The sequence below is a fragment of the Heptranchias perlo genome, chromosome 16, assembly GCF_035084215.1.
Source record: "Heptranchias perlo isolate sHepPer1 chromosome 16, sHepPer1.hap1, whole genome shotgun sequence".
In the NCBI taxonomy this organism is placed as follows: domain Eukaryota; kingdom Metazoa; phylum Chordata; class Chondrichthyes; order Hexanchiformes; family Hexanchidae; genus Heptranchias; species Heptranchias perlo.
In genome coordinates this window covers 60,318,531-60,390,619 of record NC_090340.1, presented here as the reverse complement: position 1 = coordinate 60,390,619, position 72,089 = coordinate 60,318,531, and positions in this window count along the sequence as shown.

Genomic DNA, 72,089 nt, shown 5'->3' with positions numbered 1-72,089 from the left:
CCCCCCCCCGACTCCAGCCGGGTGTGAAATAGCCCAGGATACGTGGCGGTGCGTCTTACATAGAAACATAGAAAATAGGAGCAAGAGTAGGCCATTCGGCCCTTCGGGCCTGCTCCGCCATTCAAAATGATCATGGCTGATCGTCTAACTGACAACCCTGTTCCTGCTTTTTCCCCATATCCCTTGATGTCTTTAGCATTAAGAAATATATCTATCTCCTTCTTGAATATATTTAATGACTTGGCTTCCACTGCCTTGTGTGTTAGAGAATTCTACAGGTTCACCACCCTCTGAGTGAAGAAATTTTTCCTCATCTCGTTTCCAAATGGCATACCCCGTATCCTGAGACTGTGACCCCGGTTCTGGACTCCCCATCCATCGGGAACATCCTCCCTGCATCTTGGTGTTTCCAAGATTTTTGGTCTCTCATGAAAGCTCTTCAAATGTCCCACTGTTTAACCAACAGGCAGTCCTCTCTTAAATGTGTTTAAGAAAGGACTTGCATTTATATAGCACCTTTCACGACCTCAGGACATCCCAAAGTGTTTGACAGCCAATTAAGTACTTTTGAAGTGTCATCACTGTTGTAATGTAGGGAAACATAGCAGCTAATTTGCGCACAGCAAGCTCCCAAAAACAGCAATAAGATAATCGTTTAGTGATATCGGTTGAGTGATAAATATTGGCCAGGACACCCCTTGCTCTTCTTCGAAATAGTGCCACAGAATCTTTTACATCCACCTGAGAGGGCAGATAGGGCCTCAGTTTAATGTCTCCTCTGAAAGATGGCACCTGGTAATACTGGACTGGGAGGGTCAACATAGATTTAGTGCTTCTCTGGAGTGGGACTTAAACCCATAACTTGCTGACTCAGAGGTGGAGAGAGCTAACCACTAAGACTGACGCCTTATCTGCCGTCAGATAAATTTAGCGAGACTCCAAAGGGTTATTGCAACATTTGGACCTCATAAAATGAACGCCGGCAGAATGACCAGGACGTTAAATTTGCCGAGGGCAACACATGTTATTTACCTTGTCCCACGGATGCTTTGGTGAGTTGTGATTTTCGTTCCCTCGGTTCAATTTTCTCCCCTCCTCTCCTGAAGGTGCCGGCTCTCTTGAAGCAGTTCCACAGGTGCTGGCACCACTTTGGCACGTCACCCAAGTTAGCCGTCCTCCGTGCGTGAATCAAGGCAGTGAGCATCACGGGGCTCATCGACCATGGGGAGCATCACAACCGAACCAGAACCAGATCACAAACCTCTCCGGTGGGGAGGGGGCGGTAACCACACAGCGATCAGAAGTTGCGGATCTTTCTCTTGTGCTGGCCATGAGACATTGGAGCCAGTAGCAGCTCCGTTGCAGCAGCCACCCCGCTCGGGATGGCCACAGGCCAGGGAATTGCCGGTCTGTATGGCATAGTCTCATCATGTTTCTTAAAGAGACACAGGACGTCTTTCCTGCAGTTGCCTTTACAATGAGACACTAAAGTCCTGGCTGGGTGATAACAACACTCCAGCTATTAACTGGACCATTTAAAGAGCAAAATATAAAAACAATGAATAGAGCAGCTTCTCGTTGCCGTTATCAACATTCCTTTCTTCCGGTCGGAAAATCATGGAATGACTGCCTTCACCCTACCCATGACTATTCCAATGCTCTCCTGGCCGGCCTCCCACCTCCCACCTTCCATTTACTTGAGCTCATCCAGAAATCTGCTGCCCGTATCATAACTCGCACCATGTCCCGTTCACCCATCACTCCCTGTGCTCGCTGATCTACATTGGCTCCCGGTCCGGCAACGCCTCGATTTTAAAATTGGCATCCTTGTGCTCAAATCCCTCCATGGTCTTGCCCCCCTCCCTAGCTCTGTAACCTCCTCCAGCCCCTACAACCCTCCGAGACCTCAGCGTTCCTCCAATTCTGGCCTCTTGCGCAGCCCCGATTATTATCACTCCACCACTGGCGGCCGTGCCTTCAGCTGCCTAGGCCCTAAGCTTTAAAATTCCCTTTCTGAACCTCTTTGCCTCTCTACCTCTCTCTCCTCCTTTAAGACGCTCCTTAAAACCTGCTTCTTTGACCAACCTGTCCTAAAATCTCCTTTTGTGGCTCGGTTTCAAATTTTTGTTTGATAATCACTCCTGTGAAGCGCCTTGGGACATTTTACCACATTAATGGCGCTATATAAATGCAAGATTTTGTTGTTGTTGATTGCCATTAGCGGCCCCGGTCTGGTGGGCAGGGTACATCGGAAAGTAATGTACAGAAAGAGCGTAAAGCCAGGACTGTGATCAAAACATGAGGCTGCAGTTAAATTGCTCAAAATAAATTGCCTCGCAAATATAGTTATTCTAGTGCTGGTGAAGAGCACTTTAATCGTATCTCTCCGGCACTCAGCGGGAGTTAACAGTGGGGGATTGTGCGGCAGTGAAAGGTTTAATCAAAAAACAAATCCTCACTCTTTCATTTTTTACATTCTGAGTCTCGTCAATATCAGTGACATTACTTCCAAACATGAAAGATCATTTGCACTCTGACAAGACCCCCAGAGACTGCCTTATCAATTCTCAGATCCCTCTAGGGTACCAATGCAAAATGATCAAACAATGATGCATAGGCAATATTAGAATTCAGCAATTTTTTTTTTGGTTTACAAATATTTTGCAAACAGCATTCCCCACAGACTGCGATCTTATTAACTCTGCAACTGCCCACTCAGTTGGTAGCACACTCACCTCACAGTGCCGCTCCTGAGACTTCAGCACAAAATTCCAGCTGAGGCTCCCAGTGGACTACTGTTAAACTGAAGCCCCATCTGCCCTGTCAAGTGGACATATAAGATTCCATGTCACAATTTCGAAGAAGAGCATGGGAGTTCTCCCCAGTATCCTGGCCAATATTTATCCCTTAACCAACACAACTAAAACAGATTATCTGGTCATTATCTCATTGCGGTGTGTTGGATCTTGCTGTGCACAAATTGGCTGCTGTGTTTCTTACATTACAACAGTGACTGCAAAAGCACTTAATTGGCTGTAACGTGCTTTCGGATGTCCTAAGGTTGTGAAAGGTACGACATAAACGCAAGTTCTCTCTTTAAATGCTTCTCGCCGGACATACCTGAACTTCAGTTATAGTCAGCCGCAGAGCTTGGCTCCCTCAACTGGCTGACCATTTGACTCTTGTCTTCAGCTCCTCCTGCGTGCAATCCCACTGTTTTAGCTTCATCCTTCCAACTGGACCCATTCCATTACAGTGTGAAGTTTCTAATCTTGAACTACACAGCGCACGTGACCCAACCATCACAATCTACCTACTGTAACATACTGTAAAAGAAAGAAAGAACTTGCATTTATATAGCACCTTTCATGACCTCAGGGCTTCCCAAAGCTCTTTACAGCCAATTAAGTACTTTTGGAAGTGTAGTTACTGTTGTAATGTAGGGAAACATGGCAGCCAATTTTCGCATTTAGGTCCCACAAACAGCAATGCGATAAATGAGCAGATAATGTTTCTCAGTGTTGGTTGAGGGATAAATATTGGCCAGGACACCCGAGGGATCTCCCCTGCTCTTCTTCAAAATAGTGTCATGGGATCTTTTGGGTCCATCTGAGAGGGCAGACGGGGCCGTGGTTTAACGCCTCATCTGTAAGACAGTGTAGCACTCCCTCAGTACTGCGTTGGGAGTGTCAGCCTAGATTATGTGCTCAAGTCTCTGGAGTGGGACTTGAACCCACAACCTTCTGACTCAGATAATCTGTGTTTTAGTGCTGCTGGTTGAGGGATAAATATTGTCCGGTCCACCGGGGCGAACTCTCCTGATGTATCTGTGCAGTATAAGCGTTTATGAATATTCCTTTATTTCAGCAAATATCAGTATTTCATATAGGTTTAAATCTGGGTATTTAGAGACATTCCCTTAACAACATTTCAACTGGGCAAGTGACTAAATCAGACTGAACAAGTGAGAACAAGCTGAATGCTTTTCTATCTGGGGTTGGAGGGGTATCGATTGAATCGGTTGTGATTCATGTCTCCTTCAAACCTGGAATATAATGAATCCTGGAACAGGTTCAACGTGAGAACAATACACAGGCGATTTCCTTGTCATCAGTTCCGTGTTCATCGTTCTGTTCTGCCAGCTCGTACCCAACACTCCTTCTTGTGCAAACCCTCACAAAAACCTTCCAGCCTCTCTCCCGGGTCTTCATGGGCTCAATATAAGGTGCTGTCTGGGCATTTAGCCTCATACCCTCTTCTTTACACAGCCCGTGATTCGTCTCTTGAGCAACACATCTCCTTTATTACAGCAGAGGAGTTCAACTCAAGGTAAGATGAGGCTTGACAAGTACAATGATTATAGTTGGCCCTTGTGAGTTTGCAATAATAAGCTTTTGATGTTGTATGATCCAACACACTTTTCTTATGTAGGCTGCATGTTGTAACATGTTGTTAACATTTATTTTAAAAAGGCATACATAGGACCACTGCTCTTTTTGACATACATTAATAACCTGGACTTGGGTATAGAGGGTATAATTTCAAAGTTTGCAGATCACACGAAACTTGGAAATGTAGTAAACAATGTGGACGATAGGAGGACATAGGCACTGGTGAAATGGGCAGACACATGGCAGATGAAATTTAATGCAGAGACAGGAGACCCTTATCTGACAGGCCCTTGCAGTCCCTGAGTAAACTGAGTTGCTTGTTGTGGGTTAGTGTTCAGAAGGCACCATGGGATCTTCTTGGAGAGAAAGATATATTTTTATGTGGATTTTATTGGAGCACAAGCATTCGAGCTTCCGCCTCTCCCCCATGGCTTGGTGCGTTCACTTCTGAACGATGTGATGTGGTACAGACCATGAAGGCCTCAATAGAAGTGCAAGAGTTGTCCTCAGTGCCCCTAGGCTAAGGAAGGAGAAAAACAAATTAGCCAAGGTTCCCACTCCTGATTATTATCCAGTGACCCCTGCAGTTTATAAATCACTGGTTAGGCCCCAGCTGGAGTATTGTGTCCAATTCTGGGCACCACACTTTAGGAAGGATGTCAAGGCCTTTGGAGATTTACTAAATGGTACTAGAAAATACCCAATGCATTTGCTTTTACTGAGAGACATTGCTGTAGTTTCAGTCATGAGTTCTGTTTGATGTAGTTCGTCGGGATTCTTTTTAAATAGACTCTGTGGACTGTTTGCTGCAGTGCGCTGTTTAAACAGAATTGTTTGCTGAGTGAATAGACATTGTTTGCTGTAAAATAGGGTTGTTGTGAGTCCTGCCATAAGTCCCGCCCCTGCCTTCAACTCATTGGCTGAAACGCAGTGGTGTCAATAGACACACTGTAAAGATGATTGGCAAAAGAACCAAAGACGACGTGGGGAAAAACTTTCTTACGCAGCGAGTGGTTAGGATCTGGAATGCGCTCCCCGAGAGGGTGGTGGAGGCAGATTCAATCATGGCCTTCAAAAGGGAACTGGATAAGTACTTGAAGGGAAAAAGTTTGCAGGGCTGCGGGGGCGGGCGGGGGAGTGAGACTAGCTGGATTGCTCTTGCAGAGAGCCGGCACGGACTCGATGGGCCGAATGGCCTCCTTCCGTGCTGTAACCTTTCTAAATGGGTTAAGACCTCCATTAAAATAAAGGAGATAGGGCAATGGTACAAGCAGGTTAAATCTCAGTGCATTGACTTCAGGCTGTGCTCTCTGTGGAAGGAAGAGAGAAGGATTTTTACGTCAATCCAGTGGGTGATCATTAATCATGGACCAGCCAGATGAGGAGGAGAAAAAAACATCAACTGCAACAGGATCTTAAATAATTAATAAACGAAAGCTTTAGCATGTGTTTTTTGACCAAAGACTCCCAGAGGGCTTAACATGACAGTCATCCATTTTACCACATCTGACAGAAGATCTTGCTTTAAATATTTATAACCCTGTGCTGGCTTAACATGTTTTTAGTACACACAGGGATCAATACACATGAGTTTAATTTTCTAAATATCCTTTGTGTGTATTTGTGCTCATTAAGGTGACAGATGACAAACAACTGCTTGAGAATGGAATGTAACCCCAATGACAGCATCGCGCATCAAACCCTTTCAGATCAAGCATTGCACAGACTAAATCGAACGTACGCATTTTATTTAAATTTTTTTGTGTAAGTGCTCATTGAAGTGAAAAAACAAAAAAAAAGGAAAGAATTTGCATTTATATAGCGCCTTTCACGACACCCCAAAGCACTTTACAGCCAATGAAGTACATTTTGAAGTGTAGTCACTGTTTCAATGTAGGAAACGCAGCAGCCAATTTGCGCACAGCAAGATCCCACAAACAGCAATGTGATAATGAGCAGATAATCTATTTTTTAATGCTTGGTTGTGGGATAAAGAGCAGCAGGACACCAGGGAGAACTCTTCTGCTCTTCTTTGAAATAGTGTCAAGGGATCTTTTACGTCCACCTGAGAGGACAGATGGGGCCACAGTTTAAAGTCTTATCTGAAGGACGGCACCTCCGACAGCGCAGCACTCCCTCAGTACTGTACAGGGAGTGTCAGCCTGGATTATATGCTCGAGTCTCTGGAATGGGGCTAGAACCCAAGACCTTCTGACTCAGAGGCCAGAGTTCCACTCACAGTGTAGCCTGGTTAGATGGTGAAGTGAAGCTCACTGCCCAGTAACCCCAACCTTTGAAGGGAACCCCCAATTCAGGAAGTGTGCAATCTGTGGACTACAGGCAGCCTACGAGCTCTGCCAATACAGCCCTCGAAGCCTGGAAAACCTCATCCTTATTTGCCTTTATATTTTTTTAATGGCTGGTTTGTTTGAGATGTGTTTGGGGCTTGGAGGATTTGGAAAGGGCTTTGCTTAGTGCTGTTGCCTCGTTGGCGGATAAACTCTAACTCACAACATCGGGATCTTTCAGTATCAGCAATCTCAGATCATATGCAAATTGTTGGAAACGTGAATTGTTTTACATAGAATTACATCAAAACCACAGCACAGAAACAGGCTATTCGGCCCGACTGGTCTATGCTGGTGTTTATGCTCCACACGAGCCTCCTCCCTCCCTACTTCATCTAAGCCTATCAGCATATCCTTCCATTCCTTTTTTCCTGGTGCTTATCTTGTTTCCCCTTAAATGCATCAATGCTATTTGCCCCAACTAATGCGTTCAACTTTTATACGTGGCCCCTGAAACTCCATGATACACAACTTGTGCAGCCAAATAAGGGAAGTCCTCTCCCTGGACGACGTCTGCCCGCCCCGACCCTGACCTATTTTCTCGGGTCGGGGTTCATTCTGTAAGCACGGCGCGTTCCCGGTGCGATTCCTGCCCTTCAAGGTGGAACCTGGCAGTACAAGAGCGGAGATTCCTGGAGGTACAGTAGAGGGAGTGAGTTGACCTTAAAGGGGCAAGAAGTGGCCCAGAAATGGGACTCAAGGCGCCCGCTGTAGGTCTTAGCCAGTACCGAGGCCTTCATCAGGTTGAGTGCTGGCCCTGACTTGGAGGGAGAAGAGCTCACTGCGGGGCTTTCTCCCTCCACTGGGGGAAACCCTGACAAACAACAACAACAACAACAACAACAACAACAACAACAACACCTTGCATTTATATAGCGCCTTTAATGTAGTAAGACGTCCCAAGGTGCTTCACAGGAGCAATTGTCAAACAAAATTTGACACTGAGCCACGTAAGTAGATATTAGGACAAGTGACAAAAAGCTTGATCAAAGAGGTAGGTTTTAAGGAGTGTCTTAAAGGAGGAGAGAGAGGCGGAGAGGTTTAGGGAGGGAATTCCAGAACTTAGGGCCTAGGCAGCTGAAGTCACGGCCGCCAATGGTGGAGCGGTGAAAATCGGGGCTATGCAAGAGGCCTGAATTGGAGGAGAGCAGAGATCTCAAAGGGCTGTAGGGCTGGAGGAGGTGACAGAGATAGGGAGGGGGCGAGGCCATGGAGGGATTTTAAAACAAGGGTGGTGAGAATTTTTAAATCGAGGCATTGCCTGACCGGGAGCCAACGTAGGTCAGCGAGCACGGGAGGTGATGAGTGAACAGGACTTGGTGCGATTTAGGTAACACTCCGTTCAATATCATGAGCTGAATATGTGGGAATTCCCCTCCCATCCTGCAAAAGGGCACAAAAAGCAGAAACATTCTCCACACTATCACAGGATTCGATGACCAAAGGATTGATTGCTACCTGGATCCAAGGGATTAATTGGAATGCAGACATGCTGATCACCCAAATGCTACACTGTCAAAAACTGACGGATGATACCTTCTGAGTGATACCTAGGCTAGGTCTCCTTCATATAAGAACGCTCGCTTCCCCAACATTCGCCACAGACTGCATAAACAGAGACACGCAGATAGCCTTGCCTGCACTTACAGGAGACAAAACTGATGGAAGGAATCAGGGCAGAATACAAGAATAACCTTGTCAGAATCAGGAACCACTGGGTAGCGGTAATGGCCTCCTACCTGTAGTGTCGCTGGGAAACTGAGATAATATTCTGATCTTGTCCTTCAATCTGTTTTGCCTACCTTCAGTTTCTTGGTACCAGTACGAGAGCCCGCACACTTGCCCCCCCCCCCGACTCTGGCATGCTGGGTACCTTGAGAGCATTGCAAATCATGGCTATTATTAGCTGCTCAGCCTAAGGTACCACAGGTGGGAAAGTCCATATTTAGTCGTAAGATGCAACTCACAGCGTAACAGCCTATTTACATTTGATTATCTCGAATACAACATTAATCCGTGTTCTGCTTTTCTTTTAACATGCAACCAAAAATAATCCAAAATGATTACTTTTCTTATTCAAGTGAAACCTCCATCAAAATTCAGAAGTAGCATCTTTTTTCCAAAGAAATAAAACTGAATCAAATCAGTTCCTGACGAAAGGTCATCGAATTGAAACGTTAACTCTGTTTCTCTCTCTCCACAGATGCTGCCTGACCTGCTGAGTATTTTCCAGCATTTTCTGTTCTTATTTCAGATTTCCAGCATCCGCAGTATTTTTGCTTTTTTGCATATCCTCCTCTCAGTAACATCGCTGTAATTTTATTCCTGATGGGTCATAAGGGCAGGTCACCCTTTTGCGCTCAGCGTTCCTTGCAGGATGACCGCTCTACATTTAACGGCCTCTGAGATTTATTTTCTGGGATCTCTGGTTGTCCACAGACCAACGTTTCCGGCCAGCAGGAGCATTCCCGCCGGGAAAACCTAGAAATCAGACGCAAAACCCGCAAATGCAGCAAAATCTGATGTAAAAACAGAACATGTCGGAAATTTACAGCTGGTCGGTCAGAGCCTGTAGAAAGAAACCTCATTTTTCTCTTCACAAATGGTTATTGCCCCATTGCCACCAACAGAGAAACAATTCGGCAAGTGCCCTCTAGTGAGAAGGCACAACCTATAAAATCATTTCCATATAAAGGTCCCGATATTTACGGGGAGGGAGCGGGTGAGGCTGAAATTGGCAGAAGAACCCTGCAAGGCATGGGCTGTGGAGGCCCGGCCGATCTTAACGGCAGGGCCCTCGATTGGGCAGTGGTGGGAGGGGGGGTGGTGGTGGGGATGGGAAGGAGGCTGGAGATCGGGGCTGGTGAAGGCCAAAAGCTTCCTTGAGGGGCCTGGCGGGGGGGTGGGGGTGGGTGAGGCGAGCACTCCTGCTCCTCCTGGCCTGAAAGAGGCACTTACCTTATGGAGTCGGCAACCTCCGCCTCCCTTTCACTGCTGGGTTTCCCGATCCCTGAGAAACCTGTGCAGCAACATTCAATTTCGAATCAGGCTCCCAATTGCGCTGTAGGAGCCCGATTTAAATATGTTAATTAGCCCGACGTGGGGGGATTAATAGCGAGGCCAAAGTCTAATTTGAACGAAACAAAAAGGAAACTTCTAGTCTATATCATAATACTATTACGTGTGTTGACCAGACACTCTATTCCCTGCGGTGCCCACCAGTTAAGGAAAGCCTCAAACGAATCAATGGACACTCTATACTCTCTCACCGGGGCCATGGGCAAGACCACAGAAGAGAGGAAGATTGACCTTTCACAGTTGCTGTGTATTTCCAGCATTTTCTGCAGGAAATCTGACACTCAGTTACCTCACTTGGCCCCTTTAGTAGAAACACCCCCTCTATTTGCATCTCTGGTCAATCTTCACAGTGGAGCATATATTCCTCTCAAGCTAAATCTCAGGGGTTCTTCCGTGTGTATTCTTGCTTTTTCGTATCGGGATGTGCTTTTGCTAATAGAAAACCAGCTGAATCGTTGCCTCCAAAATCAGCTGTAGACTGTGGATGAAACATTACCAAGAGTTCAGTAGAAGAGGAAGAGCCCAGGAAGAGAGGGGATCCGGAGAGGGCTTTTGGAACACAAATCTTCACTCCAGCTCAGCAAGCGATGGGGCGGAACCGCTGTTTGGAAAGGCCATTCGAGATCAATGATAGGAGTTGGTTTCAAAGTGCCTCATTCACTGTATTTAACATTCAAAGTGGTAGAAGATGAAAAAATATAATGTTAAGTTGGCACCAGACATAAGACTGTCCAGACCCACCATTAGCACAACAAGGGCTGGACTCTCCTCTTATTGGCAGCTTAGTGATGGGGTGGGACTTCAGTCCGCCCACTAGTCTCGGCTGCTCAAACTTCCTCCCGAATCCTTCGTTGTCCATGCAGGATGAGTTAAGGAGGTAATTCCGCTTCCTCATTGGGATGCTGCCTTTGGGAGGGAGGGAAACATTTAAAGCTGCTAGTTAAAAGGGGGACAACCACTTTATGAGAAGCAGGAAGTATGTTGGATGGAACAGCAGCTTCAAGGAGATGGGGTGGGGTGGTGGGGGGAAGTCAGCACAGGAAGAGCTCTCAGATTCTCTGATACATGTGTGGAGGTTTTGCTGGCTGAAGTAAGGGCTTAACGGGATCGAGCGTTGGGGACTGAGAGCTGGAAGCCCTATGAGAGAATGGTTGGAAGGAGGAAACAAAAAAGAAAGAACTTGCATTGTATAGCGCCTTTCATAACCTCGGGACGTCCCAAAGCACTTTACAGCCAATGAAGTGCTTTTGAAGTGTAGTCACTGTTGTAATGTGGGAAACGTGACAGCCAATTTGCACACAGCAAGATCCCACAAACAGCAATGTGATGATGACCAGATAATCCGTTTTAATGATGTTGGTTGAGGGATAAATATTGGCCCAGGATACAGGGGAGAATTCCCCTGCTCTTCTTCGAAATAGTGCCATGGAATCTTTTACGTTCACCTGAGAGGGCAGACGGGGCCTTGGTTTAAGGTCTCACTGAAAGACGGCACTTCCGACAGTGCAGCACTCCCTCAGCACTGCACTGGGAGTGTCAGCCTAGATTTTCTGCTCGGGTCTCTGGAAATGGGACACAAACCAATGACCTTCTGCCTCAGAGGCGAGAGTGCTACCGCCGAGCCACAGCTGACACTTAAGCAGTGAGTGCAACCTCCATTACTCCAACAACTGCGACACAGTGCAGGAGGAGGTTCAGTGGCCATACGAGGGTGGTCAAGGTAAATCGTAGGCACTGTTCTCAATCCACTTCCTATACCAATGATGGAGCCTTCCCGCACCTCCTTACCTCTCACCGTCTATCTCTGTCATCAGCTGATCACAGAAACTGACTTATGCAAAGGGGAATCTCTCCAAACATTCGAGCACCAACTTAAACTCACAAGCACTCTGTGAACTCACGTCAACTACAAAGGGGATTCTGCTAGTCTTGAAGGACGGTTCATTGAAAGGGATAATGCATCTTCAGATTTCAGCATTGTGGGCTGCATAACTTCATACATGGGAGACAAGAGCCCATGACATTTACATTCCTTTATCATTTTGTTCTCTCCCTGCAAAGGAAAAGGTCACGCATAACCAACGCCAGAGAGCTACAACTGGGGGAGGAACACCGCCACTGATAACACGAAGGGGATAATCTTTACTCCGAGCCGGAAGCGAATTGAGTGCGTTCGCAATGTGCGATTGCAATTCAATTGAAGGTGAGTATTTGAGCTTCTGGGTTTCCCACTCGCCGGGCAGCCCGATTGACAGAAGGGAAAGGAGATGCAAATCAGAGTGGGGGAGGAAGGGGGAGAGAGAGATCATCGGGCTTGGAAAAAATCGGGGGCAGGGGGGGGAAGGTGAGGGGACGTAGATGGCATGGGGGGAGGGGTCGGCCAATCGCTAGGTTCCTGTTCCTGTGAGCACCTCGTGGATCCGACCCTTCCCACCTATTTTCACCTGACGTGAATCGAAAACAATGGAAAACCCGAACAGGTAAGATTAAATTCATTTAAGTTTTGCAATACACAAAATATTAAGTACCTCAAGTATCTCAATGAGGTTCATTGCCCCTTTAAGTATCAGCCCGCCGGCTTTAAGTGGGGGTCAGGACTTGCTGGTGTCTGCTGTCCACACACAGACAAACCTGCCTGAGTTAAACCCAGAAGCAGGTGTGTTGGGGCCGGTTTGCGGTCCCGCTCCCAAAACGGAGTATTTTTACTCCCCACCTGCCCCCAACCCACCCGTTCTTGGGAGTTAAGATTTACCCCGAAGAGTCCACTCGGAGAGGAAGCTCGGCAGATAATCAGCAGGCACACAGGGTAGGTTGTGAGAGACAGTGAGGTGGCAAGAGAATGTTGGTAGAGGCTGGGCAAGTCTCGTCATGTGTAGCGTCAGCTTGCTCAAAGTATTGCAATGCCCTTATACTCAGCCAATAGCTTTTCAAAGGGAAATGTCACTGTGGGCACAACTGAACAAGCTCTTCTGTACTTCACATCATGTGGTGGAGATGCCGGTGATGGACTGGGGTTGACAATTGTAAACAATTTTACAACACCAAGTTATAGTCCAGCAATTTTATTTTAAATTCACAAGCTTTCGGAGGCTTCCTCCTTCCTCAGGTGAATGTTGTGGAAATGAAATCCTCGAAATGAAATCGCATTTATAATTCACAGAACAATGCTTGGTGATTACAGACAGTTTTTTCAACTGCCCGTTGCCAAGGCAATCAGCGTGCAGACAGACAGGTGTTACCTACAAGGTCTCCGAATATACAAATCACCAAAAAAAAACACAGAGATAGAGAGGTAGAAACATAGAAAAGACAGCAACTGACCCGTTATATTAAAAACAGATAACATTTGTTCGCTGGTGGGGTAACGTGTAGCGTGACATGAACCCAAGATCCCGGTTGAGGCCGTCCTCATGGGTGCTTCACATCATAATGGGCGCCTAGGGGATAAAGCTTACGCCAAGTCCTCACCAACTTAGCCCACTGGCAAGGAATTAATGAGTCAAAGGGGTTTTCACCGGGTGAAATAGCATCCTGGCAGTGTGGCCAACGAACAAACATAGGTCCCAGAGGTGAAAGGGCAGGTTGTTAATCCACTTCAGCACTGGGTTCTCCCACTCTCCACCCTCACCCAAGTACAACTGTTTGTTACAAGGGTTCTGCTGTAGCTTTAGGTCAGATGGAAGCATAAGAATGATCTAAATTATTCACTTTGTTATTTTTTGAGCCTGTGTGCTTTGGCAGCCCACACGTAACCTACCATACAAGTACAGACTGCTACCGTTCGTAATTTGAGTTGGTTCAATCAGGGGGAATCTAGGGAGCAAGGAGACCTTACTGAACAGGATTACGTTTTAGGAAAAGGATTTCGTTAATAGGCATGGATATAATTGGTACAGATGGAAAATGGTTTCAACTTTTCAATTTGCGTCGATTTGCTTGGTATTCCCTTCAGAGGAGTTAAATAATACTGAATTGTTTAAATTGTTAAGAGTGTAGTTAGAACTGCAAGCTTCCGGGACGGGGTGAGCAAACGGCCTCTCATCTAACTGCTACTGAAAAGAATCGTTGTTCCCTTCTCCAGCATAAAAGTAAAATCAAAAACTTGGCTCAGCCCTAAGTTTCTAGTTCACCGTAATAATAAGAAAAACTGGGCTTGTGTTAGGTTGTGGTGAGGACTCTCTCTGAGGCCTTTATTTCCTCTCACTGTCTCGCCCCAGGAAGTTGGAGCAAGGCCAGTCAGGCCCAGTAAGATTTGCTTTTGTGAATCCAATTTACTCTTTCTCTCTCTATCTCTCTAATAAACAAATTTGGCTTTCCTATTATTCTCTGACAGATACCCAAGATGATAACTATGTCTCGTGGTGCAGGCACAACCAAGGTTGAGAAGAGCAGCAGTAAAGACTAAATAAATAAAGAATCAATTAATTAAGGGATGACAAACTTGGGTTTCAAAAGCTTCTACGTCGTCATAGAAATTGAGGGAGGTAAGAACTTCCATAGTTTGACGCCCTGGGAAAAAGTAAAAGACAGCAATTGATTTTGCCATTGTGTGGATTTTTTTTAATCCATGAAACTTGGGTGAAGTGCGATGGCCACTTTGTAGGGGACCACCGAGATTGGGAATAATTATAATAACCTGCATTTATATAGCACATTTAACGTAGTAAAACCTCTCAAGGCGCTTCACAGGAGCGATTTATCAAACAAAATAAGGAGATATTAGGACAGGTGGTCAAAGAGGTAGCTTTTAAGGAGCGTCTTAAAGGAGGAGAGAAAGGTAGAGAACGCGGAGAGGTTTAGGGAGGGAATTCCAGAGCTTAGGGCCCAGGTAGCTGAAGGCACGGCCTCCAGTGATGGGACGACATAAATCAGGGATGCGCAAGAGGCCAGAATTGGAGGGGCGCAGAAATCTCGGAGGGCTGTAGGGCTGGAGGAGGTTACGGAGATAGGGAGGGGACGAGGTCACGGAGGGATTTGAAAACAAAGGTGAGGATTTTAAAATTTGAAAGGGTAGGTAAGATAAATTAAGAAGTGATGACTAGGTGGCATCAAGCTTGGATGTTAAAAGCCTGCCGATTTTCAGGAGATTGCGCAGTGAGCCTTGGTTTCAGCAGGGTGGGAATGCAGGAAGGAGAAAGAATGTCACGTGCGTGCGCATACAAGACGCCATCTTGGATGTTCGGGAGGCCGCATAGCGTCGAAACACCGGGCGCTAGATGGCCCAATTTCTAGCCCATAGACTCTTGTGTGTCTTTTTTTAAAGGCTGAGGATTTTCAAACCTTTTCTCTGTTTTCTGATCTTGGGGATCAGTCTCATGGTCCTTGTTTGCTTTCAAGACTTGCATGTGCCTGGGTGACCAAAAGTGGATGTGGTACTCACAGTTTGGCCTGATAGAATCATACAATGATACAACAAAAAAGGAGGCCATTCGGCCCATTGTGCCTGTGCTGGCTCTTTGAAAGAGCAATCCAATTATTCCCACTCCACTGCCCTTTCCCCATAGCCCTGCAAGTTTTTCCCCTTCAAGAATTTATCCAACTCCCTTTTGAAAGTTACTATTGAATCTGCTTCCACCGCCCTTTCAGGCAGTGCATTCCAGATCATAACAACTCGCTGCGTAAAGAAATTTCTCCTCATCTCCACTGTGGTTTTTTGTCAATTACCTTAAATCTGTGTCCTCCGGTTACCAACCCTTCTGCCACTGGCAACAGTTTCTCAAGCCTATCGAAATCCTTCATGATTTTGAAAACCTCGATTAAATCTCCGCTTAACCTTCTCTGCTCCAAGGAGAACATTTTACACCATCAGCATCATGGCCCAAGACTTAAGCGCTGCTGAATCGACAGTAAATGAAAGGACTCAATATTAAAGGAATACAGAAAAAAGACCAGGCAAATGGATTAAGAGCAAACAGCTCTGATGTGGAGATAGCACCGGTATCATGTGCTGGGCTGAATGGCTTTGCTCTCTGATGAACTTTCTGTGACAAAGAGTAATGGGACACGATCTTATAGAATCATAGAATCATAGAAGTTTGCAACATGGAAACAGGCCCTTCGGCCCAACATGTCCATGTCTCCCAGTTTATACCACTAAGCTAGTCCCAATTGCCTGCACTTGGCCCATATCCCTCTATACCCATCTTACCCATGTAACTGTCCAAATGCTTTTTAAAAGACAAAATTGTACCCGCCTCTACTACTGCCTCTGGCAGCTCGTTCCAGACACTCACCACCCTTTGAGTGAAAAAATTGCCCCTCTGGACCCTTTTGTATCTCTCCCCTCTCACCTTATGTCAGGGAAAGATTTCATACAATAGACGTAAAGAAAATATTTCCACTTTTGAGGAGTTCAAAAACCAGGGGTCATAAATATAAGACAGTCACTAATAAATCCAAATTGGAATTCAGGAGAAACTTCTTTACCCAAAGAGTGTGGAACTCGCTACCACAAGAAGTAGCTGAGGTGAATAGAATAGATGCATCTAAGGGGAAGCTAGATAAACACATGAGGGAGAAAGGAATAGAAGGATATGCTGATAGGGCGAGATGAAGAGGGGTGGGAGGAGGCTGTGGCCTGACCATAGTTTTATATAAATTCATCATGACTTCTTGACGCTTATACTCTACGCCCCTGTTTATAAAACAAAACACGCCATAGGCATTTTTTAAAAACTTACCTACCTGCACTCGCACTTTCAGGAAATTATGTATTTGAACCCCTGAGTCTTTCCTGTTCATCGACACCCTTCAGTGTCTTTCCATTCCACTGCTTATAGCGTTGGTGCTAACACGATTTGCCCACTATACGCAGTGGCCGGTATAACGCAGCGGCGTTAATAACATTAAAAATAATTTTTTCCTAAATATTTATTTTTAGATCATTTGCCTAACCCATAGACTAGAAGCAAAGAAATGTTTGTTACAGCAACACCATCACTTCGAACTTTACTAAATGTTCTGTTCAATCTATCTGCCTACAGATCCCCACTCACTCCTGTCCCGGAATTTAAAAGGACACTTTGCTCAGAGCAGAATCCTAGCAGAACCAAGTTCCATCCCAAATCCCTGACCCACACTGGCTGGAAATACTTTTCGTCCTTCCACAACCCAGGAATTTCAGGGGCATCGGATCTATGCCTGGAATTTTGTCGGTTAAGATGGACTTTAAATTGGCAAAGGTTATTCTGTAATGTGTCGTGGCTGAGAGTTCTTGAGTATATTCCTGGAGGTTTCTGGAAGTATATCAGATGTTGATCACGTTACAAACAATAACGTAATTATATGCATTGGTGATCGGAGGAGCAGGGACACCTCATTATGTTAATTGGTTTAATGTGGTTCAGTACAGGCTAAATTTATGGTTCTGGAAATCCTTGTAAAAATATGTTAATTACCACTAGTAGATATGTCACAAAGCCAGAGAAGATTCACCATGGATTGTGCATGTTAATTCAGCTCCCTCACGGTATGAAACTCAGTAACCTCCCCCAAAGCAGTGCCCCCAGCGATGCTATCCGTATTTAATCTTCAAATATGAATCGGCCTAAAAGAGCCAGGCAAAAGAATGTTCCAGTTAGTCATAAATCTTTTCAACTATCTGAATTGTGTTTTCGAGAGTTCTTTGCGGTGCTACTCCCCCCACCCCGGGGCCTTGATGCGGAGACCCCCCTCTTTAAAGGGATCCGGTTGGTGAGTATTCATCTTTTTAGAGCGATCCTGATGGTGAGACCTCTCTTTAAAGGGACCCGGTCGGTTGTTGTTGATTTTGTACCCTTACGCTCTTCCTTTGGAGAATAATGTGAAGTGGTAGAAAGATTCGCAGGCTGATTAACAGTCTGTGACGTGAATGCTCCTTCCGTGTTTTAAGTTACAAGCTTGTGTCCCACTGCACCTTCGGTGTAAGTACTTGTTTCTGTGTTAGTTTTTGAGGCTGTCGGTCAGTTTTTACCATTTTTTGACAATGGCATGTGTGGAGCTTAGAGATGGTGAAGAGAAAATAAAAAAGGAGCAAATAATTGACATTTAAACAAAGTTTTTTTTTCTAATTACAGAGAAACAGTAAGGAAGAGGCCTCATTATACATTAGGCCTAATCTAAGTAGGGATCATGAAAAAGTTTGACTAACAGTTAATCCTCTCAGATTGATTCTCCAACCTCTCTCTCTAGAAATTGATAGCCAAGTTCCGCACCCATGAGGACGGCCTCAACCGGGATCTTGGGTTCATGTCACGCTACACGTAACCCCACCAGCGAACAAAATTTATCTGTTTTTAATACAACGGGTCATTTTCTGTCTTTCTCTTCCTTTTGGATGTTTCTCCCTCTCGTTCTCTGTTTTGTGTTCTGGCCGTTTGTGTATTCGGGGGTCCTGTAGGTAACACCTCTCTGTCTGAACACTTTGATTGCCTTGACAACGGGCAGTTGGAAAGATTATCTGTAATCACCAGGTATTGTTCTCTGAATTTAAATGCGAAACGTTCGAGGATTCCCTGACATTCACCTGAGGAAGGAGGAAGCCTCCGAAAGCTTGTGATTTTCAAATAAAATTGTTGGACTATAACTTGGTGTTGTAAAATTGTTTACATTTGTCAACCCCAGTCCATCACCGGCATCTCCACATCATGGCTACCATCTACCCATCTCAGTCTTTCTTGCCTTTCTCTGTTTTATTGATGCTACTGTGAACACATTCTTTCTCCAAAACTTCCTCTCTTGTTCCTCCTATTACAGAAAGGACATTAAAACTATAGAGAGCGTACAGCGTAGATGCACCACGATGATGCCAGGGGTGGTTAACTATAGTTATCAGGAGAGCTGAGATACTGGGATTATTTCCACTGGAGCAGAGAAAACTAAGAGGAGATTTAATAGATTTTTTAAATGATGAATGGGTTTGATGGAGTGAGTAGAGAAAGACTATTTCCTCTGTTGGGGTGTCAGTGATGAGAGGTCGGTTATTGGAAATTATCACTGGGAGAGTGAAGGGAGGGGTTTGAAGAAAATTCTTTTAACAGAAGGTTTTCTCTTATTCATTCTCGGGATGTGGGAGTCACTGGCAAGGTTGGCATTTATCGCCCATCCCAGTTGCCCATGAAAAGGTGGTGGTGAGCCTTCCTCTTGAGCCACTACAGCCCGTGTGGTGAAGGTGCTGTCAGGTCGGGAGTTCCCAGGATTTTGACCCAGCGACGATGAAGCAACGGCCCATATATGTCCAAGTTGGGATGGTGTGCGACTTGGAGGGGAACTTGGAGGTGATGGTATTCCCATTCACCTGCTGCCCTTGTCCTTCCAGGTGGTGGACGTTGCTGGTTTGCGTTGATGGAACATGGCATGCTTTGCCACAGGAAGTGTTCGAATCAGAGAAAATTGGATAAAAATTTGAAGCAGAGGAAGATAGAGGGCTATGGGGAGAGAATTGGGGCAAGAGGATTCATTTTCGATTGCTCTAGAGGAGAGCAATGATGGGCCGAATAGCCTTCTTCTGTGCTGCCAACTTCTGTGCTTGTAACTACACGTGTGTCCTTGGCTGGAATTTTTATAAATGTAGAATCATCTTAAGAAAGACTTGTACAGGGAGAAAATGAAAAAAGCCATTAATAGTCCAGTGTTCAAGATCATTCAGTGACCCACACAACTAGTGAGCATTGAAGAGTATTGACAGTATAGCAAGTCACCTTGAACGAAGAAATCTAACGAGGTATTTAACAGGTCTCAATAAGCTATTCTCAATTGGGTGCTCTTCTTTACACATGCAGGAGTGTTTGCAATTCTAATTGTCCTTCCTGCCCCTCATTTTAAAGGTTATTCCTAAGTGGCAGTCTTTTAGTGAAGATGCCATCTGCTGTAGCATGAAAGCTGTGTAGCGCTGATGAGGGTTGGTCTATTTTCCAGGGAGCCTGATATTTGAATTAAGATGATGTTACGGAGAAGCATTTCAAAATCTGAAACAATTACCCGTCAGCTCTTTGCCGAAGCTGACAATTTTCGAGAATGTGTGCAGAGCTTAAGATCTTGAAAGGGCTAAAAGCAAATCAGGTTTACTTTAATGCAACTACCTACTTACTGTAGGTTTTTTTCTTGCGAAAGGCAAGGTGTAGAAGGTGAAAACTTGTCTCGGACGGCATCACATTGGCCCTCTGTTATTCCATTCTATTGACTTTATTGCATGAACAGAAAAACCTGAGGGTTTACGTACAAACCTTTGACAGCGGCAGGACAAGTTGAGAAGGCTGTTAAAAAAATCATACAGAATCCTTGGCTTTATAAATAGAGGCATAGAGTACAAAAGCAAGGAAGTTATGCTAAACCTTTATAAATCACTGGTTGGGCCCAGCTGGAGAATTGTGTCCAATTCGGTGCATCACACTTTAGGAAAGATGTGAAGGCCTTGGAGAGGGTGCAGAGGAGATTTACCACAATGGCACCAGGGATGAGGGACTTTAGTTACATGGAGAGACTGGGGAAGTTGGGGTTGTTCTCCTTAGAGCAGAGAAGGTTAAGGGGAGATTTAATAGAGGTGTTTAAAATCATGAAGGGTTTTGAGAGAGTAAATAAGGAGAAACTGTTTCCAGATATAAGGTAACTGGCAAAAGAACCAGAGGGGAGAAAAGAAGAATTTTTTTTATGCAGCGAGTTGTTGTGATCTGGAATGCGCTGCCTGAAAGGGTGGTGGAAGCAGATTCAATAGTAACTTTCAAAAGGGAATTGGATAAATACTTGCAGGGAAATTTTTTTTACAGGGCTATGGGGAAAGAGCAGGGGAGTGGGATTAGTTGGATAGCTCTTTTAAAAATATGGCACAGGCACGATGGGCCAAATGGCCTCCTTCTGTGCTATATCAATATTACGATTCCATGATAACAGGCGGCCCGTGCGATACCGCCCGTTTTATGCTGCCGTCCCAAGTTGAATTTCTACCCGGTAATGTTTATGAAACTATGTAGGATTTTATTGATGGCACTCATGCCACCTTTTTAGGGCTTATACGCGGTGCCATTAGTGACATGCTGGTACTCCTTCCACCGCCATTCTCCACTCCCACCCCCACCACACCCCCACCACCCCGAGATATTGTCAAATCAAAGGAGGTGAGTTTAACTTGTCCGACAGCGGCCAGGTCCACTAGAGGCAGCACCAAACAAGGGCATCCATCCTATTGGCTCCTCTCAACTTCTGCAGCATCTCCTAAACCTAGAAGGACAAGGGCAGCAGGCGCATGGGAACACCATCACCTCCAAGTTCCCCTCCAAATCAGACTACATCCCGACTTGGGACATACATCGGCCATTCCTTCATCGTCGCTGGGTCAAAACCCTGGAAATCCCCACCTAACAGCATTGGGAGCACCTTCAACACACGGACTGCAGCAGTTCAAGAAGAAGGCCCACCACCACCTTCTTAAAGGTAACTAGGGATGGGCAATAAATGCCAGCCTTGCAAGCGATGCCGATATCCCGAGACTGAAAAATCCAATGGGATTTGGAATCACCGTTAAATAGCAAAGCAGTTTGGTGCTCGTGAGGCCCCACTTGAATGCTGCTGCCCTGGCAACCGATCACTAACATACTATAATAGGGGCTGGAATACTAGGGGATGAAGTTCTGTTACGTTATATAAAGCTCTGGTTAGACCCCCATCTGGGATACTGTGTTCAGTTCTGGGCACCGCACCTCAGGAAGGATATATTGTCCTTGGAGGGGGTGCAGCGCAGATTCACCAGAATGATACCGGGGCTGAAAGGGTTAAATTATGAGGACAGGTTGCATGGATTAGGCTTGTGTTCCCTTGAGTATAGAAATTTAAGGGGTGATCTTATTGAGATGTTTAAGATGATTAAAGGAGTTGATAGGGTAGATAGAGAGAAACTATTTCCTTTGGTGGGGGAGTCCAGAACAAGGGGGGCATAACCTTAAAATTAGAGCTATGCCGTTCAGGGGTGATGTCAGGAAGCACTTCTTCACACAAAGGGGAGTGGTAATCTGGAACTCTCTCCCCCAAAAAGTTGTTGAGGCTGGGGGTCAACTGAAAATTTCAAAACTGAGATTGATAGATTTTTGTTGGGTAAGGGTATTAAGGGTTACGGAACCAAGGCGGGTAGATGGAGTTAAGATACAGATCAGCCATGAGCTAATTGAATGGCAGGACAGGCTTGAGGGGCTGAAAGACCTACTCAAGTTCCTATGTTCCTGATTCAAAACCAATTGCGACTTTAGGTTTTGGTCAGTTGACGTACCGGAGGCCCTCTTGTGTCCGACCGATCCCCCAAAGCAAGTCAGTGCCTCAAGAAGAGGACGAGAGGCGGGGAATAGACAAACCTGGAATCTCTCTGGTAGAACATCTTGAAGAGAAGTCTCATTCCCGTGTAGTGCTTTACAGACAACACTCTAATGTATATTATACACAAATGACTCCTGTGAGAATGAACAAGAAACAGTATTAAAAGCATGTTTTACATGGAGCGTGCCTGCGTACTTAATGAAGGAATCACTATCCCTCTTTGGGGGAGAAAAAAAGTTTCACTTGGTCGACTGCCAATTCCACCATTACAAGAAATTTAGATAATGCAAACAGAAGCTTGCAAACAGGCTAGAAAATGACATTCTGCCTCATTCTAATGTTAAAGTATTGACAGCACAGTGGGTTTTAAAACACCCAGAAAGCAGACTTTCTTTTTTAAATTGCCTGCGCTTGATTGAGTTTGCATTTGTACAATGCCTTCAACATAGAGAAAAGTCTCAAAGACCCAATGTAGCAGCGTAATCGAACTCAAATGGACACTGAGCCAAAGAAGGAGGTACCAGGAATGGGTGACCGCAAGCTTGGTCAAAGAAGTAGGTTCTGAGGAAGGTGTTAAAGGAGGAGGGGGAGATGTCTAGGAAGTGATTTCCAGAGCAAAGGGCCGAGATGGATGAAGGCACGGTGGGATGAAAGGAGGAAGAGGCTGCACAAGAGGCCAGAGTCGGAGGAAGGCAGCATTCTGGGTGAGTTTGTAGGGCAGGAGGGGGTTACAAAGATAAGGAGGGGCAAGGACATGATTGGATTTAAACACAAGGTCAGGGGAAGGACAATATGCTTTGTACAGGTAGTTTTAATACTTGTAGCTTGAGTTAAAATGCACCCATTGCCAGGGGGAAGGACTCTCAGGCAATGTAGGAAATGTGGCAGCCAATTTTCACATAGCAGGGCCCCACAAACAGCAATGAGATAATGACCAGATAATCTGATTTCGTGATGTTGGTTTAACATCTCATCTGGAAGATAGCACCTCTGATAGTGCAGCACTCCTTCAGTACTGCACTGGGAGTGACAGCCTAGATTTTGTTCTTAAGTCTCTGGAGTGAGACTTGAACCCATGACCTTTTGACTCAAGAGGTGTGAGTGCTACAGACTGAGCCACCAAAAAAAAAATTACCCTTGCCATTACAAGACAAAGTGTTTCCTTTCAGCTATATTGTATTTATTTGCTCAGTAATGCTGGGAGAGCTACCCACACTCTAATGAGCAAATATAACACACACGCCATAGTAGAGATGTAGCCTGTCCTTGACCCTGCAGAACAGCCATGACAGTGTTAAATCAGCCAAGCTGAGGCCAGCGAAGGGGAGCCATTTGCTTGACTTGGTTGGTGAAATTAAGTCCAGGTCTAGCAGCAATTCCCTATTAAAACCCAAATACTGGCATTAGATCTGTAATTACAAACGTCTAGGACAGCTTGAAGTAAATAGGGAGCCACACAAGGGTGAGGCCTCAGCTCTTGGCCGTAACTCCTGTGTGCTACTGATGCATTAACCAAGTTTAATTCGCAAGGTGAGGCTAAACCATCTGTTCTATTCATTATCTGTAAGGTACCTGGCACTCAGTGCGACACTCTTTTGTATTCAGAGAAGCAATCCTTATGTCATTATCCTCTTGTGGCCACAAATGATCATTTGGACCAGCAGCAATTGAACAAAATGGAGGGGGGACATGTTGTCACTAATGAGGCCTCTCAGTACAAAAATTACCAATGTGCTCAAAAGCTGCATTCACATTTGAATTAACTTGAGGTACATGTTGCGGGGGGGAAAGGGGAGGGGGAGTATTTCCATTCCCATTCGGTACAGATGTGGAAATGTTTTTCCTTTTCTGTCTCACATGATAAATAATTCTCCTCACATCCCTGGGCAGGAACAGAGCAGAAACTGGGGAGAATGCAGAACTCAATATTCCATCTCATCATTGCACACTTATTATTCCGCACAAATGTTAAAAGATGATTGTCCCACTTTGTTCTCTTATTGTGGAGTGCAGGTGAGGGGGGGGCTCAGTTCTCCTCCCCAGCCCACTTTTGCACATTCTGCATGCTCATATAGGAAACTCTTTAGTTCTTTTCCTCAGAATTTCACAGTTGCATTTACTGTTTTTAACCCCTCGTCCAGACGGTGGGAATTAATCTTTAGAATATCTCTCTGCATTTGCTCTTTTGACAGATTAAAGGGGGTTTTATCAAATTCATCCAAATAATTTTTGACACACACTGTGGCTCAGTGGTGTCACTCTCGCCTCTGAGTCAGAACACTGTGGGTTCATGTACCATTCCAGAGACTTGAGCACCTATCCAGGCTAATAAACCAGTGCAGTACTGAGGGAGTGCTGCACTGTCGGAGGTGCCTTCTTTCGGATGAGATGTTAAGCCGAAGCCCCCGTCTGCCCTCTCAGGTGGATGTAAAAGATCCCATGGCACTATTTTGAAGAAGAGCAGGGAAGTTCTCCTTGGTGTCCTGGCCAATATTTGTCCCTCAACCAACACCACTAAAAGACAGATGATCTGGTCATTATCACATTGCTGTTTGTGGGACCTTGCTACGCGTATATGACTGCTGCATTTCCTACATTATAACAGTGACTACACTTCAAAAGTACTTCATTGGCTGTAAAGTACTTTGGGATGTCCTGAGCTGCTGTATAAATGCATGTCCTTTCTTTCCAGCCTTGTTGCCTGCCATTTCACAGCACTTTTCACTCAAAGGGTGGTGAGTGTCTGGAACGAGCTGCCAGAGGCAGTAGTAGAGGCGGGTACAATTTTGTCTTTTAAAACGCATTTGGATAGTTACATGGGTAAGATGGGTATAGAGGGCCAAGTGCAGGCAATTGGGACTAGCTTAGTGGTATAAACTGGGCGACATGGACATGTTGGGCCGAAGGGCCTGTTTCCATGTTGTAAGCTTCTATGACTCTATGACTCTATGACTTGCTATATATTAAGGCGAATGTGCTATTCTGATGCTTCACCTGGTAGATGAGCTGCAAAACGTGGGACCACGGAGATCCCAGGTTCGATTCCTGGCCTGCATTGAGTTAGCTGATATAAGCTGGGCCAATGAGGAGGGCACTATATTTGCCCTCAGTACCCTTGGATTAGCAAAGAAGGGAATCAGCCGGGGTTTCTGCTCCTGATCGTTATGTGGTGGCCCTGGTTAAATAGTCGATGCTCCCCATGATCAGACGCCCCACCGACACACAATATCTGGGCTCAAACGTGACGAGAGGCAAATCGAGCCCTTGGAGAAAGCTTTCCACTCCACCCACCTCACTGCCCCCTCCTCCGATGGACGTAGTCCGAGGCCCACACGGTTCTCATGGTTGGCGCATTCGGAACAGCTTTCGCCGATTGAAGGGAGAGCCGAAAGTCTGGCGGCCCCACCACGGAGCCCAGCCAGTCCAGGTAAACGAAAGGGGGTGAAGAGCAAACCTGGGAGAGGACCATGAAGGGTACAGGCCACCACCTGCTCTGCCCATTCCTCACGAGCGCAAAATATAGCTCGTTCCCTTCTGATTAGCCTGCAGTAAAGTATCTGATACATAGGCCACGACAACCCAACGAAGCATCATAATAGAGCCATCGATATCGGCAAGATTCCTCGGTAATTTTCAGGGTCACCAAGACCCTCTTCTTCTTGTGAGTAGAAACCGTGTCTGTGTTCTGGGGATGGATGCCTCAATCCAAAACCTTTTAGGAACATTAGGAACAGGAAAAGTTCATCCAGCCCCTCGGGCCTGCTCCGCCATTCAATTAGATCATGGCTGATCTAAACCTCAACTCCATTTTCCCCGACAGGTCGCATACACTTGGCGAGCGTCCCTCGAATATTGAAGTTTGAGGGGTGATCTGATCAAAGCGTTTAAAATGTTAAAAAGGATTCGATGAGGTAGATGGGGAGAAACTATTTCCTCTGGTGGGGGGAATCAACAACAAAGGGAAATAATCTTAAAATTAGAGCTGGGCCGTTCGGGAGGGAAACCAGGAAGCACTTTTTCACACAAAGGATAGTGGAAATCTGGAACTCTCTCCCCCAAAAGGCTGTGGATGCTGGTGGTCAATTGGAGCTTTCAAGACTGAGATCGGTAGATTTTTGTTAGGTAAGGGTATCGAGGGATATGGAGCAAAGGCGGGTAAAATGGAGTTGAGTTGCAGCTCAGCCATGATCTAACTGAACGGCGGAGCAGGCTCGAGGGGCTGAATGGCCTATTCCTGTTCCTATGACCTACGCGATCGTGCATGAGCACAAGTACAGCCTGTGCGCTGAAGGGAATTGCGAGGCATTCTGGAGCCGCCTCAGGAGAGGGGTCAGAGGCGTTGACTTTTCCCAGCTAATGCTCCCAGACACCTTTCAGATGAGACGTTAAACCGAGGCCCCGTCTGCCCTCTCGGCTGGACGTTAAAGATCCCATGGCACTATTTCGATGAAGAGCAGAGGAGTTCTCCCCGGTGTCCTGGCCGACATTTAACCCTTAACCAACATCTAAAAACAGATAATCTGGTCATTATCTCGTTGCTGTTTGTGGGACCTTGCTGTAGGTAAATTGGCTGCCTCATTTCTTACATTATAACACTTCAAAAAGAAGGTCCATTTGCTGTAAAGCGCTTTGGGGCATCCTTAGGTCATGAAAGGCGCTATATAAATGCAAACTCTTTCTTTTTTCTTTTTAGAGAGTAAATTTCCCAATCGATGCAGTGGCCATCAGTAAGATGTGTTGAAATAAAAACAGAAAAATCCTCAGCTCGGATTCTAATGGCAAAGAATTTGAATTTTTAAAAAAATCTGAAACAAAGTTTCACTGACGAAATAATGATTTTCGTGTCAACGGGTTAATCTATTTCGCATTAAATGTGTCAGAACGCTTGCTGCTTGGATTAGTTGCTCAGTTTTGACATTTTTGCAATTGATCCTGATACAGTTTTTTTACATAGGAAGAAGACCACAAGCAAGCCTACAAATTTGTACCCTATGTGGCGGAGGATGTCACAGGGCTTGATGAGGAAATGGAGGAAAATGAAGAACGTGGGTCTCAATGGCTCAGTCGTTGAGTGCTCTGCTAGTTTTAGAACAGAGCGGGAAGTTCCCAGGTTCAATGCCCAGTCTATCCTTACTCATCCGATCTCAACCAGATACATTGCAATTGGGTTTTAGCACCTCTGAGATAGGAAGAGTCAAAAATCGGCCAAATTCCTGATCACCATCCAGTGACCCAGAGGGACCTGGGGGCGCACATACACAAATCTTTGAAGGTGGCAGGACAAGTTGAGTACGATATTAAAAAAGCATATGAGATCCTGGGCTTTATTAATAGAGGCATAGAGAACAAAAGCAAAGACATTATGCTAAAACCTTTATAAAACACTGGTTAGGAATATTGTGTTCAATTCTGGGCACCACACTATAGGAAGGATGTCAAGGTCTAGGTGAGGGTGCAGAGGAGAATTACCAGTTATGTGGAGAGATTGGAAAAACTGGGTTATTCCTCTTAGAACAGAGAAAGTTAAGGGGAGATTTAATAAAGGTATTCAAAATTATGAAGGGTTTTTGATCGAGTAGATAGGAAGAAATTGTTTCCACTGTCAGGAGGGTCGGTAACCAAAGGACACAGATTTAAGATAATATGAAAAAGACCTAGGGGGGAGATAAGGAGAATTTTTTTTACGCAGCGAATTATAATGATCTGGAATGCGCTGCCTGAAAGGGTCATGAAAGCAGATTCAATAGTAACTTTCAAAAGGGAATTGGATAAATACCTGTAAAGGAAATATTTGCAGGGCTATGGGGAAAGAGCAGGGGAATAGGACTAATTGGATAGCTCTTTCAAAGAGCCAGCACAGGCATGATGGGCCGAATGGCCTCCTTCTGTGCTGTAAGAGTCTCTCATTCTATGACTCCTGATGGCAAACACAAGTTACGTTGGGTGAGGATAGGATTGTAGTTGGTTGTGATTCCACTCCAAAGGATAAATAGCCTACTGAAACTCATAGTTCAGGCTCACACATGGAGATAGATCACTGGGCAAGGTGCAGGAGAGAGATTGCTGCTCCATTGTTCCATATCCCTGCAGGAGTCAAGAACTTCAAGAAAAAATTGGAGGAGGGGGGGGGGGAAAAAACTGCTATTTGAAAATTAGTTAAAACAAACGCTAAGGAATTTAAAGAGTTTGGTTCCAGCTATGTTGACAAATGTACGTAAAGTCTGTCGAACAAGAGGCCTTAATTAGCTGGGGAGCTTCTACAGCAGCAATAGAGGTTTGCGCTCTTCCACATTAGCCTGGAATGCAATATTCACGCTGTGATTCTAGGCTTCCTGACCTTTTGTCAGGAATGCCTCAGGTTCTGTTCTCTGGTAACTACCATCATTAGCAACAGCCAGGAACTCAGGGCCCAGAGAAGAGTGCGAAACAGCGTATCCGCTCCCGTCCTTTGCGCCTTTCCCTTTACAATTCTGCGCGTGTAATTAGAGGGAGAAGCAATAAGCTTTTTTTTTGCCCTGAGCTATTTCAGGAAAGCAAGTTGAAAGCATGGGACGAGGCTTTTTGCAAAGTGCCAGTCACTCCTGGTTGGACCTCACTAACTAATCATGTCGTTATATTTCCGGGCGAGTTGTAATATTTGAATATATTTGCAGCTTTTAAATTGGAACACAGACTACGCCTGATGGCAGTTAATGTAACAAGTTCCATTCATGTCAGAGAAGGAAGGAAGGGCAGAGTGTAATGTCTCGCCAAGTAAGAGAATGTTGTTAAATTGTAATGTCACTCATTTTAACAGGATCATTGGGGGATTATTTCAACTGTGTCATATCTTCAGGCGTTCTTTTTCTTGTTTAACAAAAGATCGCTTAATAATGGAAAACACAACATTTTATTCCAATAGGGTAATTTTCGAAAGTAGCGGAGCCACGAAAGTGTTGCTCTGCCACTCACGTTCCGTAGGAGGACTTACTGTGAGCAAATTGACCGCTGCGTTTCCTACATTAAAACAGTGACTACACTTCAAAAAGTACTTCATTGGCTGTAAAGCGCTTTGGAGCATCCTGAGGTTGTGAAAGGCGCTATATAAATGCAAGTTCTTTCTTTCATTCTTTCTTTCTTCTTTTTTTGTCTGTTTCTCAGCAATCCCTGCCCTCATTCAATGTTGCAGCTGAAAATAAAATGAAAAGATTTCATGAACTTACACAGAATTACAAAGCACGGAAACAAGCCATTCGACCCAACTGGTCTATACCAGTGTTTATGCTCCACACGAGGCTCCTCCCACCTTACTTCATCTAACCCTATCTGCATTCCCTTCTATTCCTTTCTCCCCCATGTGCTTATCGAACTTCCCCTTAAATGCATCTATGCTATTCGCCACAACTACTCCTTGTGGTAGCGAGTTCCACATTCTCACCACTCTCCGGGTAAAGAAATGTTGTTGCTTGTTCAAATTTGTACCACATACTGAAATTCTCGTGGTACTGGCTGGTCTATTAGGTTGGTGATGCTGTCAGTGTCCCTTTTAATCAAGGGGCCAAGCCGCGCAAATTATACTGCAGATGAAATATACCTGTTTCAGATTCTCCTGCTTTTATTTCAAAATATTCTTGCCTACACTCCACAGTCACTGCACTAGGTGGCAGCTTATCCCACAATCGAAGCTGACAAGCCCAATCTGCACGAGGTTCCTCTGTAATAGACACTGTGCTCCCAGCAGCTGCTTTCATAAATGAAAATGCTCTTTTCATTTGATTCCGGGCACCAGCCGTGCGTATGCGAGATCGTGGTTCAGTGAGAGTCCCCCAATGGGCTACGGCCAAAGGATTTACCGGCAGAAGCACCACAAGCTGGCCCACGGATGCTGGACTTCCAAATTAAAGGGACCCTATGAAATGAGTGCATGTCCTGTATTTTCGCTTCACAACTCTTCCCTTATGGTGTATTTGACAGACAAAATTGGCCGATAAGTAAATTATTGCCTGTTCAACTCACCGATATTCCATCGCAATCAATATTCATTCAGGGTGAAGACTATGGTGAAACTGCAACTCAAATTTGCTAGCATCTTTCATGTAACTAACATAGTGCATAAAGTGTCAGCCATGGCTCAGTGGGTGGCACTCTTGTCACTGAGTTAGAAGGTTGTAGGTTTAAGTCCCACTCCAGAGACTTGAACACAAAATCTAGGCTGGCACTTCGGTACTGAGGGAGTGCTGCACTGTCGGACAGGCTGTCTTTTCGATGAGATGTTAAACCAAAGTCCTGTCTGCCCTTTCAGATGGATATAAAAGATCCCATGGCACTATTTTGAAGAAGAGCAGGGGAGTTCTCCACGGTGTCCTGGGCCGATATTTATCCCTCAACCAATACCACTAAAAAACAGATTATCTGGTCATTATCTCATTGCTGTGGGATCTCGCTGTGCGCAAATTGGCTGCCGCGTTTCCTAGATTACAACAGTGAGTGCACTTCAAAAGTACTTTATTGGCTGTAAAGCTCTTTGGGACTTCCTGAGGTCGTGAAAGTTTTTTTTTTATGCGTTCATGGGATGTGGGCGTCGCTGGCGAGGCCAGCATTTATTGCCCATCCCTAATTGCCCTTGAGAAGGTGGTGGTGAGCTGCCTTCTTGAACCACTGCAGTCCATATCAGGTGCTATATAAATGCAAGTTCTTTCTTTCTAACTAAGTGCCACATAACAAAACGCTTCAGAAGAGGAGCAGAAGATACCAATGAAAAGTGGAGGCCTAGTTTACCAGTTGACCATAGTTAAAGTGGTAACTTTTGAAGGTGGTGGTAGAGGCGCAAAGCAAAGATCTTTAGCAAGTGACTTGCAGAGTTCAGGGGTCCAGTGGCTGAAGGCTTTGCAATCAATGGTGAAGTGGAGGGAGGAAGGGAGGGATTAGTTGACCAAAGTTGAAAGAACAGAGGGTGCACGTTTTGATAAAGTGTTGGAGAAGGTTTCCAGGACGGGGGTGGTAGGAGGCCATGGAGGCACTGGAAAACAAGGTTGACGATTTTGAATTCAATATGCTAGTGTGCGCGTATCCACTGGAGGTTAGAAAGGACCGAAAGAATAGTTGTGTGCAGACCTTTGTGCAGATATGGGCCGCAGCACTTTGGGTGAGTTGGAGTTTATGTTTATGTAGCTCACCCCTGACTCCCCCAAAGCCTCTCTACCACCTAAAAGGCACAAGTTAGGAGTGTGAAGGAATGCTCTCCAGTTGCCTGGATTGGGTGCAGCTCCAACGACACTCAGGAAGCTCGATACTATCCAGGACAATGCAATCCGCTTGATTGGCACCTCATCCACTGGCTTAAACATTCACTTCCTCCATCACCGGTGCACTGTGGCTGCAGTGTGCATTATCCACGGGATGCCCTGCAGCCACTGGCCAAGGCTTCTTCGGCAACATCTCCCAAACCCGCGACCTCCACCACCTGGATGGGCAACAGCAGCAGATGCATGGAAATACCATCATCTCGAAGTTCCCCTCCACGTCTCACACCATCCTGACTTGGACACAAAAATCGCCGTTCCTTCATCATCGTTGGGTCAAAATCCTGGAACCCCTGACCGAACAGCACTGCGGGAGCACCTTCACCACACAGACTGCAGTGGTTCTAGATTAGGGGAGTGGGACTAATTGGGTAGCTCTATCAAAGAGGCAGCACGGGCACGATGGGCCGAATGGCCTCCTTCTGTGTTGTAAGATTCTATGATTTTGACAGGTGAAACATGGAGTTGGGGAGATAATGTCCACACCTCTCTTAATGAATACGCTAAAACTAAAATGAAAAAAAAGATTAGCGTCAAGATAAAGTTTATAAAACGTGACACTTAATTAGATACTACAGATCAGAACAGCTACCTCACACTTCACCCCGCAGGTCTTTTATGTAAAGAAGTTGTTGGTGCCCTGTTTGATTAAGCTATTTCATTGGAAACAGCTTTTATCGTTAACTCGTCAAACACTGTTAAGCTTTAATACACCAGAACCTCACAAAGGATTATCAGATCTGAGTGATTCAGAAGTAAACACTGTGGACAGAAGAAATAGGAGTGGAAGCTAATGTCTCATGATGTGTGAACAAAACAAAACTCCTTAGGGGTTGCTGACGTGTCCTGCTTCTCACTGTCCTTCTCTTAGCTAAGAACATCTTAGCTCAGCTTAGATGTTGAGCATCAACATCAGAACTTTTTTGAAAAAGGAGTCTCGCTGTCAGTACCCTCCTTAAAGAAAGTCTTGCACCTTATCTCATCTGTAACATCCCACAGCGCTTCCTCAGATGCAGTGAATTACAGTGACTGTTGTTATGTCGGCAAGTGCAGCAGCTATTTTGTGCACAGGAAGATCCCACAAACAGCAAGGCGGCGAATGACCAGTAAATCTGTTTCTTTTTTTGGTAGTACATAGAATTATATAAAATGTACAGCACAGAAACAGGCCATTCGGTCCAACTGGTCTATGCTGGTGTTTATGCTCCACACGAGCCTCCTCCCACCCCTCTTCATCTCACCCCTTTCAGCATATCCTTCTATTCCTTTCTCCCTCATGTGTTTATCCAGCTTCCCCTTAAATGCATCTATGCTATTCACTACAACTGCTCCATGAGATAGCAAGATCCACATTCTCACCCCTCTCTGGGTAAAGAACTTTCTCCTGAATTCCCTATTGGATATATTGGTGACTATCTTATATTCATGGCCTACTTTAAAATCTTCCGGACTCAACATTGATTTCAACAATTTCAGATCATAACCACTGCTCCCATTTTTTCGGACAACAGGTGCTGCTAATGGTTCTGCTGTTGCCATTTACAGCTCCTACAGACCCATCTTTTGTTTATTTACTTGTCCCATTACCACCCTCCTTACCTTGCACCATCACCCCTTTTGTTATTTAATCATTCCTGCCCTCCACCCTATCACAGACCTTCCCTTTTGTTCTTTCCTCCCCCCCCGCCACCGTTTACCTGCTTATAAAATGTAAAATCTCTAACTTCTTCCAGTTCTGACGAAAGGTTATCGACCTGAAACGTTAACTCTGTTTTTTTTCTCCACAGATGCTGCCTGACCTGCTGAGTATTTCCAGCATTTCCTGTTTTTATTTCAGATTCTGCGGCGAGTGACTCACCTCCTGACTCCCCAAAGCCTTTCCACCATCTACAAGGCATAAGTCAGGAGTGTGATGGAATACTCTCCACTTGCCTGGATGAGTGCAGCTCCTACAACACTCAAGAAGCTCGACATCATCCAGGACAAAGCAGCCCGCTTGATTGGCACCCCATCCACCACCCTAAACATTCACTCCCTTCACCACCAGCACACTGTGGCTGCAGTGTGTACCATCCACATGATGCACTGCAGCAACTCGCCAAGGCTTCTTCAACAGCACCTCTCAAACCCGCGACCTCTACCACCTAGAAGGACAAGGGCAGCAGGTACATGGGAACAACACCACCTGCACGTTCCCCTCCAAGTCACACACTATCCCGACTTGGAAATATATCGCCGTTCCTTCGTCGTCGCTGGGTCAAAATCCTGGAACTCCCTTCCTAACAGCACTGCGGGAGAACCTTCACCACACGGACTGCAGCGGTTCAAGAAGGCGGCTCACCACCACCTTCTCAAGGGCAATTAGGGATGGGCAATAAATGCCGGCCTCGCCAGCGACGCCCACATCCCATGAACGAATAAAAATAAATTTCCAGCATCCGCAATATTTTGATTTTGTTATATTCATGATCTTTTGTTTTGGTCTCCCTCACAAGTGGAAAAATGTTCTCTATGTTTACTCTATCAAATCCCTTCAAAATTTTAAAGACATTTATCAGGTCACCCCTCAGCCTTCTCTTTTCACAAGTTGTTATGATCTGGAATGCACTACCTGAAAGGGTGGTGGAAGCAGATTCAATAGTAACTTTCAAAGAGGAATTGGATAAATACTTGAAGGAAAAAATTCACAGGGATATGGGGAAAGAGCAGGGGAATGGGATTAATTGGATAGCTCTTTCAAAGAGCCAGCACAGGCATGATGGGCCGAATGGCCTGCTCCTGTACTGTACCAAAATGAGACTATGAAAAGAGCCCCAGCCTGTTCAGCTGAAGGATGAATGTTGGCCAAGACACCAGGAGAACTCCCTGCTCTTCTTCAATCTTTAGCATCGACTTGAACAGGCTGAAAGGATCTTAGTTTAACGTCTCATCTGAAGGACGGCATCTCTGAAAATGAGGCACCTCCTCAGTACAGTAAATGAGCATCAGCGTAAACATTATTCACAAGTCCTAGATTAGAGCAAGAACCCACAACCGTCTGACTCAGAGGCGAGAGTGCTGCTAACTTGGTCAAGCCGACACCTAAAGAGGGTGCTCCTCATTTTAAAGAGGGACCCGATCATCAAAAACCTTCCAAAGGGGTTGTCTGTTCATCATTTTAAATGTCTCCCCATCATGATCCTTTTCTTTTTCATTCTGGGGATCTGGGCATTGCTTGCAAGGCCACCAATTATTGCCCTAACCTCACTTCCCTGAATAGGGCTTCTTCTTGAACTGCTGGTAGTGATTTAATACAACTGAGGGGCTTGCTAGGTCACTTCAGAGGGCAGTTAAGAGTCAACCACATTGGTGTGGGACTCATATATAGGCCCAGACCAGGTAAGGACAGCAGGTTTCCTTCCCTAAAGGACATTAGTGAAACAGTTGGGTTTTTAACGACAATCCAACAAATTCCTGGTCATTTTTACTGATACCACCTTTTTATTTCCTAGATTTTTTTTTAAAAAACAACTTAAATTCTCAAACTGCCATGGCGGGATTTGAACTCACAGTCCTCTCCATTACCCGTCCAGCAACGTAACTACTACGCTACCGTACCCTTTTAAAGAGGGAGTTTATTCACAAGATCAATCCAGGAGGAGACGGCTGTTTAGCCCGTTCTTGCTCATCTGTCCCGAAAGAACTCAACAGTCTACGAATCAGAGCACTCACCTGTGTCTTGTTTGATTCTCGAGATTTTTGGCTCCAGAACCCAGAAGTCCGTTCCGCGTGTTGCTTGTTGCCAATTTAAATTGAGAATCATGGAATCTTACAGCACAGAAGGAGGACATTCAACCCATTGTCCCTGTGCTAACTCTTTGAAAGAGCTATCCAATTTTTTTTTTATTCGTTAATGGGATGTGGGGGTCGCTGGCATTTATTGCCCATCCCTGATTGCCCTTGAGAAGGTGGTGGTGAGCCGTCTAGTTCGACTCCCTTACTCTTTCCATGTAGCCCTGAAAATTTGTCTCTCCTTTTTCCACTGCCATGGTTTAATCGGGGACCCTTTAAAAGTGGGAGTTTGTTATCAGGATCAGGACTCCTTTTAAGAAAAGAGCTTCACTTTTAGGATCTCTTTAAAACACCTTCAGGGTGTCCTTTTAAAGAGGAAGTCTAAGCAAAAATTCTGATTTGCTTTGCCATCTTTGCATTGTGTTCAATCTCACTCTTGATTTTCAGATAATTTCACTTAAATATTAATTTAATCCAGAAATGATTTCATTTGAACAATAAGTGCTGGAAACATTTGGTGGTAAAGAGGCTTTGGAGAAGATGAGGGCCCAGGGTTTGCAGAGGGACAGCTGAAACCAGACAACCAGTGGAGCACCTTTGACTGCAAATCTCATCGTATTGACATTAATTCAGTTCCCTCACACTTGGGGCTCAGCATCTCGTCTAAGCCAGAACTGTCAGACGAGATCATCACCGCTGGTTATTAATTCAAATACATTCACCAAAAAAAATTCAACAAATTAACACGGCACTGAAAAACAGGACAGAACCCATTGGAGTTCAGAAGAAAGAGAGGCAATCTTATTGAAACATGTAAGATTGTGAAGGGGCTTGATCGGGTGGATGCGGTAAGGATGTTCCCAAGGATGGGTGAAACTAGAACTAGGGGGCATAATCTTAGAATAAGGGGCTGCTCTTACAAAACTGAGATGAGGAGAAACTTCTTCACTCAGAGGGTAGTAGGTCTGTGGAATTTGCTGCCCCAGGAAGCTGTGGAAGCTACATCATTAAATAAATTTAAAACAGAAATAGACAGTTTCCTAGAAGTAAAGGGAATTAGGGGTTATGGGGAGCGGGCAGGAAATTGGACATGAATTTAGATTTGAGGTTAGGATCAGATCAGCCATGATCTTATTAAATGGCGGAGCAGGCTCGAGGGGCCGATTGGCCTACTCCTGCTCCTATTTCTTATGTTCTTATGTAACCCGTTGACATTGATCACATTTTTATGTAACGGTTTGATTCTTAAAATGGCTCTTGTTGGTGAGATTCCCTCTTTAAAAGAAAGTTCACCACTTCGGCCACTAACCCTTGCTCTTGGAAATGTTCTCCCTCTTCTGTTTGCTCCATTCTCTCTCTTCCCTTCAGAAGCCTCCACAAAATGTCCCCCCCCCTCCCCCTATGACTACGCATTTGGTCCCCTCCCCTACTTTCCATGTGGTGTTCACTGCCAAACTTGGGCAGCTCATTTGGATGTTTTATGATGGAGTTGGCATTATGTAGGTATCAGTTGTTGTTGTTTCCAGGAGGAATTCATTTGAAATGTTTACATTTTCAACAACAACCTGCGTTTATAAAGTGCCTTTAATGTAGTAAAATGTCCCCCTAGGCACTTCACAGGAGCGTAATCAGACAAAATACAGAGATATTAGGACAGGTGACCAAAAGCTTGGTCAGAGGTAGGTTTTAAGGAGGGTCTCAAAAAAGGAGAGAGGGGAGGAAAGAGAGATAGAGAGGCGGAGAGGTCTAGGAAGGGAATTCCAGAGCTTGGGGCCAGGACAGCCGAAGCCATGGTCGCCAGTGGTGGGGCGAAGGAAATTGGGGATGCACAAGAGGCCGGAGTTGGAGGAACGCAGAGATCTTGGAGGGTTGTAAGCCTGGATGAGGTTACATGGACAGGGCGGGGGTGAGGCCATGGAAGGATTTGAACATAAGGATGAGAATTTACTGTAATATTAGCGTCTGCCTCAGCATCACAATGCCCGAGGTAACAAGAAACAAAACTGGATGGTTCGAGGGATGGAGTTTCATGAACCTTTCGGCAGTGTAAGGCTTAGTCAATAGGTAACTAATCCGCCATGTTGGAACTCTGAGCTAGTTCATTTGGATTCAAACCTTACTTGCAATCAATAAGTGAAGAGACGGGACTTTAGAATTTCTTGCAGCAGGGAGTCGGCAACTGTAAGCACCGAGTAATTATTCTGGCTATAGCTGAAAGGTTAGGACCCCTGACTGGAGTTCAGCAATAATTTGGTGGTCGCTGAATTACTCAGAAGTTGTTTTCCGTGAGTCCCTCGCCCGACTGAAATCTCTCAGCTGTTGACAATATTTCAAAATAGTTCTCCTGCCTGGCTTTTCAACGAAGCGAAGTTTAAGTCTAGCTGATTTGCAAAGCGGAATTCACAGCTTTTACTGAAGCTGCCACTTAAGTTCATATAAACACTTTTAACGTAGTGGAGTCCCAAAGGTCTAACAAGGTCGGAAATTGAGGTCAACACTGTGGGGATTGAATGTGAATCTTCAGTATGGGTTGGGAAATTGGCAGAAAACAAATGGATGATTGGGTTAGATGAAGTCGGGTGGGAGGACTCGTGTGGAGCATAAATACCAGCGTAGACCAGTTGGGCCGAAGAGCCTATTTCTCCGCTACGAATTCTGTGTAATTCTATGGATATTTGTTTGGGGAGTTACATTGTAGTGGGGGGCAGGCACTGAGTGGGGTTGTCCCACGGATCGGTGTTGGGACCACTGCTGTTTCAAATTTACATCAACAGCTTATACTTATAAGCCGAATAGAAAATGGTCGTGTTTGTAGAATATACCAAACTGTGTTGGTGGGTGGGGGAGGTGAGAGAGTGGAAACAGAGAAGGCTGCTTAGAAATTACAGAATAAATGGACAGAAATGGGCAACAGATGTACTCCATGAATTGTATTGAATGGAATCAGATGAAATTACATAGAATTACACATTACATAGAATCTACAGCACAGAAACGGGCCATCTCACCCAACTAGTCCATGCTGGTGTTTATGCTCCACATGAACCTCCTCCCTCCCCCTCTTCATCTCACCCTATCAGCATACCCTTCTATTCCTTTCTCCCGCATGAGTTTATCGAGCTTCCCTTTAAATGCGTCTACGCTATTCGCCTCAACTACTCCCTGTGGTAGCGAGTTCCACATTCTCACCACTCTCTGGGTAAAAGATTGAAATTGAAAGAGATCTTGGAATCTTAGTGGACTTGACACTCCACTCAAAATGTCCAACCAGTGCAGAGCAAAAAACCAACAGAGCTAAAAAGTGTTGAGCAATACTGACGGGACGGAAGAATCTAAGTCAGAAGAAGCCATGATCCAATTATAGAGTGTTCTGGTCAGACCACACACTTTAAGTACTGAGCGCACCTTGGGTATGCTTCGTCTGCCCTCTAGTGCCTAAGAGTGGGGGGATAGGGGTGAGGGGGACAGGAAAATTGTTGTAGGTGCAGACACTCTGTCCCCCTCCAACTTGAGGGAAGCCCAGAGATCCCGTGCCAATGTAAAAAGGGCAGAGACGTGGCATCTTGGGTTTCCAATCCCTTCTCCTCTCCTTTGCGCCTGGGAACTGAGCATTCCCCAAATATATTGGAGGGAAATAATTGGCCCCATCAAGTTTTATCTTTTATCCCTTTTATCTTTTATGCCCTTTTATGCTATTATTCAATCTATTGTTTCACATCAACTTGGCTCAGTTGGTAACACCTTCCACTCCTCAGTCAGAAGGTTGTGGGTTCAGGCCCATCTCTGCAACTTGAGCATATGATCCAGGCTACCGAGGGAGTGCTCCGTTGCTTGTGGGAGAGAGGTTCAGCCAAGGCCCAGTCTGCCCGTCCCAGTGGTTCAGGTGGATAAAAATGACATTCTTGGAAGAAGAGCAGAGAGCTTTCCCAGTGTCTGGGCCAACGCTCCTCCCTTAACCAATACCAGATTAATTGGTCAACCACCTCATTTGCTGCTTGTGGGATCTTGCTGTGCGCAAATCGGCTGCCGCCTAAAAGTAAATTTGCGAAGTGCATTGTTTTCTCTTGAGGTTGTGATATAGGACTCTACATGAATGCAAACTCTTTCTGAATCACCCATTTCAAAGAGTCCCGTGTATGACCTGTTTTTGACGAATCTCTCGAGTGCAAACACAATCCAATTCCAAAGAAGCCAAAGCATAAAAACAGTCGTCTAATTCGACACAGCTTATTTCCAGAGAAACAGAAGAGTGCTGTCCTCACAGATTTCCTCTAGCTGATCAGTGTGACACAAAGCTATCGGGCTCTGCCCGTCGCTAACCAATTTCAATGTTGAGAACATCTGGTCGCCTCGTTTCATAACTAATTTCTCGATGCTCCGAGTTCCCCTCACCCACTGAATTAGAAGTGCGTGGGGGGAGGAGGAGGGGGGGGGGGGCAAAAGAGCCCGCAAACGATGGCAGCTGGTACTCAATCAATCAAGAAAGAGCCATTTGTCTTCATCATTTAAGAAATAGAAACTATCAAATGTGACTGTTCGACTCCTACTCTATCTGACAGGAATAAATTATTTCTTGACCTGAATATAGAAAGTAAATGGTTGGTTTGAAATTCAATACATTTCTGTTATATGCAGCAGGTTAACATGCAGGGGATAAAAAAAAAAACTTTATATGTAGACACAGTATGAAGAGATTTACTGACAGCAAGTAAACAATTCTGCTAACATTAAATGGAAGTGGTTTTCCTTAATTACTTTCATGGTTTCACCTCACCACCTCCCCCTCCCGCACAGCCCCTACGTTCCCCTCCCCTGAAGGCACTGTGCTGGACCCTGGTTTTTTCATCGCTGGAGTCCAGGTCCAAATCCAGCCCGGATCGATGGGACGCACGGCGCGTGTTTTCTGGCGATACGGGTCCTTTGCGAAATGACTTGAGCTGTCGCAGTCCAGTATTTCATGGCCACAGGCCCACACCAGGAAACTGGCCCTAATTTGGCACTCATCGGCAATCAACGAGTTATCGTTCCATTACTCACAACCAATTAATGGTCACTAAAAGCTAGTGGACAGGTGCAAAAAATAATTTTTAAAAAGGCTAATGGAATAGAAAGGGGTGAAAGTTATGTTACAGCTATATAAAGCTCTGGTTAGACCCCGTCTGGAGCATCGCGTTCAGTTATGGGCACCCACCTCAGGAAGGATATATTGGCCTTGGAGGGGGTGCAGCGCAGAATGATACTGAGGCCAAAAGGGGTTAAATTATGAGGACAGCTTGCACAGACTAGGCTTGTTTTCCCTTGAGTATAGAAGATTAAGGGGTGACCTAATTGAAGGGTTTCAGATGATTAAAGGATTTGATAGAAACCATTTCCGCTGTTGGGGGGAGTCCAGGACAAGGGGGCATAACAAAAAATTAGAGCTCGGCCATTCAGGGGTGATGTCAGGAAGCACTTCCTCACACAAAGGGCAGTGGAAATCTGGAACTCTCTCCCCCAAAAAGCTGTTGAGGCTGCTGGAAAATTGATAAATTGAAATTGAGATTGATAGATTTTTGCTCAGTAAAAGTATTAAGGGTAATGGAACCATAGCAACATAGGAACAGGAGAAGGCCATTCAGCCCCTCAAGCCTGTTCCGCCATTCAATTAGCTCATGGCTGATCTGTATCTTAACTCCATCTACCTGCCTTGGTTCCACACCTTACTCCTGTTCCTATGACTCTTACCCTTCCTGAGGAAAGTTTGGGGGAAAAATTCAATAAGGGTCCGTTTTGGGCGGTGCGCTCGATGGACCCTGGGCAGGCAAGACGCAAGTTTGGACCCAAGGGAGCACTTACCTGCGATCAGCATTCCATTCCAGGCCTTGCACGTGGAGTCGATGTAATTTACATTTTCCACCACCAGAGGGAGCTCAATCCCTTAAAGGGTGGATGTTTTGTAGAAATCTCTTAAAGGTAGCTGGTACCTGTTATTTGCTGAAAATAACAGTCTACTGTCTGTACGGAGTCTGAACGGAGATCAGACATTGCACACGTAAAACACAGATGCAGATCCCATCCCTATGTTTACACACTGATGAGTTATGTTAAAACATTGAATAAAGGTTGCGCACTACTAAATCCCACATCCTCCAATCTGCACACCAGACCTCACCAATCTGCCGATCTGAGTTGGTACCAGGCCTGCGAGAGTGCATGCACCAAGGTTCTCTGCTGATGCACTAGAGACCTTGGTGCAAGGGGAGGGCAGAAGGAGGGACATCCTATATCCGTGGGTGGGGGGAGGGGAATGGCAAGAGGCCCTCCAGACATATGCTCAAATGACGGTGGGAGGCAGCGGGGGATGAAGTCAATGCCAGGCACACAGCATCATGAACATGGATGCAGTGCAGGAAGAAGTTCAATGCTTTGACATGAGTGGACAAGGTGAATGAGGTCAACTGTCAAGTGGTGTCTCCAACCAACTGCACCACTAGCACATCCACTGCTCCACGCAGTATACTCCCATCCCCCACATACCAATAAACTTTTTCCATCAGTACTCAACACTTCCAATCAGATGCTTCCTCTCACCATTATACATTACCACCGTTTTAAGCCGCCCACCCACAAATCACAGGCCATACACACTGGCAGCTGTTCAACCATGACAGGCTCATCACCCAAGCACACATCCCACTTTCTTGCAGGGGAAGGTGGCGCATATCAAGAGGCAGCAAGTGGCAGTGGCATTTAGCCCCTCAAGCCTGTTCCACCATTCAATGAGATCATGGTGGACCTGTGACCTAACTCCATATATCCCTTAATACCCTTGGTTCACAGAATCTCAGATTTAACATTCACAATTGAGCTAGCATCAACTGCCGTCTGCAGAAGAGCGTTCCAAACGTCTCCCACCCTTTGCGTGTAGAAGCATTTCCTAACTTCACTCCTGCACGTCCTGGCTCTAAATGTTAGGCTATGTCCCCTAGTCCTAGTATTCAAGTGTAAGAGACCTCCAAAAACAGTTGCAAATGTCTCAGCAGCCAGAGGCAAAAATCCAGCCACTAACCTGTAAACCCTGCACGGTCCCTTTAAATCACGCCGGTGGGGGGTCCTCCAGGTACTCTAAGACACGTTCAGATAGTCGGGGTTAAGACTGTGCGTTGAGTTGAGCGTTAAGTCCCAAAATGGAGTCTATCACTTTAAATCAGCGTTGCACACTGATTGAAGCCATTTTCTCCCTACTTTACATGATTCCAGCGTTCGTTATCTGCGCCTGAACAAACTCCTTTACCAAGTTGGCGACTGGCACACTTCACGCAGGAAACGTGCGCACGCATCTAAGGTGCCATCTTGGATGTCGGAGGGGCCGTGTAGCGCCAAAACAACGGACTAATTTAGCGTCCTTTGTCTCTACAACTCCCAAAGGTAAATCAAGCAAAATCTCAGAACACCTCTCTAACATTACATCCTGCAATGTACGTGGGGCAAAGTTGGGTTCTTTGGCATAACATTCCCATTGTCCCAGAAGTTCAGGACCCATCAAGTTCCACCACACACCATTGGGATTGTCAGGAACCATAGGAAAATCCATGTCCCATGACTCATGCTGTGGGATATTAATGAGCACACCTGTTGTGTCACTGTTCCATCCAAAATGTACCTTGTGAAAGGGGTAGGTAACTCTATGGCTCAGTACTAGTGGGTACAATTTCCATGGGGGTTCCGCAATTGTTCGCTGTAACTCGGCCGAAGATATAATGTGCCGTTTCTCCACAGTTTATGCCAATCATCCACCAAAGTAATGGTGGACAATCACTAGAATTGGATATATAATTGAAAAGGAGAAATTTGCAGGGGGCAATGCGGAAAGAGCAGAGCAGTGGGACTAACTGGATAGCTCTTTCAAAGAGCCAGCACAGGCACAATGGGCCAAATGACCTTCTTGTGGTGCTGTATGATGCTATGATCCATCAGAAGCCATCGTGCTCCCCTTTGTCGCCAACAGATTATTCTAACATTGCAGCCCTTCCCAAAAACGAATGAGAGGGGTGGGTTTATTCTGAGGGACTCGAAGACACATTGGGACAGCAACCTACAAATTGGAACATTAATCTAAAAAAAAACTTGAGCTTGTTGCCCTTTTGTAGCAGTTGTACCAGAGTTACCTTTTTCTTTAATAAAGACAGGGGAATTGGGGTTGCTGCAGTACAATGTGATAGAATACTGTCCGTTGGGACCTCCATTCCAATTTAGCACAGAAAGATGTTACAGTAGAGCTAGCTCTCTGGGGACTTGTGAGAATTGAGTTTGTCCGACCTACTTTAGGCAGTCTCAGTCAGGGAAGCCACCAGGTTAAAATAGATTGTCGGGACAGTGGAAGTTTTTGAACTGTGGTGTTTCCTAATCCAGGGCTGATTGCCATTTGACTGGGTACAACAAGGAAAATATTCTACTCTGCAGGACTGTCCCACCTCACCTCCAGAAACATGTATACAAGAGTGGAAGGGAAGACACAGACTGGACCTCAATTCTACACAACCACGAGCCTATTTCTGCCGCCTACACTCTCAGAGGTGCATGGGCTCTTACTCACCCATACACTTTACACACATTTAAACACACACACTTACACACTCATTAACTTGGTGAAATACTCACACGCTCACATATCTGTGCCTCTTTCACACAGACACGTTAATAAAGGAACTACATAGAGGCTGCGAGTTATGGAGAGCGATCTTTCACTTTCTGCAATCACTTTCCAATTAGTTTTAACCTGTTTTCTCTGATTATTCATTTGTCTACATAACACAAAATAATTCATTGGCTGTTAAGTGCTTTGGGACATCTTGAGGACATGAAAGTCTCGATATAAATGCAAGTTCTTTCTTTCTGTGCCTATGCAGCAGCCAGACAGCATGTTACTATCACAGAAAATTCTTAAAGCAACATTAGCAATGGTCTAGGCTTTGCACATATTCTCTTAGAGTCTCTCTCACACGCACACACGCACGCGCATGTGCACATGCATGCGTATACACACACACATATACACTCGCACACACGCACAATGCTTTGACACGTACCATTCTCCCGGCATGCACACACGCCCTTAAGCTGACAGCTGTCAAGAGCATGGGAGCTGTAATGGGAGAGCTTGATGGCCCTTTCAGTTCCGCTCCCTTCCTGTTCTTGTGAAACTTCTTGGCCTCCAAACAGCACACCATAAGTGTCAGCTGTGTTTCAGTGAGTAGCACTCTTGCCTCTGAGTCAGAAGGTCATGGGTTCAAGCCCCGCTCCAGAGACTTGAGCACAAGATCTTCGGCTGACACTCCCAGTGCAGTACTGAGGGAGCGCTGCACTATCGGAGGTGAGATGAGACGTTAAACCGAGGCCTCTCAGGTGGATGTAAAAGATGCCCATGTCGCTATTCGAAGAGGTGTCCTGGGCCAAAATTTATCCCTCGACCAACATCAGTAAAAAAATAGATTCTCTGGTCATATATTTCATTGCTGTTTGTGGAAACTTGCTGTACACAAAATTGGCTGCTAAGTTTCCTTACATTACATAAGAAATAGGAGCAGGAATAGGCCATTCGGCCCCTCGAGCCTGCACCGCCATTCAATAAGATCATGGCTGATCTTCAACCTCAACTCCACTTTCCCGGCCTATCCCTCGATTCCCTTAGAGTCCAAAAATCTATCGATCTCAGTCTTGAATATACTCAATGACTCAGCACCCACAGCCCTCTGGGGTAGAGAATTCCAAAGATTCACAACCCCCTGAGTGAAGAAATTTCTCCTCATCTCAGTCCTAAATGGCCGACCCCTTATCTTGAGACTATGCCCCCTAGTTCTAGACTCTCCAGCCCAGGGAAACAGCCTCTCCGCATCTACCCTGTCAAGCCCCCTCAGAATCTTATATGCTTCAGTGAGATCACCTCTCATTCTTCTAAATCCCAGAGAGTATAGACCCATTATACTCAATCTCTCCTCATAGGACAATCCTCTCATCCCAGGAATTAATCTAGTGAATCTTCATTGCACCCCCTTTAAGGCAAGTATATCCTTCCTTAGATAAGGAGACTAAAACTGTGCACAGTACTCCAGGTGTGGTCTCACCAAATCCCTGTACAATTGTAGTAAGACTTCCTTACTCTTGTACTCCAACCCCATTGGAATAAAGGCCAACATGCCATTTGCTTTCCTAATTGCTTGCTGTACCTGCATGTTAACTTTCTGTGTTTTGTGTACGAGGACACCCAAATCCTTCTGAACACCAACATTTAATAGTTTCTCATCATTTACAAAATATTCTGTTTTTCTATTCTTCCTACCAAGGTGAATAACCTCACATTTCCCCACATTACAATCCATCTGCCACCTTCCTGCCCACTCACTTAACCTGTCTATATCCCTTTGTGGACTCTTTGGGCTTGATTTTAAAAGTAAAAAACAGGTGGATTAGGGGCGGGGGCCATTGAAAATTGCCACCTTTTCAGACCTGCCCCCAACCCGCCTCCAACCCGCCCATTTCCGGTTTTCATGGGGGCAGGACGAGCAGCGGATGGTCAAGGAGGCTTCAGGCCTCCATTTTTAATTAATTCCCGATTTCAACCCCGGGGCCCCGGAATTCTTGGACCTTCTGTTTTACGCCTTGTGAAAGGAGGCGAGAAGGCCCGAGATTAACAGGTAGTTGCTTAGAAAGGCACAGCTTGTGGGCCCGGAGGAGCAGGAGTGCTTCCCCCAGGCCCAACAAGCCTACCTGCATCGACAGCACCCCCCACCCCACAATTGAGGACTCGCCCCATGCGATCGAGGACCCCCCCCCCGGATCACAGACCCTCCCCCGATCACAGACCCCTGACCCCCTGATCGCAGACCCCTGACCGCGAACCCCGACCCAGAACATCCGACCCCGATCCTCCCCCCTCCGACCCCGATCGTCCAACCCCGATCCTCCGACCCTGACCCCCCCCCCCGACCCGACCCCGATCCTCCAACCCCGACCCCGATCCTCCAACCCCCGATCCCCCAACCCGCTGACCCCGACCCCCGACCCTGATCCTCCAACCCTGGACCCCAACCCCGATCCTCCGATGCTGATCCTCCGACTCCAATCTCCTGACCCCCGACCCCGATCCCTCAACCCTCCCCCTCAACGATCGTGGACCCCGCGATGACTCCCGATCCTGCCCCCCCCCGTGACTGACCCCAGATCCCATCCCCCATGACTTGTAACCCCCATGCCCACCTATGACCCTTGCCCACCCATGGCCCTCTTTTCCTAGCCCCCCCCCCCATGCAAACAAAGACTTATCTGCAGTCTTACCTGCAGACGTCCTCTCCTTGGTTGGTCTCCCATCCGACTGAGACCAGTCTGTCAATCAGCCTGTCAATCAGTCAGATGGAAAACCCGTACTAATGGGTTTCCCGTCCTCAAATTGACCTCCCCGCCCCCTTCCCATCTCCGTTTCAAAACCTAGCACTTTGTGTCCTCCTCACAGCTTACTTTCCCACCTAGCTTTGTATTGTCAACAAACTTGGATACATTACACTCAGTCCCTTCATCTAAGTCATTAATATAGATTGTAAACAGCTGAGGCCCAAGCACTGATCTTTGTGGCACCCCACTAGTTACAGCCTGCCAACCTGAAAATAACCCAGTTATTCCTACTCTCCGTTTTCTGTCCTTTAACCAATCCTCAATCCATGCGAATATATTACCTCCATCTCCATGAGCCCTTATCTTGTGTAACAACCTCTTGTGTGGCACCTTATCAAATATCTTTTGAAAATCCAAATATACTACATCCACTGGTTCCCCTTTATCTACCCTGCTAGTTACAGCCTCAAAAAATTCTAATAGATTTGTCAAACACGATTTCCCTTTCATTAAACCATGTTTACTCTGCCTAATCGTGGTATGATTTTCTAACTGCCCCGTTACCACATCCTTAATAATAGATTCCAGCATTTTCTCGACTACTGATGTCAGGCTAACTGGCCTGTAGTTCCCTGTTTTCTCTCTCCCTCCCTTCTTGAACAGCAGTGTTACATTTGCTGCCTTCCAATCCACTGGGACCATTCTAGAATCTAGGGAATTTTGGAAGATCACAAACAATGCATCCACTATCTCTGCAGCCACCTCTTTTAGAACCCTAGGATGTAGGCCATCAGATCTAAGAGATTTGTTGGCTTTTAGTCCCATTAATTTCTCCAGTACTTTTTCCTTTACTAATATTAATTACTTTAAGTTCCTCACTCTCATTGGACCCTTAGTTCCCACTATTTCTGGTGTGTTTCTTATGTCTTCTACCGTGAAGACACAAAAAATATTTAAATCATTGTTTGTTTAACATCTCTGCCATTTCCTTATTCCCGATTATAATTTCTCCTATCTCAGCCCCTAAGGGACCCATATTTACTTTTGCTACTCTCTTCCTTTTTACATACGTGTAGAAGCTCTTACAATCTGTTTTTATATTTCTTGCTCATTTACTCTCATTCTATTTTCTCCCTCTTTATCAATTTTTTTGATCATCCTTTGCTGGTTTCTAAAACTCTCCCAATCCTCAGGCTTACTACTCTTCTTGGCAACATTATAAACCTCTTCTTTTAATCCAAAGCTATTCTTAACTTCTTTAGTTATCCACGGATGGATCACTTTTCCTGTGGAGTTTTTATTTCTCAATGAAATGTATAATCATTGAGAATTATGACATTTTTTATTTAAATGTTCACCATTGCTTATCTACCGTCTTATCTTTAAATCTAATTTCCCAATCAACCGTAGCCAACTCACCCCTCATACCCATGTAATTGGCTTTGTTTAAATTTAAGACTCTAGTTTCGAACTTAAGTACGTCACTCTCAAATTCAATGTGAAATTCTATTATGACCGCTGTGCCCCAGAGGACCCCCTACTGTGAAATTACTAATTAACCCTGTCTCATTACACAAGACAAGATCTAAAATAGCCTGTTCCCTGGTTGGTTCCACAACGTATTGTTCTAGGAAACAGTTTTGAATGCATTTCATGAACTCGTCCTCCAAACTACTTTTGCCAATTTAGTTTGCCCAGTCTATATGAAGATTAAAGTCCACCACGATTATTACATTACCTTTGTTACAAGCTCATCTTATTTCTTGATTTATACTCTGTCCAACAGTTTAACTACTGTTAGTGGTCTATAAGCTACTCCCACCAGTGTTTTCTGCCCCTTGTTATTTCTTATCTCCACCCTGACTGATTCCACTTCCTGATCTTCCGAGCCGAGATCCTTTCTCACCACTGTCAACCAGGAACCCAGCCCTTAAACTATTTCCTCAACCAACCACTTCAGTCCCGTTCTGTACCGAAGGAGACTTACTCTCATATTCACACGGCGACCTTGAACATTCAGCGAGTTGATCCAATCAGTAGCTGAGCCATGCTGAGCCGAGACCAGGAGGCTCCTGGGTTCGATCCCCAGGCTGCGCCGTGTTACCTGATCTCATTTGAAGTCCCGGTGACACAATTACCCTCAGTGCTCTGGTTAGAGAGGGCAAAATCAACCTGCGCTCCTGTGCCTGATCACAATTCAGCCTTCCAGCCTTCCCTGCTGAAAACAGGGTTGGCATTTGCTGTGATGCAGCCCCTTACAGTTGAATAACCTGTCAGCACCCACTGTCAAGTTTTAGACATGAATAGCAGGCAAGGAACCAGAGGGTAGCTGGCAGCCCTTTAACCTTTAGTCCAGCGGACAATCAAAACCTCGCAGGGGGAGGGGAAATGAGAAAATTGGATTGGATTTGGTCCCAGAAATGAAAGGGCAGTGTTCTAACCAATCCTTATAAAGTCGTTATCATTACAGACGTGACTGAATTTTAACCACACATATTTGTATACATTACTGTCAAATTGAGGATAGGAATAGGAGATTGAAAGATTTGACCTTCTGCCTTGTCTTTCAAGTATCTGGGCTTCCCTCACCGTATCCAGACACAAGGCTGTGTTACTACTTAATCTGTTGATCTTAAAAAAAGCTTCTGTCTCGAGACCGCTGTGAAAGAACAGTTAGCTTCAGGGGAGGAAATGTGCAGAATGACTATGTCATCAATGATGCAATGTTCAAAAACAGGACCAGAACAGATTGTCTCACGACACCTACATTTTATTTTTAAAAAGAGAAGTAACTTTTCAAATAATATATCGTTAGAAGTTCAAAAGGGGCCTCTGGTTTACCTGAAAGAAACCACCCGATGACACTATCTGCAGGATTGTTGAGGCTGGAGTGAGTTGTAGTTTCGACAATAGAAATGATTTATTCTGTGCAATGTACTGGTCGCAATGTGTTTACATTTCTTTTCCGTCTAAAGTTTTGCCTAGTTTCTCTCCTCCCTTCCTCCCTAATTCAGCACAGACTAGGCTATAAAGCCCGGGGTTTTCCCATTCTATATAACTCAACTATTCCAAAACTCTGCTGCCCGTATCCTAACTCGCACCAAGTCTTGTTCAGCCGTTGCTCCTGCACTCGCTGACCTACATTGGCACCCGGTTCCAGCAACGCCTCAGTTTTAAAATTCTCATCTTGGTATTCAAATCCCTCCATGGCCTCGCCCCTCCCTTTCTCTGTAACCTCCTCCAACCCTACAGCCCTCCGAGATCTCTGCGCTCCTCCAATTCTGGCCTCTTGCGCAGCACTGATTTTCATTGCCCCATCATTGGCGGATGTGCCTTCAGCTGTCTAGACCCTAAGCTCCGGAATTCCCCCCCTAAACCTGTCCGCCTCTCTTCCTCTCTCTCCTCCTTTAAGACGCTCCTTAAAACCTACCTCTTTGACCAAGCTTTTTGTCCTAATATGTCTTTATGTGTCAAATTTTGGCTCGAAGTCAAATTTTGTTTGATAATTGCTCCTGTGAAGTGCCTTTGGTTCTTTTGCCAATCACCTTAAATCTGTGTCCTCTGGTTCTCGACCTTTCCGCCAATGGAAACAGTCTCTCTTTATTTTCTGTATCTAAACCCTTCATGACTTTGAACACTTCTATTAAATCTCCTCTTAACCTTCTCTGCTTTAAGGAGAACAACCCAGCTTCTCCAGTCTATCCACGTAACTGAAGTCCCTCATCCCTGGAACCATTCTAGTAAATATTTTCTGCACTCTCTCTAAGGCCTTCACATCCTTCCTAAATTGTGCTGCACAGAATTGGACACAATACTCCAGCTGTGGCCGAACCAGTGTTTTATAAATGTTCAACATAAATTTCCTTGCTTTTGTACTCTATGCCTCTATTTATAAAGCCCAGGATCCCGTATGCTTTTTTAATTGCTTTCTCAACCTGTCCTGCTACCTTCAAAGATTTGTGCACCATAAACCTCCAGATCTCTCTGTTCCTGCACCCTCTTTAGAATTGTACCGTTTAGTTTATAACGCCTGTCCTCATTCTTCCTGCCAAAATATATCACTTCGCACTTCTCTGCATTAAATTTAATCTGCAATGTGTCCTCCCATTCCACCAGCCAGTCTATGACCTCTGGAAGTCTATTACTGTTCTCCTCATTTTTACTACACTTCCAAATTTTGAGACATCTGCAAATTTTGAAATTGTGCCCTGTCCAAGTCCAAGTCATTAATATTTATCAAATAAAGCAGAGGTCTTAGTACCAAGCCCTGGGAAACACCACAGTATAACTCCCTCCAGTCCAAAAAAACCACCGTTCAACACTACTCTCTGTTTCCCATCACTTAGCCACTTTCATATCCATGCTGCCTCTGCCCCTTTTATTCCATGGGCTTCAATTTTGATGACAAGCCTATTATGTAGCACTTTATCAAACACCTTTTGTAAGGGGTTTCTTTTTTTCTGTTTCTCGGGCTTATACTAGGTCAGCCAGTTATGTTTTCCTGAGCTGCCCTGCCCGCAGTGCGGTTGCGAATCGCTTACCCCTTCCTGATTCTGAGCTGAGGACTTATCGAGTGGTAACAAAGACAGACAAACAGACCAGTGGATTGGTACAAGGAAAACCAATGTTTATTAATAAGAAAACTAAAACTACAAGGTAAACAGTATAATACAGAAGATAAAGAAATCGCTATGGATGTAATACAGTCTTACACTTATCGGGTTGAAAGAAACGGACACATCGAGGGAAAATTCTAAAATCACAAGTTTAGCAATATCCTTTAACCCCCAACCTTACACTTATGCTAGGTGGTCTTGTGGCGGCCAGAAAATTAATGCTCACCGGTGAAACAGATGAAAAGGCCTGGCCTCCTGCTGCGTGTGCGAGGTTTTTCTGGATGGCCTTCCTTCCCAAGTCTGAGCTAGTGAGCAGCAGGACCCCGGCCACCAGGCGAAGAGAGCAGCTAGAGAGAGATACTGGGCAGCCCCAGTTATACCCTCTTGGTAACAGGTTTTTTTCATACCTCATCAGCTTGCTTCATTGTTTGATTTAAGCACGAAACGTAAGACAAAGGACTCCATCTCTGGCCCATTTACATTAATGGCCAATTCCTGTATTTCTGAGTTCCATAACTGCTTTAAGACAAAGGAACTAATTTCTGGCCCATTTACATAATGGCCGTTTCCTGTATCGACCTGTTCGCTAACTGCTTTACCATTGTTCCGAATGTACCTTGATGGTTCACCTTTTGTCCTGCGATCACTTCCTGCTCGAATTTTGATGTGTTGGCCGGCCATGTTGATAGCTTGCCTCAGGGCTAGAATGCAGCTGCATTGTTTAAAGAAACCTGTCTGAAACACGAAGCCTGCCGAGTTGTTGAGAATGCAATTTCAAATCTGCCGGTCCTCGGCCATGTGTCTGACTGCAGCCATTTTGAGAGACCTTGGATTTTTTAAAACAGTCACACCAGGGTTTCTTTAATAACTCCAATAAATCTTCGGGGTGGGGGGAACATGTGAAATTTTGCGAATCCCTTCACTTTTGAAAGTCCATATACAAAACATCAACCACATTGCCCTCATGAAGCCTCTCTGTTACCTCATCAAAAAACTCAATCAAGTTAGTTAAACACGATTTGCCTTTCACAAATCCATGCTGGCTTTCTTTTATTAATCCACGCTTGTCCAAGTGACTATTAATTTTGTCCCAGATTATCGTTTCTAAAAGCTTCCCACCACCAAGGTTAAACTGACTGGCCTGTAGTTGCTGGGTTTATCCTTACATCCTTTTTTGAACAAGGGTGTAACAATTGCAATTCTCCAGTCCTCTGGCACCACCCCCATATCTAAGGAGGATTGGAAGATAATGGCCAGTACCTCAGCAATTTCCACCCTTACTTCCCTCAGCAACCAGGATGCATCCCATCCGGATCGGGTGTCTTATCTACTTTAAGTACAGCCAGCCTTTCTAGTACCTCCTCTTTTTCAATTTTTAGCCCATCCAGTAGCTTTCTTTTTATTCGTTCATGGGATGTGGGTGTCGCTGGCGAGGCCGGCATTTATTGCCTGTCCCTAATTGCCCTTGAGAAGGTGGTGGTGAGCCGCCTTCTTGAACCGCTGCAGTCCGTGTGATGAAGGTTCTCCCACAGCCAAAGGCAGGTATATGGAGCTAGATCACAGATCAGCCATGATCTTATCAAATGGCGGAGCAGGCACGAGGGGCTGAATGGCCTACTCCTGTTCCTATGTTCCTATGTTCCTATGTTCCACAGTGCTGTTAGGAAGGGAGTTCCAGGATTTTGACCCAGCGACGATGAAGGAACGGCGATATATTTCCAAGTCGGGATGGTGTGTGACGTGCAGGTGGTGTTGTTCCCATGTGCCTGCTGCTCTTGTCCTTCTGGGTGGTAGAGGCCGCGGGTTTGGGAGGTGCTGTCGAAGAAGCCTTGGCGAGTTGCTGCAGTGCATCCTGTGGATGGTACACACTGCAGCCACTGTGTGCCGGTGGTGAAGGGAGTTAATGCTTAGGGTGGTGGATGGAGTGCCAATCAAGTGGGCTGCTTTGTCCTCAACTACCTCCTCTTTTACTGTGACTTTGGCAGCATCTTCTTCCTTTGTAAAGACAGATGCAAAGTATTCATTTAGTACCTCAGCCATGCCCTCTGCCTGCAGGCAAAGATCTCCTTTTTGGTCCATAGTCGGCCCCACCCCTCCTCTTACTACCCATTTACTATCTATATGCCTGCAGAAGACTTTTGGATTCCCGTTTAAGTTAGCTGCCAGTCTATTTTCATACTCTCACTTTGCCCCTCTTATTTCTGTTTTCACTTCCCCTTTGAACTTTCTATATTCAGCCTGGTTCTCACTTGTATTATCAACCTGACATCTGTCATACGCCCCCTTTTTCTGCTTCATCTTACTCCCTATCTCTTTCGTCATCCAGGGAGCTCTGGCTTTGGTTGCCCTACCTTTCCCCCTCGTGGGAATGTACCTAAACTGTACCCGAACCATCTCCTCTTTAAAGGTCGCCCATTGTTCGATTACAGTTTTGCCCGCCAATCTTTGATTTCAATTTACCCGGGCCAACCCACTGAAATTGGCCCTCCTCCAATTAAGTACTTTTACTCTAGATTGTTCCTTGTCCTTTTCTGTAACTATTCTAAACCTTATGATATTATGATCACTGTTCCCTCAATGTTCCTTTCACTGACACTTGCTCCACTTGACCCACCTCATTCCCCAGAACTAAATCCAGCAATGTCTCCTTCCTTGTTGGGCTATAATGATCAAGAAAATTCTCCTGAGCACACTTCAGAAATTCCTCCCCCTCTTTCCCCTTTACACTATTACTATCCCAGTCTATATTAGGATAGTTGAAGTCCCCCATTATCACTACTCTATAGTTCTTGCACCTCTCTGTAATTTCTCTGCAAATTTGCTCCTCTATATCCTTCCCACCAGTTGGTGGGCTATACGATGCACACAATAGTGTAATGGCACCTCTATTGTTTCTTAACTCTAACCAAATAGATTCTGTCTTTGACCCCTCAAGGACATCCTCCCTTTCCAGCACTCCTTAATCAATACTGCCGCCCCCCCCACCCACCCCACCTCCTTTTTTTCCTTCCCTAACTTTCCTGAAAACCTTGTATCCAACATTGTCCTGGCCAACATTCCTCCATCAACCAACACCACCATAATCAGATTAACTGGCCATTCATCTCATTGCAGTTTGTGGGACCTTCCTGGGTACAAGGTGGTTGTTGCATTTCCTATATAACAAGTGTCACAGCATTTCAAAGGAATTCATTGTATGTGATATGCTTTGAGATATTTCTAAGAGATGTTGATAAGTTATATAGAATCATAGAATCTTACAGCACAGAAGGAGGCCATTTGGCCCATCGTGCCTGTGCCGTAAGATTCTATGATTCTATATAACTATTCAATCAGTCCCACTCCCCCTGATCTTTCCCCAAAGCCCTGCAAATTTTTTCCCCTTCAAGTATTTATCCAACTCCCTTTTGAAAGTTACTATTGAATCTGCTTCCACCACCCTTTCAGGCAGCGCATTCCAGATCATCACAACTCGCTGCATAGAAAAATGTCTCCTCATCTCACCTCTGGCTCTTTTGCCAATTACCTTAAATCTGTGTCCTCTGGTTACTGACTCTTCTGCCACTGGAAGCAGTTTCTCCTTATTTACTCCATCAAAACCCTTCAATGATTTTGAATGCCCCTCTTAAATCTCCCCTCAATCTTCTCTGCTCTAAGGAAAACAATCCCAGCTTCTCTAGTCTTTCCACGTAACTTCCCTGAGACCATTCCAGTAAACTTCCTCCACACGCTGTCTAAGGCCTTGACATCCTTCCTAAAGTGAGGTGCCCAGAATTGGCCACAATACTCCAGATGGGGCCTAACCAGTGTTTTATAAAGGTTTAGTATAAATTCTTTGCTTTTGTACTCTATGCCTCTATTTATAAAGCCAAGTTATAATAAACACAAATCTTTCTTTTTCCTTTCGGTTCTGAGCCAACTGCCTAGTCTTCGATATTTCTGATAATGATTGGAACTATATCTCAATGAAAAACAGTAAAAATATTGAATCTGGTTGGGGAGCATCTCTGATAGCTTCTATTGAACATAACCTGTTGGAAGTAGTGGGTTCGATGGACGAATAACACCCGAGGGCTAGTGGCCTGAGGCAGAGTTTCCTGTGGTGGGAGTGCTAATTGAAATATCAGGACGAAATGTTAGAGCTCCTAGTTAGTGGTCTGCCCAATTTTTCATCCATTGTGAATGGATAATTGGAAACGGGCAGGCTGACCTCCGTTTCAAAGTGTCATTGATATCAAAGCTCTGTGCTGGGGCGCTAATTCATAAAACCTTCACCGCACTTCCTTATTTTAGTACACTTATTTTAGTGCACTTTACGAATACAGCGCCAGCTTGATTTTTTTTTTACTTACAGGTCTTGAGTAATCAAGGCATCAGCCTTGGCTCAGTGGGTAGCACTCTCGACTCTGAGTCAGAAGGTTGTGTGTTCAAGTCCCACTCCAGAGTCTTGAGCACAAAGTCGAGGGAGTGCTGCACTGTCAGAGGGGGCCATCTCTCAGTTGAGATGTTAAACCGAGGCTCTGTCTGCCTTCTCAGGTGGATGTAAAAGATCCCATGGCATTATTTCAAAGAAGAGCAGGGGAGTTCTCCCCCGGTGTCCTGGCCAATATTTATCCCTCAACCAACATCACTGAAACAGATGATCTGGTCATTATTTCATTGCTGTTTGTGGGGCCTACCTGTGAGCAATTTGGCTGCTGTGTTTACCATCATTAAAACATTAAAACAGTGACCCCACTTCAAAAGTACATCATTGGCTATAAAGTGATTGGGACATACCAAGGTCATTAAAGGTGCGATATAAATGCAAGTTCTTTCTTCTTTCTAGGTCAAAGGCCAAGGGCCATGGAATAGACAACTCCAGAGGTAAGTCAAGAAGCATACCTGGTTCACCCGATCTACTGCTTTATCGGAAGATTGGTAGATCTCCCGAGGGAACGAAGTAAGCAGGGAAAGACAGCCATTAATGTGGGGGGTTTTCCTGATCTTCTGCTGAAGTTACAACGGCAGTTCAGGAGAACCCCGGGGAAATTATCCACCGTAATAATTATGTGAGGCGAAGCTTGAGTTTTAAACCCTGCAGGAGTCCAGGAGGACTGAGTGTGGCAAATTTCGAGGCATTGGTAAAAAAATTGCATTAAGAGTTGGAGAAGCTGTGATGACTTCTGTTTTCAACAGACTGAGACTGCAGGGAAAAGGAAGGGTGTGTAGGATGGGGTATTTGGAGCTTAAGAGCAAAGAGACAGATAAGTTCAGAGAAGCACTGTGAAGAGTAATATCAATAAAATAGAGACCAGACAGTAATAACCTGAAGATTTACTGAACTGCTTTACAGCTGATAGACGGGGGTCTTAAATTCACCACATAATGGAACAGAATTGATGTCCATCACACTTGCCGAGATATTAATACAAACTCCATTTGACATTGTTCTTAAATATATTTTGGGGCAATTACCAAGTTGAAGACTGAAGAATCCAGGAAGAAAATCCACTAAAACTTTTACAAAAAAAGAACTTTTCCAGTTTCAATGTATTTATAGACTCTAATCTTGCCCATGGATAAAGAGAAATAGTTTAATTCTCTTTAGGAGTCCTCCCCTCTCGATTTGTTACAGAAGGCCTGCTGAGAATATCTTGACGATGCGGGCAGACATGATCGTAGGTCACTGTTTCACCTTCATCTGCAGAAAGCAATCTTACTTCAAATATCCCGTGTAGAAACAAAATGAGTTTCAAGTCTTGAGATTAAACAATATAAAAACCTCATCAGAAACAAAAAGTGAAGTCTCTGCATGAGGAAAAAGCACCATTAGTCCTCAGTCCTTTGGTACTCTTAACCCTTAAGATGACTTCTGGAGTTATTGTCCAAACACTTCAATACTGGTTTCAAAACTGGGAGGCTCTTCTAACACCTCACTCTCGCTCCTGGACAGAATGGAAGCAAAAATTCTGTCCTCTGGCCTAACCTCCAAATTCAGGGCACAGTGTGGTAGCATAGTGGTTTATGTTAAAGGGCTAGTAATCCAAAGGCCTAAACTAATAAGCCAGTGGAACATGAGTTCAAATCCTATCATTGCAGTTTGAGAATTTGGATTCAGTTTATTATTGGTGTGTGGGGCTAATTGGATAGCTCTTCCAAAGAGCTGACACAGGCACGATGGGCCGAATGGCCTCCTTCTGAGCTGTATCATTCTATGATTCTATGATTCTCTCTCTTTCTCCGTCACAACCTCCCATCTCCATTTTACCAATATCACTATGATCACTGCTCCTTCAGACTTTCCTTTCTTGTTTCTCCGAAGCTGAAAATTCTTAATCTTCCCTACATCCCCACCATTTTGGAATCAAAAATCATGACACTGACTCCTACTCGAACTCACTCTTCCCTGAGTCCTTAAAACTGCAGAACACCTCATGTCCCTTGGCCTTCTGTTCTTGCTGCAATCCAAAGGCTATTAAAACCAGGTTTGGCATCACTTAACAGCCTTCCAACCTCAACATTGAGTTCAACAACTTCAAGTCATAACCACTGCTCCCGTTTTCTCAGACAGCGGGTGCGGGTAATGGTTCTGCAGTTGTTATTTACAGCTCCTCTGGAGCCAGCTTTTGTTTCTTTACTTGTCCAATTACCACCCTCCTTGCCTTGCACCATCATCCCTTTTATCGTTTAATCACTCCTGACCTTCCCTTTTGTTCTTTCCTTACCCCCTCGCCTCCTTTTCCCTGGTTCTGCACTTGCTTCTAAACTGTTAAATCTCGAACTTCTTCCAGTTCTGATGAAAGGTCATCGACCTGAAACATTAACTCTGTTTCTCTCTCCACAGATGCTGTCCTGACCCGCTGAGTGTTTCCCAGCATTTTCTGATTTAATTTTAACGTCACTTAACCTCTGCTTCTTCATCTACCTCATGTTCTATGCTACCCTTTTTCGCCTTGTTGCAGTTGCCTTAGGTTGCAACCTGTCATAAACCAGAGCTCTACTGACGCCTTTAAAGGGTTTACTGGACGAAACCCCTAAGGGAGCACAGGATCTCCCCCAAATATGTAAATGGGCCAGAGATGGAGTCCTTTGTCTTACGTTTCGTGCTTAAATCAAACAATGAAGCAAGCTGATGAGGTATGAAAAAAACCTGTTACCAAGAGGGTATAACTGGGCTTCCCAGTATCTCTCTCTCTTCTCTCTTCGCCTGGTGGCCGTGGTCCTGCTGCTTGCTAGCAACCAAGAAGGAAGGCCATCCAAAAAAACCTCGCAACCACATGTCGACGGCAGCAGCAGGGAACAGGGGCCAGGCCTTTTCATCTGTTTCACCGGTGAGCATTAATTTTCTGGCCGCCACAAGACAACCTATCTAGGTATAAGGGTGGGGGTTAAAGGGATATTGCTAAAATTGTGATTTTAGAATTTTCCCTCGATGTGTCCGTTTTCTTCCAACCCGATAAGTGTAAGACTATATTGTATCTATAGCGATTTCTTTATCTTCTGTATTATACTGTTTACCTTGTAGTTTTTTTAGTTTTCTTATTAATAAACATTGGTTTTCCTTGTACCAATCCACTGGTCTGTTAGTCTGTCTTTGTTACCGCCCGATAAGTCCTCAGCTCAGAATCAGGAAGGGGTAAGCGATTCGCAACCGCACTGCGGGCAGGGCAGCTCAGGAAAACATAACTGGCTGACCTATTATAAGCCCGAGAAACAGTAGTAAAACCCCTTACAGTCTTAGCCACAGTATAGCAAGTGCAGTAGCGAGTGGGAGGTGAGTAGTGAGATGCAGCCAGACACCATCACAGCATCAGATATACAATCAGGGACATGACTTGTGCTAGGCACAACTTTGTTCCTTATAGTGGTCACATATAATGGGCCAGACTGCGTAAGGAGGGCTGTTTACGTTCCTTAAAGGACATTAGTGAACCAGTTAGGTTTTAATGACAATCCAACAGCTTCATGGTCGCTTTTACTGATGCTATTTCCAGATGTTTTTTTTAAAAAAAAACTGAATTCAATTTTCAAATTACCATGGTAGGATTTGAATTCACGTTCGATCAGGATTATTAGTCCAGGCCTCTGAATTATTCGTTTAGTAACATAACCGGTACACTACCGTATCCCCCACAATAATTCCCATATACTTTGGGCAAGGTGCATTATAAAAAAATGGAGAAGGGAACAGAGGGAGGGGGGGATATCTCCGAACTCCATGAAAAAAAAAGTTTAAGGGGCAGTTTTCATGAAACTGAGCCCATCTGAAAATATTATTTTAAGCAAAAGGAAAATATTAGCCTCTCCCTCCACTCCCCCTCCCCACGCTGATATTGACAGTTGTAGAGCAGTGTTGTCCAATAGAAATTGCCGACTAGTCACAGGCGTGGCTGTGGTGACACCATTTTAACTACACGCACTGATTTTAGTGTGAAACGCCTTACATACACTCACACACTGCAGGTGAATGTACTTCACGTGTATATTTACTTAAATATCTATCAGTAACCAAGGAAGAAAAGCATTCGCAATCATCATGAAACACTTGGACACTCTGCTTTTCATCTTACCATTTCACCAACAAAAGTACAAAAAGAGTTAAGGCACATATTCATACATGTGAGAACACAAGTATTGAGATTGCATGCCCAATGACTGTGTCTATTATTAATTTTTTATTTAATCAAAAATGCAATTATCCACATCTGGAATTCCAATTAGCCACATCTGGAATTCCAATTAGCCACATGCAGTTAGTGGCTAACGTATTGGACTGCAGTGCTGTAGAGGAAAATCTGCATCCTCCAAACAGGCATGCACAACTTATCCCCAGCTTGAGAGGGTGAACTGGGAGAAGACCAAGGCTCCAGACAACCCCATCTTGCCTCCAGCCTCAGAGGCCAGCCCTCTAGACACTAAACCCCTCTCGCCCTCCAGCCAGGAAGGAAGGAGAAATGGGCGGCAGAAACAGCTGAAGAAACAGAAAAGTAGCAAAAACAAGAAGTGAAAATATATCAAATTGTCAACAACAGGAGATATTAGGACAGGTGACCAAAGGCTTGGTCAAAGAGGTAGGTTTTAAGGGACGCCTTAAAGGAGGAGAGAGAGGTGGAGAGGCGGAGAGGTTTAGGGAGAGAATTCCAGAGCTGATGGCACAGCTGCCAATGGTGGAGCGATGAAAATCAGGGATGGGCAAGAGGCCAGAATTGGAGGAGCGCAGAGATCTCAGAGGGTTAGAACCATAGAAAAGATACAGCACAGAAGGGGGCCATTCGGCCCATCGTGTCCGCATCGGCTCGAAGAACAACCAGGTGCCCATTCCAATCCCACCTTCCGGCACCCGGTCCGTAGCCCTGCAGCTTACAGCACTTTAGGTGCAGGTCCAGGTACTTTTTAAAAGAGTTGAGGGTCCCTGCCTCTACCACCAATTCGGGCAGCGAATTCCATACACCCACCACCCTCTGGGTAAAAAAGTTTTTCCTCGTGTCCCCTCTAATCCTTCCGCCAATCAGCTTAAATCTACGTCCTCTTGTTCTTGAACTCTCTGCTAGGGGAAACAGGTATTTCCTGTCCACTCTATCTGGGGCCCCTCATAATTTTGTACACCTCAATCAAGTCTCCCCTCAGCCTCCACTGCTCCAAGGAAAACAACCCCAGCCTATCCAATCTCTCCTTGTAGCTGCAATTTTCAAGCCCTGGCAACATTCTTGTAAATCTTCTCTGCACTCTCTCCAGAGCAATTACATCCTTCCTGTAATGTGGTGACCAGAACTGCACACAATACTCCAGCTGTGGCCTTACCAGCATTTTATACAGTTCCATCGTTACGTCCCTGCTTTTGTATTCTATACCTCGGCTAATAACGGAGAGCATTCCGTATGCCTTCTTCACAAACTTATCTACCTGTACTGCCTCCTTCAGGGACCTGTGCACATGCACTCCAAGGTCTCTCACTTCCTCTACCCCTCTCAATATATTCCCGTTTACTGCGTATTCCCTTTTACTGTTTGCCCTCCCTAAGTGCATTACCTCACACTTCTCCGGGTTGAACTCCATTTGCCACTTTTCCGCCCACTCCACCGACCCATTGATATCTTCTTGGAGTCTACAGCTATCCTCTTCACGATCAACTACACAGACAATTTTTGTGTTGTCTGCAAATTTGACAATCATGCCCCCTACATTCAAGTCCAAATCATTAATATATACCACAAACAACAAAGGACCCAACACTGAGCCCTGTGGCATACCACTGGAAACGGATTTCCATTCGCAAAGACATCCATCGACTTTTACCCTTTGTTTCCTGTTACTGAGCCAATTTGGATCCAATTCACCACATTTCCCTGTATCCCATGGGCTTTTACCTTTCTGACCAGTCTGCCATGTGGGACTTTGTCAAATGCCTTACTAAAATCCATGTAGACAACATCCACTGCACTACCCTCGTCAATCCTCCTTGTCACTTTCTCAAAAGGATTCAATCAGATTTGTAAGGCATGACCTTCCCTGAACAAATCCATGCTGACTATCCCTGATTAAACCATGCCTTTCCAAGGGACAGTTTATCCTATCGCTCAGTATTGATTCTAATAGTTTGCCCACCACCGAGGTAAGACTGACCGGCCTATAACTGTTCGGCCTTTCCCTCGTACCCTTTTTAAACAATGGTACTACGTTTGCAGTCTTCCAGTCTTCCGGTACCTCCCCTGTATCCAGTGAGGATTGGAAAATGATCCTCAGAGCATCCGCTATTTCCTCCCTGGCTTCCTTCAATAGCCTAGGAAACAATCCATCCGGCCCTGGTGACTTATCAACTTTCAAGGATTCCAGTCCCTCTAGTACTTCCTCTCTCGTAATGTTTACCTTATCCAATATTTCACACCTCTCCTCTTTAACTACTATGTCCGGATCATCCCTTTCCTTTGTGAATACTGAGACAAAATATTCATTTAATACATTACCCACATTCTCTGCTTCTACACACAAGTGAACCTTATCATCCCTGATAAGGTTCACTTGTGTGTAGAAGCAGAGAATGTCCTCTCTTTGCTTTCCTTATTTCCTTTTTTACGTCATCCCTGTACTTTCTATACTCCTCTCGGCTTTCTGCATTATTTAGTTGTCTGTGACAGTCATAAGCTTTCTTTTTTGCTTTATCTTGCCCTGTATGCTTCTAGACAACGAGGGGGCTCTAAATTTGGCAGTGCCACCCATTTTCTTTGAGGGGACGTGTCTGCAATGTACCCGTAGAATTTCACTTTTTAGTGCCTCCCACTGGCTTGCCACTGATTTCTCCTCAAGTAGTTGTGTCCAGTCCACTTCTGCCAAATCACCTCTTAGTTCTGTAGAATTTGCCTTCCCCCAATTTAAAACGTTTATTCCTGATTTAACTCTGTCCTTTTCCATAATAATGCTAAAACTAACTGAATTGTGGTCACTATCCCCAATATGGTCACCCACTGTCACTTCACCCACTTGTCCATCTTCATTTCCCAGGACTAAATCTAGAATTGCATCCCCTCTTGTTGGGCTTGTCACGTACTGGCTAAAAAAGTTCTCCTGGACACCAATCAAGAATTTTGCACCCTCTGTGCCCCTCACACTGTTTGAATCCCAGTTGATGTTAGGGTAGTTGAAGTCCCCTACTATTATTGCCCTCTTATTTTTGCATTCAGAAATTTGCCTACATATTTGTTCTTCTATCTCCCTTTCGCTATTCGGGGGTCTATAGTACACTCCTAGTAGTGGGACTGCCCCTTTCTTATTTCTTAGCTCAACCCATATGGTCTCGATTGATGATCCATTTAGCATATCATCCCTTCTTACAACTGTAATTGATTCTTTAACCAATAATGCTACCCCCCCCCCCCTCCTTTTTCATCACCCACTCTATCCTGCCTGAAAACTCTATATCCAGGGATATTGAGCTGCCAATTATCCCCCTCTTTAAGCCAGGTTTCTGTTATAGCAATGATATCATGCTGCCATATGTCTATCTGTGCCCTTAGTTCATCTGCTTTGTTTGTAATACTCCTTGCATTGAAGTATATACCCTTTAACCCCATCAAATTCCTGTGCTGAACACTATTTAACCTTTGCTTGTTTTGCCTTTCTGAGTCACTAACTGATTTTCTACTTCCCGTTTCCTGGTCTGAATTTGTCCTATCTGTACCTGCTCTTTGGTTCTCATCCCTCTGCCATATTAGTTTAAACCCTCCGCAAGAGAACTAGCAAATGCCCCCGCGTGGATATTGGTCCCAGTTCTGCTTGGTTGCAACCCGTCCAGCTTGTACAGGTCCCGCCTTTCCCAGAATCGGTCCCAATGCCTCAGGAATTTAAACCCCTCCCTCCTACACCATCTCTCAAGCCTCGCATTCATCTGGTCTATTCTTCTATTTCTGCTCTCGCTAGCACGTGGCACTGGGAGTAATCCTGAGATTATTTCCTTCGAGGTCCTGCTTTTTAATTTATTTCCTAACTCCCTATATTCTGCTTGCAGGACCTCATCCCTTTTTTTACCGATGTCGTTGGTACCGATATGGACCACGACCTCTGGCTGTTCACCCTCCCCCTTCAGAATGTCCTGCAGCCGCTCCATGACATCCTTGACACTAGCACCAGGGGGGCAACATACCATCCTGGAGTCACCGTAGAAACACCTATCTGTTCCCCTTACGATGGAATCCCCTATCACTATTGCTCTCCCATTCTTTTTCCTCCCTTCCTTTGCAGCTGAGTCACTCGTGGTGCCACGGTCTTGGCTCTTGCTGCATTCCCCTGATAAGCCATCTCCCCCAACAATATCCAAAGCAGAATATCTGTTTGAGAGGGAGATGGCCCCAGGGGACTCCTGCTCTACCTGCCTAGTCCTTTTACTCTGCCTGGCGGTCACCCATTTCCTTTCTGCCTGCGTAATCTTTACCTGCGGTGTGACCAACTCACTGAACGTGCTATCCACGATAGTCTCAGCATCGCGGATGCTCCACAGTGAATCCACCCGCAGCTCCAGCTCCGAAATACGGTTAGCCAGTAGCTGCAGCTGGACACGCTTCTTGCACACATGGTCGCCAGGGACACCGGTAGCGTCCATGACTTCCCACATAGTGCAGGAGGAGCATATCACGGGTGCGAGCTCTGCTGCCATGACTTGCCTTAGATTAAGCTCGTTAGTTACTCCCTTTAAGTAGTTTACTCCTTTAAATTACTCTTAATTCAGAGAATGTTAACTGCACCCGGGACCTTGATTCACTAAAAAACATTACTTGCTATAAGACCTGCAGGCCTTCCCTTTCTTTTTACTTTAGTTACTGCACTATAGAATAGTAGAAATACTCACCTGAACCTATTTATCAATCAGCTGCCTCCCCTGTGCCGCGTCACTTTTTCACTGGTGATGTGACCTCTGGAACTCCGCCGCTGGTCTCAGTGAGGGTCTCAGTGTCGGCCTCTCCACCGCTGGTCTCAGTGAGGGTCTCAGTGTCGGCCTCTCCACCGCTGGTCTCAGTGAGGGTCTCAGTGTCGGCCTCTCCACCGCTGGTCTCAGTGAGGGTCTCAGTGTCAGCCTCTCCACCGCTGGTCTCAGTGAGGGTCTCAGTGTCGGCCTCTCTGCCGCTGGTCTCAGTGTCGGCCTCTCCGCCGCTGGTCTCAGTGAGGGTCTCAGTGTCGGCCTCTCCACCGCTGGTCTCAGTGAGGGTCTCAGTGTAGGCCTCTCCGCCGCTGGTCTCAGTGAGGGTCTCAGTGTCGGCCTCTCCGCCGCTGGTCTCAGTGAGGGTCTCAGTGTCGGCCTCTCTGCCGCTGGTCTCAGTGTCGGCCTCTCCGCCGCTGGTCTCAGTGAGGGTCTCAGTGTCGGCCTCTCCACCGCTGGTCTCAGTGAGGGTCTCAGTGTAGGCCGCTCCGCCGCTGGTCTCAGTGAGGGTCTCAGTGTAGACCTCTCCACTACTGGTCTCTGTGAGGGTCTCAGTGTCGGCCTCTCTGCCGCTGGTCTCAGTGAGGGTCTCAGTGTCGGCCTCTCCGCTGCTGGTCTCAGTGAGGGTCTCAGTGTTGGCCTCTCCGCCACTGGTCTCAGTGTCGGCCTCTCCGCTGCTGGTCTCAGTGAGGGTCTCAGTGTCGGCCTCTCCGCCGCTGGTCTCAGTGAGGGTCTCAGTGTCGGCCTCTCCGCTGCTGGTCTCAGTGAGGGTCTCAGTGTCGGCCTCTCCGCTGCTGGTCTCAGTGAGGGTCTCAGTGTCGGCCTCTCCACTGCTGGTCTCAGTGTCAGCCTCTCCGTCGCTGGTCTCAGTGAGGGTCTCAGTGTCGGCCTCTCCGCTGCTGGTCTCAGTAAGGGTCTCAGTGTCGGCCTCTCCGCTGCTGGTCTCAGTGAGGGTCTCAGTGTCGGCCTCTCCACTGCTGGTCTCAGTGTCAGCCTCTCCGCCGCTGGTCTCAGTGAGGGTCTCAGTGTCAGCCTCTCCGCCGCTGGTCTCAGTGAGGGTCTCAGTGTAAGCCTCTCCGCTGCCTCACCGCTTTTAAACCTGGCGCCGCCCTGGTGCTCCACCCAGGTCTGCTCCCCACCGGTTGGAGGAGGTTACAGAGATAGGGAGGGACGAGGCCATGGAGGGATTTGAAAACAGGTGTGAGAACTTTAAAATCGAGGTGTTGCTGGTCCGGGAGCCAATGTAGGTCAGCGAGAAGAAGGGTGATGGGTGAACTGGACTTGGTGCGAGTTAAGGTATGGGCAGCAGAGTTTTGGATGAGCTCAAATTTATGGAGGGTGGATGATGGGAGGTCAATTTGCGCACAGCAAGGTCCCACAAACAGCAATGTGATAATGACCAGATAATCTGTTTTAGTGATGTTGGTTGAGGGATAAATATTAGCCAGGACACCAGGGGAACTCCCCTGTTCCTCTTCAAAATAGTTGCAAGGTATCTTTTACATCCACCTGAGAGGGTAGATAGGGCTTTGGTCTAACATCTTACCCAAGAGGTAGTATCTCCAGCAGTACTACATTGGGCACATCAGCCTAGAGTTTGTGCTCAAGTTTCCGGAGTGGGATTTAAACCCACAGCCTTGCTGATTCAAGAAGGCAAGAGTGCGACCACTTAGCCAAGGCCGACACATTAATCTGTCGTGATCTGATGCCCCCACAATACTGAAAATTTAACAAGTCACAAAATGGCTCTATTCAATCTAATGAGGCTAAATTTCATTATCAATTTTAACAGTTACTGATCAACTGACTTATTGGGCTAGGCGTTTGTTAACAGTAGAATAGCAGTCTTAACATGGTGGGATCTGTCATTTTAATCAATGCGGCCAAATCATTACCAGTGCACATCCATTCATTCGTTGATATTAATTCATAACAATTGATCAATTGCAGATGAGTTGCAGACTTAAGGAAATGCAAAATGGAATATCCTGGGGGTGGATTTCCTCAGTACTTCTCCCACACTGCTGCTCCTAACTTTGTCGGAAGTCCAGTGGAATCCCCTTCTTCACACGTATAACAACAACAACTTGCATTTATATAGCGCCTTTAATGTAGTAAAATATCCCAAGGCGCTTTGCTGGAGCGTAATCAGACAAAATTTGACACCGAGTCAAAAAAGGAGATATTAGCCAATATAGGTCAGCGTGCACAGGAGTGATGGGTGAACGGGGCTTGGTGCGAGTTAGGATACGGGCAGCAGAGTTTTGGATGAGCTCGAGTTTACGGAGGGCGGAAGGTGGGAGACCGACCAGGAGAGCGATGAGGTTTCCGTCAAAGTGATGGTAGTCGAGCAGAAGTTCCGAGGAAATTCACCCCCCATTTCATTTCATTTTCAGTTAATTTGTTCTTTGTCCTCTAATTCTTTCCTCTTCCTGTAAGTTAAAGATTCTGCTTACCTCTAAATGATCTCTGCTCCTCGATATTTCATCACAAGGGAAGCCTCTGTTAATGCCCAATACTGGGCATCAGATGCTGTTGCCTATATGACTATTATAGTGAGAGGCTGGTATATTAAGTCCCAGGTAATTCCATTTAGAATAGTAGGTTCAATAAAGTCTTTTAAAAATCTTTGGAAATGGAATCAAATATTGGGTCTGTATGAATCAGCAGAGACAAAACTCGTTTGTAAAGGGTTCAAAAATCATTTCTTCTTAACGGTGCAGTTGAAAAATATCACAGTAATTTTCAGCTGCTGAAACTCAAAGTGCAAAGGTTGACTGATATGACCTGCTTTATCCCACTCCAATAATATAGCACAACAACAACAGCAACTTGCATTTATATAGCGCCTTTAATGTAGTAAAAATGTCCCAAGGCGTTTCGCGAGAGCGCTGTCAGAAAAAAAGTGACACCGAGCCACGTAAGGAGATATTAGGACAGGTGACCAAAAGCTTGGTCAAAGAGGTAGGTTTTAAGGAGCGTCATAAAGGAGGAGAGAGAGGTAGAGAGGCGGAGAGGTTTAGGGAGGGAATTCCAGAGCTTAGGGCCTAGACAGCTGAAGGCACGGCCGCCAATGGTGGAGCGATGAAAATCGGGGATGTGCAAGAGGCCAGAATTGGAGGAGAGCAGAGATCTTGGAGAGTTGTAGGGCTGGAGGAGGTTACAGAGATAGGGAGGGGCAAAGCCATGGAGGGATTTAAACGCAGGGATGAAAATTTTAAAATCGAGGTGTTGCCGGACGGGGAGCCATTGTAGGTCAGCGAGCACAGGGGGTGATGGGTTAACGGGACTTAGTGCGAGTTAGGAAACGGGAAGCAGAGTTTTCACTGAACCACCATGCGGAAAATGGGCAGTAGTGGACTGGCCGCCCATTTTACACCCTGTCCGATTGTCGTCTCCATTGACGTCAAGTTGAAAATTCACCCCGCTAGGATCAGGGCTGCTGAATAAGGAGAGGAACAGTGAAAGTGAAGATTTACAATAAGTAACTGATATAGACCACGTGATTAAAGTAAAAGGGATATAAAAATGGATAACTTGCCACCTCCCCCACTCTTCAGGTGACTGAAAATCTAGCAGAAAAATCACGGTTGGAAATGTATCAAGCAACTACTGGAGCAAATGAAAAAGTGAGAAGTCTTGTAAGCCAATTCTGAAGTTCAGTGATCCTGCAAGGCAAACAAATATTTCAGCTAATGCATCACAGACAGAATTAGGAGCCATGGGGCTACAAAAGTATAGTGATTGGTGGCAACCCATCACTTATCTATCTGACTGATGCAGAGACAAGTTATGTGCAGCGAGAGATAGAGCTGTTAAGCATTGCAGTTGCTTGTGAAAGGTGCAATCAATTTATCTGTGGTCATACTGTTAGTGTCAAAATGGACCTAGAGCTACTAATTGCTCTATTTGTGAAATCTTGGAATGATTGCCCTTTGTGAATACAAAGCTGATAATCAGGCACAGAGGTAAGGTGCTATCTACACTGGGCAAACTTATGTACACATCTGATGCACTATTAAAAGCAACGAACCAGCATATGAAAGCAAGTGATGAGGATATTCAGGCTTGCATTTACATGCTTATTATTACTGCCCTAGCATATGACCAAAATATATAGTTAATCAGGACTGAGACTGAATGGGATGAGACCTTTGCGATTTTTGAAGAAGTAGTGATGGCGAGACCATAACATGTAAAACAACATTATTCTTTGTACATTCAACAGTACTGGAACTATGGAGGAATTAACGGTAATAGATGGAATATTGTACAAAGGGTGTAAGGTTTGCAGCCACAATGCCCTGAAAATAGCCTGAATGTGTTGTCAAAATGGGGTTTTGGGCTTAAAATGGAGTCTGGAGCAAGTCTGAAAACAGCGAGCTACAGACCAGTTAGCCTAACATCAGTACTAGGGAAAATGCTAGAGTCTATTATAAAGGATGTGATAACAGGACACTTAGAAAATATCAACGGGATTAGACAAAGTCAACATGGATTTATGAAAGGGAAATCGTGTTTGAAAAACCTACTGGAGTTTTTTGAGGATGTAACTGGTAGAATAGATAAGGGAGAACCAGTGGATGTGGTGTAGTTGGATTTTCAGAAGGCCTTTGATAAAGTCACACAAAAGAGGTTAGTGTGCAAAATTAAAGCACATGGGATTGGGGGGAATATACTGGCATGGATGGAGAATTGGTTAATAAACAGGAAACAGAGAGTAGGAATAAATGGGTCTTTTTCTGGGTGGCAGGCAGTGACTAGTGGGGTACCGCAGGGATCAGTGCTTGGGCCCCAACTATTCGCAATATATATCAATGATTTGGGTGAGGGAACTAAATGTAATATTTCCAAGTTTGCTGACGATACAGAACTAGGTGGGATTGTGAGTTGTGAGGATGCAAAGAGGCTTCAAGGTGATGTAGACAAGTTGAGTGAGTGGGCAAATACAAGGCAGATGCAGTATAATGTGGATAAATGTGAAGTTATCCACTTCGGAAGGAAAAACAGAAAGGCAGAGTCTAATTTAGATGTGATGTGGAGATGCCGGTGATGGACTGGGGTTGACAATTGTAAACAATTTTACAACACCAAGTTATAGTCCAGCAATTTTATTTTAAATTCACAAGCTTTCGGAGATTTTCTCCTTCCTCAGGCAAATGTTTCAAGAGCTCCTTGAAGCCTACGCATTTATACATATTGAACAATACATGGTGTTTACAGACTGCCCCTGCAACTGCCCGTTGCCAAGGCAATCACCGTGTTCAGACAGAGAGGTGTTACCTGCAGAACCCCCGAATACACATTCAACAAAAAAACAAACAGGGAAAAAAAACAGAGAAAAAAAAACACAGAGAGAGGCAGAAACATCCGGAAGGCAGAGAGAGCCAGCAAATGACCCATTATATTAAAAACAGATAACATTTGTTCGCTGGTGGGGTAACGTGTAGCGTGACATGAACCCAAGATCCCGGTTGAGGCCGTCCTCATGGGTGCGGAACTTGGCTATCAATTTCTGCTCGACGATTTTGCGTTGTCGTGTGTCTCGAAGGCCGCCTTGGAGTACGCTTACCCGAAGGTCGGTGGATGAATGTCCATGACTGCTGAAGTGTTCCCCGACTGGGAGGGAACCCTCCTGTTTGGCGATTGTTGCGCGGTGTCCGTTCATCCGTTGTCGCAGCGTCTGCATGGTCTCGCCAATGTACCATGCTCTGGGGCATCCTTTCCTGCAACGTATGAGGTAGATGGTGATAGATTGGGAATTGTTGATGTACAAAGGGACCTGGGTGGCCTTGTACACCTGTCACTGAAAGCAAACATGCAGGTGCAGCAAGCAGTTAGGAAGGCAAATGGTATGTTGGTCTTAATTGCAAGAGGATTTAAGTACAGGAGTGAGGATGTCTTACTACAGTTATACAGGGCCTTGGTGAGACCACACCTGGAGTATTGTGTGCAGTTTTGGTCTCCTTACCTAAGAAAGGATATACTTGCCATAGAGGGAGTGCAGCGAAGGTTCACCAGACTGATTCCTGGAATGGCAGGACTGTCGTATGAGGAGAGATTGGGTCGACTAGGCCTGCATTCACTCGAGTTTAGAAGAATGAGAGGGGATCTCATTGAAACATATAAAATTCTGACAGGGCTAGACAGACTGGATGCAGGGAGGATGTTTCCCTTGGCTGAGGTGTCGAGAACAAGGGGTCACAGTCTCAGGATATGGAGTAGGACATTTAGGACTGAGATGAGGAGAAATTTCTTCACTCAGAGGGTGGTAAACCTGTGGAATTCTCTACCACAGAAGGCTGTGGAGGCCAAGTCACTGAATATATTTAAGAAGCAGATAGATAGATTTCTAGACACAAAAGGCATCAAGGGTATGGGGAGAGAGCGGGAATATGGTATTGAGATAGAGGATCAGCCATGATCATATTGAATGGTGGAGCGGGCTCGAAGGGCCGAATGGCCTACTCCTGCTCCTATTTTCTATGTCTATGTTTCTATGTAAGACGGAATTAGGGGATACAAAAAGGCTAAGAACATGGCATTTTTACAGAACAGTGAGAAACAGAACATCAAAGACACAGGCCAGCGATGGCTCAGAAGAAGGAGATAAACTTGCAACCTCTTTAACTGACAAAATGGACACCAGTCCTTTGTTCTGTTGGGGATGGAGAAATTAAGGAAGTGAATCACCTGCTGACATGTCTGGGTCCTGAAGTTGTCAGCAACCATGGTAACTGGGAGGACACTAACACAGCTGTTTGAGTTGATTGACAGCAAAAAGAGGCAAACTGTTCTGACACGTTTGTCACCCAGATACGTCAATTGAATGCAATGAGACTTTTCTTTGAATTTAAGGTATACAAGAGGTTTCTCGACACATGTCTTAGCCGACCTTCTTTATCTTGGTTAGTTGTAGATTCTCTCTAAATTTATTTTTGCTATATTCTTGTTCAGATAGATGAAGACTTCTCTTTGTCTTCTTTCGTCCTGTTCTGTAATAATCTTAGTTAAATGTAGAAGTCTACTTTTATAAATACCAAGTATATCCAGGACAGAGAGTAAGACATTATAGAAGTCAGATTGTAGTTGAAGGCAGAGAAAAGTGTGTCCCTTGAACATGGAAGATTAAGGGGTGATCTAATTGAGGTGTTTAAGCTGATTAAAGGATTTGAAGGGGTAGATTGAAAGAAACTATTTCCTCCGGTGGGAGAGTCCAGAACAAGGTGACATAACTTTAAAATTAGAGCTCGGCTGTTCAGGGGTGATGTCAGGAAACATTTCTTCACACAAAGGGGAGTGGAAATCTGGAATTCTCTCCCCCAAAAAGCTGTTGAGGCTGGGGGTCAATCGAAAATTCCAAAACTGTGAGTGATAGATTTTTGTTAGGTAAGGGTATTAAGGGTTACGAAACCAAGGCAGATTGATGGAGTTAAGATACAGATCAGCCATGATCTCATTGAATGACACAACAGGCTTGAGGGGTTGAATGGCCTACTCCTGTTCCTATGTTCCTATGTTCCTTCCTAAAGGTGCAAGTTGCCTGAGATCAGGGAGGGTGAGATACC